Here is a 71,768-nt window from a genome sequence, read left to right as displayed (position 1 = left end):
GCAAGAACAAGACCCAGTAAGTGTTTGTGTGTGTGAGAGAGGGAGAGGGCAGGGGATTGCCTGGTTTGGAGGCCCTCCCCCCACTTTAGAAAGCGTGGGGGGGGGAGGGAAATGACTACTGGGCACTCAATTATTCCCTATGGAGAACGATTCCCATAGGGAATAATGAAGAATTGATCCGTGGGTATTGGGGGCTCTGGGGGGGGCTATGTTTTGAGGTAGAAGCACCAAAGTTTTAGTATAGCATCTAGTGCCTCTCCCCAAAGTATCCCCCAAGTTTCAAAACGATTGGACCAGGGGGTCCAATTCTATGAGCCCCCAAAAATGGTGCCCCTATCCTTCATTATTTCCTATGGAAGAAAGGCATTTAAAAAGGTGTGCTGTCCCTTTAAATGTGATGGCCAGAACTCCCTTGGAGTTCAATTATGCTTGTCACACCCATGTTCCTAGCTCCACCCCCACAGTCTCCTGGCTCCACCCCAAAGTCCCCAGATATTTCTTGAATTGGACTTGGCAGCCCTAAGTACACAACAGTGAGGAAGCAAGAGGTAATCCTCAGCTCAAGGGGTCTTCAGACTAAATTTTTGGTGTTGTGTAAAAAACAAAAAGATTCCAGGTAGACTGACAAATATGAAGACATTCCAGGGCTATTGAGACTCTATGTATCAAGGCTCCCCAACGTGCTATTTGCAGGTGCCACGGCGATGCTAACACCTTTAATTGGGCCCACCAAGTATTTTTAGAAATTGAAAGGAGCCGGGTTAGGCTTGCCAGGTTCCCTCTGGCCAGCAGCAGAGGATGGGGGTGGGTAGGGTTGCCATCCAGGATGGGAAACTCCTGTAGATTTGGGGATGTAATCTAAGGAGGACAAGGACCTAAGGCGGATACGATGCTATTGAGTCCACCTTCCATTTTCTCCAGGGGAACTGACCTCTGTCATCTGGAGATCAGCTGTAATTCTAGGTGTAGCGTACTGGGAGCTTCATTTGTTGGAGAGGCTCCTTGCAGCTGCATTCAGATTGTCTGCCATTGCTGAGTCAGCCAATCAGGAAATATCCATTTGAATGAAGCCCATTGTTTGAGAGGCTCCTTGCAGCTACACTCAGAGTGGCTGCCCTTGCTGAGCCAGCCAATTAGGTAATATCCATTTGAATGAAGTCCATGCAAATGAGGGTTCTGAACACTTGTTTATCTATTGGGTTGTTTATTGCTGGAGGTGTGTTCTGGGTGGAATTTCTGTGTATACAGTTGCGGCTAGCCGTGTGTGTTTTCAGTTGGGTTTTTGCTAGGCTTTCCAAACGCCCCGCTCTGCCGGGGGACCCCTGAATTAGCAGCCTAATCCCCCGCTCTCTAAAAATCTGAAAGCGGGGGTGGGGGTGGAATGGCGCCATGTCTCTTTCCCTGCCTGGCTTCAGGCTTCTCCCTTCCTCTGGGTCACAAAGACCAGCCCACCGCCGGCCTGCTATTCGCTCCAGTCCGGCCTCCCTTCGTGAGGTGCATGCTGGGGCTCGTAGCCCTTGCATCCTCTCTGGCTGCCGGGTGGCGTCTCCTCAGGGATTCTGACCGGCGGGGGGGGGGGGGAGCTCCGCCCCTGGAGGACCGTGTGCGTTTCTACCTCCGGAGGCTTCAGTCGCTGATTGAAAGGCTTCCTCTTGGGATGGTGTGTCTGTGTTACTTTGAAGAAGTTGGCAGCAACTCTTGAGTAGAAAGGCCCATCCCCTTCAGAGCCGCCAGAAATGGGGGGGGGGGGGACGGACACATATGCTGAGCATAATTCTCTATGTGGGGATTGATTCTCATAGGGTATAATGGGGAATTGATCTGGAGGTTTCGGGGGCTCTGGGGGAGCTGTTTTTTTAGGTAGAGGCACCAAATTTTCAGTATAGTATTTAGTGACTCTCCCCAAAGTATCTCCCAAGTTTCAAAACGATTGGACCTGGGGGTCCCATTTTATGAGCCCCAAAAGAAGGTGCCCCTATCCTTCATTATTTCCTATGGAATGAAGACATTTAAAAAGGGGTGCGGTTCCTTTAAATGTGATGGCCAGAACTCCCTTGGAGTTCAATTATGCTTGTCACACCCTTGTTCCTGGCTCCGCCCCAAGGTCTCCTGGCTCCACCCCCAAAGTCCCCAGATATTTCTTGAATTGGACTTGGCAACCCTAGTTTTTGCTAATAAAAGAGCTATGCTGGAATTACTATAGCGTCTGACCCACCACTTTTCACTCGGGGATCCCCAGGTCCCACCTGAAGGCTGGTAAACCTAGGCCAGGTGGAGCTTCTGCACTGCCCAGCAATGTTCTGTTTGACCAATAAAGATTTGACTGGCTGTGCAGATTTTTCCAAAAACGTTGCTTTGGCAACAGCTGGCCTGCCACTGCATCACAAAGATCTTGACTGTGTGACTACAATTCATGGCTGTCTCTGCCTCCTGTGGCGGCCATTTTGTAGCAGCCGTTTTGTGACTGTGCCTGCCATGCTAGGTTAGAATTCCAAAGGTGGCCTCAGGCTGACACCTACTGTATGTTACAATTGCTATTAAGGTTCAGAAATTCCAGATTTGGCCTTGAGGAGGTTGGAGCTTTGGGGTGCCAAGACCTCAGTGGGGCAGTAATGCCCTAGATACTATCCTCTGAAATAGCAATTTCCTTCAGGGGAACTGATCTCTGTAGACTATTTATTTAGTATATTTCTATTCCGCCCATTCCCTGTAGGGCTCAGGGCAGAGTACAACATATAATAAAACAATAAAATACAATAAAAACATTTTATAAACGGACAACTCAACAGCACTCAGAAAATTTCCCATAACAATCACAATATTGCCCAGCCTGGCCGTCTCACATCATGAGGAGATGTTATCCCATAAAGATGGCCGATATTATTCCATTTTATAGCACAGGTGACAAGGCCGACAGGGGAGGCCAACCAAATCAAGAATAGACACCCCCAGACTCAACTAAAAGCCTGGTGGAACAGCTCCGTTTTACAGGCCCTACGGAAGGCTAATAGGCCAGGTAGGGCCTGGATCTCTGTAGGGAGCTGATTCCACCAGGTTGGGGCCAGGACTGAAAAAGCCCTGGCCCTAGCTGAGGCAAGGCGGGAGTCTCTTGGGAGAACTCTAGGCCCTAACTGAAGACTGTCAACCCTTCCCATTATAAGGTAGCAACATTATTGTGCGCATGTAATTTTTCATTGTAGAATCATAGAATCATAGAGTTGGAAGGGACCTCTAGGGTCATCTAGTTCAACCCCATGTACAATGCAGGAAACTCACAAACACTTCCCCGTAAATTCACCGGATCTTCATTGCTGTCAGATGGCCATCTAGCCTCTGTTTAAAAACCTCCAAGGAAGGAGGACCCACCACCTCCCAAGAAAGCCTATTCCACTGAGGAATCGCTCTAACGGTCAGGAAGTTCTTCCTAATGTTGAGCCGGAAACTCTTTTGATTTAATTCCAACCCATTGGTTCTGGTCCTACCTTCTGGGGCCACAGAAAACAATTCCACACCATCCTCTATACAACAGCCCTTCGAGTACTTGAAGATGGTGATCATATCACCTCTCAGCTGCCTCCTCTTCAGGCTAAACATCCCCAGCTCTTTCAACCATTCCTCATAGGACTTGGTCTCCAGACCCCTCACCATCTTTGTCACCCTCCTCTGGACCCATTCCAGCTTGTCTATATCCTTCTTAAAATGTGGTGCCCAAAACTTAACACAATACTCCAGGTGAGGTCTTACCAGAGCAGAGTAAAGCGATACCATCACATCACGTGATCTGGACACTATACTTCTCTTGATGCAGCCCAAAATTGCATTTGCCTTTTTAGCCACTGCATCACACTGTTGACTCATGTTCAGTGTATGATCCACTAAGACCCCTAGATCCTTTTCGCACATACTACTGCTGAGACAAGTCTCCCCCATCCTATAACCATGCATGTAAATCCACCGCATGGTCATAAGCCACACAATGCAATTGTTTCTTAAAGCTGGTTATAACCACAGGCAATTCTTGAAAAATTATTCAGCTGCCTTTCATCTGCTGAAGCATTCCTGAAAACCAAATTGAAATATTAACCTGATGTTCTTGGGGTTTTTTTTAACTTCCCAAAAAGTTCCATGCATTTCTTCTGTGTAATGGACCAGGAAGAGGCAAGAGATGTCTGCATGGCAATATTTGTTGTGGTTTTCTATAATGCTTGAATAATCCTAGAGTCTTGCCTGTTGTAAAAGTCAATGGCTTCTTCAGCAGGCAGAACAAGAGTGACACTTGCAAGCAGAATTGTCTTGGCTGTGGTCACAAAGAAACAACAGCAGCAGCATTTAGTGGTTTACCAAGTGGCACTTGAAACCTTATGTGGTTTTTTTTTTAAATTCCACAGTGCCTTTGTAGTAGGGAACCTAAAGAGAGTCCTTTTACAGATCTTCTCTTAGAGCATTCGCTAATTACTTTCCCAAGTTTATTTGAAGGGTGATGGAGAAATGTTTTCATTATCAGCCTGCTATTCTATGAAATGAGTCATTTCAAACCCCAAACACATCACAATGGTAGAGATGTCAAGATACAGTTCTTGCCCTGAGATCATGTAACCTGCATTTTCATGTTATCTTGCATTTTCATGCATTCGCTTTGGCTCTGTCTGTATGCCCACATTCATTGTAACATTGTTATAAGTAATCTCTCTGCCCTGGCTAGCAACAAGCTTTCATGGGCAGTCTAGCTAGAGACTGCTAAGTTTCAGTTCTGGAGAAAACTATCTGAACTCTCGTGGGAAGAGGGAGAGGGTCTGCCTTTGAATTATTGGCACCTACTAATTCCACGCCAAAGCTTGTGCACCTTGATGCCTGCATAATTAACGGTCATAATAAAGGTACTGCCTGACTGATGGAGGTCAGTTCTAGCAAGACTAGTTCTTGCTGTGGATATGCTCATCATGAAATAAAGCCTAATTCGATTTACATCAAAGAGGTGTAGTTGATGAGTGCTATACAGAACTCGACAACAGATACCGCATTTCAAATATGCCTAGGATTGCCAGCTCCAGGTTGGAGACACCTGGAGATTTGGGGGGTGGAGCCTTTAGAAGGCAGGGTTTTGGGAAGGGTGGGACTTCAATGGAGTACAATGCCATAGAGTCCATCTTCCAAAGTGACTGTTTTTTTCAGGGGAACTGATCTCTGTTGTAATCCCAGGAGATCTCCAGCTGGCAACCCTGTGCTGTAAGGTGGCCAATTACTGGTGGAGCTTGGAGATCTCATGAAATTTAAGTTGGAAACAAGGGAGGATGTGGGCACCTTCTTCTGGGGCCCATAGAATTGAACCCCGCTGGCCCCTGGTCCAATATTTTTTTTAAAAAACTAGGGGGGGGGGGTGAGAAGAGACACCAGCAGCTATGCTGTGAATTTGGTTTTTCTACGTCATAAACAAGCCTCTCCCGGAGCCCCAGAATGATTCTCCATTATTGCCTATGGGGACCATTGACTATAATGGTCTCCATAGGATATAATGGAGCTGAAAAATTCACATGAGTGACAACAGTGCCCTCCCATGTCCCCCACCCCAATTTCTGGTTGCTGCCATTGGCTGGCAACCCTATGTTCTAGTACAGCTTTTAGCTCTTTTTTTGGGGGGAGGGGTTGAATTTGTGTGTGTGTGCACACCTGAAATTCATGGCAAACTCTGGTGACTGATCCCTACTGGAGGCCCTGGAGGATATTCAGAGAGGTTGCTGAATAAAGCCTGCCTCTGCCTCCCGCCTCTGGTATTCCAAAGAGGTCTCCCATCCAAGTACTTGCCAGGGTCAGCCCTGCTTAGCTTCCAAGATCTTACGAGATCGGACTTGCCTGGGCTATCCAGATCAGGGCTAGCTCGATTATTTTGACCTTTGAGTCAGTATAACTTCCCTGCCCTATAACTTCCCTGCTCAGAATTTTGGACTGGAGATTGAATGGAAGAAGAGCAGAGCCACTTCTCTCAAAGGAAAGCCTCTTAGGCTGCAGGCAGGTCTCAAAACTTTGCTTGCTAGAGAAGTAGGATACAGGCCAGGGGGTTTAGATCCTGTGTGTGTGAGAGAGAGAAAGACAGCAAGAGCCAGCTTGACAGGGTGATCCCTAAGGAAGTGAACTTTACACTTAAATGGTATTATTGACTGGCTTCCCTTCGCAAACATTTTGTTCCAGGGATTGTTTATTACAGCCTTGTGGGATTTATTGATCCGCATGCTAATGCGAAGATAAATTTGTTTCTCAGATCCCGTTCTCAGATCCCGTTCAGAATGCTGCTGTGGATTCTGATGAGGGCCGCAGATTTCGTGAGCGACTGTAATGCTTTGTCAGCATTTGGTATTCAGCCTTTGATAATACAGGGGCTGCTTGACCTCCTGGAATGGAGCCTTACCGCTATGCAGGATCCCCAAAGAAATAAAGCCATCAAAGCCGGGTCAAGGAGCAGCCTTCCTGATGATGCAAGAGTCCCCAGGCAGGTGGGCTAAGGAAATGATGCTTGTCCGGGGTTATACAGACGGGGGGGAGGGAAAGGATAGATGCAGTGTCAGGAAAGATAACGGCTTCCTCATCAGTTTAGGGCTGGTCCTGCCACTAGGCAAACTAGGCGATTGCCTAGGGTGCTGGCCTTCTGGTGGCACCGAATAGGGCACCCCCATGTGACTTGGTGACATTATCAGTGCAGGGCGGCACAAGAAGTTAGCCTTGCCTAGGGTGCTAGACAGTGTAGGGCCAGCCCCGTAGCCAGAAAATTTTGGGTGGAGGGGCCCAGGAGCTACAAGATTTGGTGAGGGGGGGGGCACGGGGCTTGGCTGTTGTCCCCTTCTCTCTCATGCTGCCACTGTCCCCTTCTCTCTCTCGCTGCCCTCCTCTCTCGCGCTGCTGTTCTCTCTTGCTGCCGCTCTCTCACTGTCCCCCCCTCTCTCGCGCTGCTGTTCTCTCTTGCTACCGTTTTCTCACTGTCCCCCCTCTCTCATGCTGCTGTTCTCTCACACACACTGCTGCTCTCTCACTGTCCCCCTCTCTCATGCACTGCCACTCTCTCTTGCTCTCTCTGCCGCTCTCTCACTGTCCCTATCTCTCTTGCACTGCCGTGCTCTCTCTCTCTTTCACTGTTCCCCTCTCTCATGTGCTGCCGCTTTCTCACTGCCCCTCTCTCTTGCTGCTGCTCTTCCCCTTGCTGTCGCTCTCTCGTCTTGCTCTCTCTCTCCCCCCCTCCCTACTCACTCTCACTGCTGTCTCCCATTCTCTCTTTCGCTGCCCCCCCTCTCTCTCTGCCGCTCTCCTGTTCTCTCACTAGCTGCTGCTCTCCTGTTCTCTCTCTCTTGCTGATCCTGGAGTCCCTCCAATGAAGGGGCCCTATAATAGGAAAGGGTTTTTTTTAAATAGAGTGGCTTGCCCCCTCCCCCACCGGGCCTCCCTGTAACTATGGGCCTGTCTAGGGCTGGCCCTGATCAAACTCTTATTTTGTTTTTTAAGAAGAAGAATTGCAGATTTATACCCCGCGCTTCTCCCTGAATCAGAGACTCAGAGCGGTTTACAATCTCCTATATCTTCTCCCCCCACAACAGACACCCTGTGAGGTGGGTGGGGCTGAGAGGGCTCTCACAGCAGCTGCCCTTTCAAGGACAACCTCTGCCAGAGCTATGGTTAACCCAAAGCCATTCCAGCAGGTGCAAGTGGAGGAGTGGGGAATCAAACCCGATTCTCCCAGATAAGAGTCTGCGCACTTAACCACTACACCAAACTGGCTCTCTGTTAAGAACATAAGAGAAATCATGTTGGATCAGGTCAATGGGCCATCTACTCCAACACTCTGTGTCACACAGACGCCAAAAACCAGGGGGCATCAGGAGGTTCACCAGCAGTGCCAGAACTCCTGAAGCCCTCCCGCTCTTGCCCCCCAAGCACCGAGAAAACAGAGCTTCACTGCCCCAGACGTAGACGCCTTTCAGACAGCCTATCTATTCCGTTTAAGTAACTGGCTACTAACAGATATTTTCTGTCCTTTCTGACAGACCTGTTTTAGGAACTGACTAGGGTTGCCAACTCAAATTCAATAAATAACTGGGGACTTTGGGAGTGGAGCCAGGAGGCATTGGGGGTGGAGCCAGGAGAAAGGTTGTGACAAGTAAAATTGAACTCCAAAGGGAGTTCTGGCCGTCACATTTAAAGGGTCCACCACATGCCTTTTAAATGCCTTTCCTCCATTAGAAATAATTAAAAATGGGGCACCTTCTTTTGGGGCTCATAGAATTGAACCCCGTCGTCCAGTTGTTTTGAAACTTGGAGGGTCTTTTGAGGAGAGGCATCTGATGCTATGTGGCAAATTTGGTGCCCCTATCTCAAAAAACTGCCCCCCAGAGCCCCAGATACCAACGGATCAACTCTCCATTATATCCCATGGGAATTGGTCTCCATAGGGAATAATGGAGTGCCCAGCAGATATTCCTCCCCCCCCACACACACTTTCTGATGATCATGAAGTGGAAGGAGGGCCTCCAAACTGGCAGATCCCCTGCCCCCATCTCAGGATTGGCAACCCTGTAACTGACTGCTACCAGTATTTCTTTACCTGTTTGTCCAATCCCCTTGTGTCCTGTTCACAAAGCACACCTGAACTGTTGTTGACAAAAACGGCTTTCTTCCCTTTTCAAACCTCTCGCTATGCTTCTGAATTGCTGCGATTGTGCTGTTTGAAATGCCCGTAACAAGTCCTGCAATTCCGCTTTCCCCTCACACATGCTTTTTTTGTCATGCACACCATCTTCTTCTGAGTTTTTGTTTTAAATATTCTATATAGCAAGCCCTATCTTGGTGAATTAATCTTGCACTTTAGTGCTTCAGACCTGGGTTGCAGTGAGAGCACGCATGGAGGCACGCACACAAATGCAAGAGAATCTGAAAATAGTGAGTTGTAAGTGCAAGATAAGGGGTTTTTTTTAATGTAAGTACATAAGAGGGAACGATAACAGGTCTGGTAGCAATCCAGTGTGCTTGGAAGGGCTCCCAGGTCATTTTTGGCTAAAGTGGGTGGTGGGTGGGGAGTAAGTTGCCAGCTCCAGGCAGGGAACCTCCTGGAGATTTGGAGATGGAGCCTGGAGAGGACTGGAACCTCAGTGGGGAACAATGCCATACAGTCCACCTTCCAAAGCATTCGTTTTCTCCAGGGGAACTGATCTCTGTAGTCTGGTCATCATCATCCCTCTGCCGTTGACAAACTTTCCCCCATGCAAACTGTGTTGTAAAAAAGGGGGTCTTCTGCTTCAGAGTTCAGGTTGGCAGGTCTGGGTTGGAAAATACCTGGAGACTTTGGGGGTGGATCTGGGAGAAGGTGGAGTTTGGGGAGTATAATATAGTGGGTTCTACGCATGGCAGAGTCTTGGAGGAAGTGATAACAAGCTCTCTCATAGGAATCACATACTAAAAGGTTACAGTACAAGACTGAGGATGGGGCCTACCGGCCCAACTTATATACATCTCTGGATTCCGACGCTAGCACATCATTGGGTCATTCAAGCCGGTGGAGGCTTGTGATTGGTCTAGGGCCGCAGGGATTTGGATCCTGCAGCCCTTTGTTCCCAAGTCCCCAAGCTCACTCTGCCTGGCTCCCATGAGCCCGGCGGGAATGTCCAAAGTCTTCTCTTGAGTCCATATATATAACAGGGAGGGAAATGTCTGCTGGGCACGTCATTATTCCCTATGGATTCCAATCCCCATAAGGTATAATGGAGAATTGATCGATGAGTAATTGGGACTCGGGGGGGGGCTGTTTTTTGAGGCATCAAATTTGCAGCATAGCATCCAGTTCTCCCCAAAACATCCTCCAAGTTTCAAAAAGATTGGACCAGGAGGTTCAACTCTATGAGCCCCCAAAGAAGGTGCTCCTATCCTTCATTATTTCCTATGGAGGGAAGGCGTTTAAAAGGTATGCGGTCCCTTTAAATGTGATGGCCAGAACACCTTTTGGATTTCCATTATACTTTTCATAACCTTGCTCGTCGCTCCCTCCCCACCCCCCACAAAGTCTCCTGGCTCCACCCCCAAAATCCCCAGATATTTTCTGAGACGGACTTAGCAACCCTACCAGAACTCCCTTTGGAGTTCAATTATGCCTGTCACGACCTTGCTTCTGGCTCCACCCCCAAAGTCTCCTGGCTCCACCCCCAAAGTCCCCAGATTGGACTTGGCAACCCTAGTTGCAAAGGCAGGAGATCTCCAGGCCCCACCTGGAGGTTGGCAACCCTAGTCATTGTTTAGGAGCCTCCCATGATTGACACAAGAGTAAGTCTTATGAAGCCAATGGGGCTACTCACATATAAATTGGCATGCCAAGTGTTTATACTTTCCCTATGTATCCCAAGGAAGAGAGGCAAAGCACATGAGGCCGAGAATCCAGGCATCTCAGTGGGGCCATTGAAGCGCTAAAGTGTGAGACTGGTTCAGTGAGGTAGCATTAGAAAAACCAGCTTTCGAAGAAGATTGCCTGTATGGCAAAAAAGGGTGCGGGGGGAAAGCGGCACTGTTTGAAATGACCACAGTGCTTCAGAGACAGCTCATTAACAAAAGGAAATTCTCTGTGTGAAACCCTCATCCCTGTATCACTTTAGATGGCCAGGGCCAACAACGAATAACATCCAGTTTAGAACAGTAATGTGAAAAGGGCCATAGAGCTCCGTCTGTACTTTGGGGTTAATAGCCGCTGTTGGACCTCTGCCCCGTATGTTTATCCCAGCCCCTCTTGAAGCTGTCTGTGCTTGTAGCCGCCACCACTTCCTGTGGCAGTGAATTCCGCCAGTTAATGACTCTTCAAGTGAAGAAGGACTTCCTTTTATCTGTTCCAAACCTACTACTTTGAAAAGCAAAGAGCTGAGGAGGACAAATTGGAAAGGAGGAAGTAGCGGGCATTGTAAGCCAGAGAATCACTTTGCTCTTGGCTGCCTTCCTTGACTTGCTGCGATTGCCTGCCAATTTCAATAAATTTTGGTGCCCTCTCATTCCCCTCTCTTATCTTCTCATCCAGCAGAGACCTACAAACACTAAAGATTATCCAACTGCCGAGGATTGCCTTCTCCATTCGGTACAATCAGAGCTTTTTTTTGTAGCAGGAACTCCTTTGCATAATAGGCCACACACCCCTGATGTAGCTAATCCTCCAAGAGCTTACAGGGCTCTTCTTACAGGGCCTACTGTAAGCTCTAGGAGGAGTGGCTACATCAGGGGTGTGTGGCCTATTATGCAAAGGAGTTCCTGCTACATAAAAAGCTCCTGCAGCAGCAGTGGATACTTAACAGGATACTTAACAGCTTCATCTGTCTGTTTCCACACATCAAACCTCTATTAAAGGGACAGGATGTTTTTTGTCCAGGTCTGTTGGAAACTCTAGACAAATCAGAATGGGCAAATTTGCCTCAGAATTTCTCTTTAAGCAAAACGTAGCGGCAAAATCCCAGTTTGGTGTAGTGGTTAAGTGCGTGGGCTCTTATCTGGAAGAACCAGGTTTGATTCCCCGCTCCTCCACTTGCAGCTGCTGGAACGGCCTTGGGTCAGCCATAGCTCTCGCAGCGTTCTCCTTGAAAGGGCAGCTTCTGGGAGACAGCCCCACCTACCTCACAGGGTGTCTGTTGTGGGGGGGTGGGGAAGGTAAAGGAGATTGTGAGCTGCTCTGAGACTCCGAGATTCAGAGTGTAGGGCAGGATATAAATCCAATATCATCATCATCTTCTTCTTCTTCTTCAAAACGCAGAGGCAGTAGATCTGAAAGAATCTATATATGTGTTGTGCCCCTAGTGAAATTAGCCAAAACCTGCATTTTTACACCTGTTGAGGGGTCTTCAAGCCCAGTACAAAGAGTTGCCTATTGCACACAATGTTATTGCACAGATCAATCAGGAGCCTCTTCAGGCAGGCATTGATTTCTTGCTGCAGCTGGTCCATGCGGTTTCTGCATTTTTGCCGTGATTGCGTCTCAAACTCCCTTTTCCTGATTTTGTACATTTTCCAAATTTAGTAGGAAAAAGTCAAGTGACTCTCTTGTCTGTCCACAATGGCTTTCATCTTTCGCTTGAGTCAAGAATCTCTACTAATCACAGCTGAAAAGTATATAAATGGGAACCCAGTAGAGTCGTTCCCAAACCCGCTTTACTCCAATCTTTTTGGAAAAAGCAATGCCCATGTGTATTATCGCACCATCTGGAAATAATAGCAAGCATTTTCTATCCTACAAAACCTCCATCTATTTTTCTACAAAATATCAGAGTCATATGTTCCCATTCTGCATTAGCTGCAGCCTCCAAGCAACAAGGGTAGCTCCAAGCAGAACACGTTGCAGTAATCCAGCCTAGCTGTCACTATTCCATGGATCACTGTGGCAAAATCTGACTGAAGCAGGAATAGGCACTGTTGATGCACCAGCTAAAGATGGGCAAAAGCACTCTAAGCCTCCATCGCTTAGGGTTTTCTAAGGTGACCTCTGCGTTGAGCCGCTCTCCCAGGCTGCAAACCTGGCTTTTCAAGTGAAATAGAACCCCGCCCAAGAAAGGGCTCCTTTTATCAACAGATGCTTCACTTGGCTTGTCCTTGAAAATGCGTTCATCACAAGCCCCTTTTTTAAAAAAGCCAATTGCTTGAAAGGAATCTGGCCCGTCCTCCCTATTTCTCTTTGCATAATATCACTTCAGCAGTGATTTGCTTCCGCTAAGACACAGTTAGATGTCTTTATACCTTGCTCGGCAAAGAATTATGGTAATCTCTCCCATTTCCCTTACGTGGACGCCGTGCAATATTTCTTCAGTGTTTCAATTGAAATAATTTTCACAGGGGCTTTTTTTTTTTTTTAACTCTCTAGAAATCTTTTTATCACTGCACACACAAAACACATGTCTGGCTGGCAGCCCATCTCTGTGACAGGTACATCTTTCCAAATTCCTATTAGTTCTCTTAATGAGGTGTCTCCTTTTATGAATGTTCACTGTGTGATAATGATAAATAAATACCTTCTTTAACACTGGAGAGACAATCTGCAGTGGTTTCATCTTTCTCTCTCTCATTTTTTTCCTCGTTCAATTGCACTTATGAACTTTGAAAATTAATTTTTATTTCTTGCCTTTTGTGAGGGGTTTTCAGTCTATATTGTATAGCTCAGAGCGTTTTTTTGGTAGCAAAAGCCCAGCAGGAATGTATTTGCATATTAGGTCACACTCCCTGACACAGAACCAGCCAGAGCTGTGTTCCTGTGCATTCCTGCTCAAAAAAAGCCCTGGTACAGCTGCCCTGAGCTTGAGAAAGGGGCAAGATAAAAGTCAAGTAAATAAAACACTATGATGCTCCATGAAGGACGTGATCAAACATTTGGTGGTAAATGGCTGCAGTGTTTTAAGTCCCAAGGGGACCAAGCAGGTATCTATTGACTGTATTTTTTAAATCACAGCTGTCCTCCAAAGCTCCCCCTTTCCTCTTTTCTCCTTACAACAACCCTGTGAGGTAGACGGAGCACTAAGCCTCTGACTCTCAGAGCCAGGAGGCAAAATCAGGGAAAGGCCTTGGCCTCTGTCCCCTGTTGTGGGCCCTCCAGAAGAACAGGTTGGCCACTGTGTGAGACAGGATGCTAGACTAGATGGACCACTGGTCTGATCCAGCAGGGCGTTTTATGAAGGTCTCAGCCTCTATGCACTGTTGTTGGCCCTCCAGAAGAACGGGTTGGCCACTGTGTGAGACAGGATGCTGGACTAGATGAACCATTGGTGTGATCCAGCAGGGCTCTTCTTATGTTCCTATGAAGGCCTCTGTGCCATGTTGTGGGCCCTCCAGAAGAACTGGTTGGCCACTGTGTGAGACAGGATGCTAGACTAGATGGACCACTGGTCTGATCCAGCAGGGCGTTTTATGAAGGTCTCAGCCTCTATGCACTGTTGTGGGCCCTCCAGAAGAACAGGTTGGCCACTGTGTGAGACAGGATGCTAGACTAGATGGACCACTGGTCTGATCCAGCAGGGCGTTTTATGAAGGTCTCAGCCTCTATGCACTGTTGTTGGCCCTCCAGAAGAACGGGTTGGCCACTGTGTGAGACAGGATGCTGGACTAGATGAACCATTGGGGTGATCCAGCAGGGCTCTTCTTATGTTCCTATGAAGGCCTCTGTGCCATGTTGTGGGCCCTCCAGAAGAACTGGTTGGTCACTGTGTGAGACAGGATGCTGGACTAGATGGACCATTGGTGTGATCCAGCAGGGCTCTTCTTATGTTTCTGATGGGGCTGAGAGAGAACGTGACTGGTCCAAGGCCACCAATGATTTTCAAGTGAAAGACTGGGTTTTGAACTCAGATCTGTCCGTTCCTAGTCTGATATATTAGCCCCTATACTACACTGGCTGTTTATCTGTACAGTATCCTCCCTAGATCAAACAGTAATTTTTCTCTGTGTGGGGGAGGAGGTGGGGAGAATAGTGTGTCAAGAATATGCATAGGAATTGTTTTGGTTCATTAAGCGGATATGAACCTGATCAGTACTCAGATGGTGGACTGCTGGAAATAGGGTAACCAGCTGCCAGGGGCTTGCAAGGGGTTTGCAATTGTGAGGGGCTTGCAATTGTCCTGAAATTCCACCTGCTGTCCAGACTACAAAGATAAGTTGCCCTGGAGGGAAAGCCAGATTTGGTGTGTAGGCTCATAGAATCATAGAATTGGAAAGGACCTCCGTAGTCCAACCCCTGGCACAATGCAGGAAGTTCACAAATACCTCCCCCCACATCCCTAGTTACCCCTGCTCAGTGGTATACCACAAAGGCTAGGAGAAATGGAAGTCCTAGGATGCCATTATATCCCTGCTGAGCTCCCTGCTCACAACAAGCCCCACTCTCAAATCTCCAGGAATTTTCTAAACCTAAAGTAGCCTTACAACCCTGCCTATGGAGACCAAAGCCCTGGAGACCAAGCCCTATAGGGCAGGGGTGGCCAACGGTAGCTCTCCAGATGTTTTTTTGCCTACAACTCCCATCAGCCCCAGCCATTGGCCATGCTGGCTGGGGCTGATGGGAGTTGCAGGCAAAAACAGCTAGAGAGCTACTACCGTTGTTCAGTTTGGGGAAGAGGAGGCTGAGGGGAGACATGATGAAGTACTTGAAGGGCTGTCACTTAAAGGAGGGCAGGGAGCTGTTCCTGTCGGCAGCAGAGGAGAGGACTTGCAATAATGGGTTTACATTAAGACCCTGTAAGAAGAGCTCTATAAGCTCTTGGAAGATTGGCTACATTAGATCCATGCTACGGTCACCTCGAGACTGGACTACTGCAACGCCCTCTACATGGGGCTGCCCTTGTGCCGAATTCGGCGGCTGCAGCTGGTGCAGAACGCGGCGGCTAGGCTGTTGCTGGGGCTCCCAAGGTGGGAGCACATACAGCCGGGGCTGCGCGGACTGCACTGGTTGCCAGTGGCATACCGAGTTCGCTACAAGGTGCTGGTTATTACCTTTAAAGCCCTATATGGCCGAGGACCTACCTACCTAAGGGACCGTCTCTCCCCATATGAGCCCCAGAGGGCACTGAGGTCATCTGGGAAAAACCAGCTGAATATCCCTGGGCCAAGGGAGGCTAGACTGAAAGCCACCCGGGACCGGGCCTTCTCTATTACTGCTCCACTACTGTGGAACCAACTCCCTGAGGAGGTGAGGGCCATACGATGTTTAGAGGGATTCCGTAGGGCCTGTAAGACCCACCTTTTCAAGATGGCCTTCAACTAGCGAAAAAATTAGTGAAAAAACTTGTGACAAAACTAGATATGCTGCTAGAAATGCTTTTATTCTTGAAATGTTTTTACTTCTGAAATTTATTGAAACTTGTTTATAACGCCATACTGTTATGTGAATTTTAATACTTTGTAATTGTTTTAACCGTGTTTTATAATTATGACTGATGTAATGTGTGTTTTATGTTGTGAGCCGCCCTGAGCCTGCTCCGGTGGGGAGGGCGGGATAGAAATAAAAAATTATTATTATTATTATTATTATTATTATTATTATTATTATTATTATTATTATTACATTAGGGGGGTATAGCCTAATATGCAAATGAGTTCCTACTACAAAAAAGCCATGATGATGATGATGATATTGAATTCAAATCCCACCCTCTCAGTGTCTCAGAGCGGCTTACAATCTCCTTGACCTTCCTCCCCCACAACAAACACCCTGCGAGGTGGGTGGGGCTGAGAGAGCTCTCCCAGAAGTTGCCTTTTCAAGGACAGCTCTGCAAGAGCTACAGCCACTCCAACAGCTGAAAGTAAAGGAGTGGGGAATCAAACCTGGTTCTCCCATATAAGAGCCTGCACATTTAACCACTACACCAAACTGGATCCCTTGGAACATGTTACGCATGTTATCCCCTGGACATGTTATACAAATGTTCAGCATGGTGGTGATGTTGTAGCATGAGAGCACGCAGAGAAAACAACAACACAGACATTTCCCCACACAAATTAGACAGCATCATTCAAATCCTCATTTTGAAAGTTCAGCCTCAAGCTGCGAAAGCCTGAGTCCTGAATTAAGGAGCATTCATTCAGGGATCTCTAAATGAGCTCAGAGCACAAAGGCGGCTAACTAACTACCCAGGTGCCTTTTGAATATTTGATCCCTTGCAAGCTCCTTACCAATTAGTTACCACTTAAGCTGCATGGAAACTGCGCTCTTAAAATGGAGTGGGGAGGAAAATAGCATCCCTCAATCCATCACGGCAAAGAAAGCAACCATCTTGAATGCTTCAGCTTCTTATACGCCTCCAAGGGACTCTGAGCCTCTGCTGCTTGCACTGGTTTTTATTAGGTATCCAGCGATCAAAAATGCTGCCCTGCTTTGCAGTTATACTGTTGGAAGAACCGGATGCGGTGTCCCTGTGCCTCAGTCTCTAAGAAGCAAGTGACCACAGAGTTACATCTAGATAGGCAGACACTAAGCATCTTCCTGTTTACTCTTCTGTCACTGAACCCTTTGATGGGAAGATTACTACTCTTGTGGGAAATGACAACTCTGGAGGACACCTTTCTCCATCTTTGGCACAATGGATGCAGAGCGCCTCTCTGCATCTGCATCCATCGTTAATTAGCTTCATCAGGGCTGTTCCTAGGGCATGAGACGCCCCAGGCAGGTTTACCACCTCTCCTCCACAGATACTGCACTCCAGCCAGGTGCCTTCCCCACCCACCCTCTGATGACTGTGATCATCAGAGAGTGGGTGGGGAGGGTGCCTGGCCGGTGCACAGTCTCTGTAGCGCTCTCTGAGCATCTTCCACCCGAAAGCAGAGGACGCTCAGAGAATACTACAGAGACTGTGCGCCGGTCAGGTGCCCTCCTTGCTCGCTCTCTGATGATCAGAGAGGAGGGCAGCAGGCCTGCACAGGTGGCAAAATTTAGGCATTTGCCTAAGGCGCCGGGCTGGGAGGGCCCAATTTGGTGCCCTCCCCAGCCCAGTGTGCTAGGCAAATGCATTATTTGCCTAATGGGAGGGCCGGCCCAGAGCTCCATAGCATAGAATCTGTCACTGCCTCTAAACTGCACTTTCCAGTATGGAATTCCTATATAAAGTAGTTCTTATTTGCTTTTAAACTGACAAGTGGCTCTGTGTAACTCTGTAGTCTTACAAGCACAGGCTGAACAAAGGTGCTCTGCTGCGTTCTGAGCCTTTAGAACACGTTGCAAATTTAACAAGGGATCTGGATTAACATCCCAACTCTTCCAACACATACGACATGCAATCCGGTGGTCATCTTGAAAGAAACACGCCTTCCCAGCATTGATTGGCAATAGGGTTGCCAAGTCCAATTCAGGAAATATCTGGGGACTTTGGGGAGTGGAGCAAGGAGACATTGCGGGTGGAGCCAGGATCAAGGTTGTGACAAGCATCATTGAACTCCAAAGGGAGTTCTGGCCATCCCATTTAAAGGGACCTTTCCTCCATTGGGAATAATGAAGGATAGGAGTACCTTCTTTGGGGTTTCATAGAATTTGGACCCCCTGGTCCAATATCTTTGAAACTTGGGGGGTATTTTGGGGGAGGCACTGGATCCTATGATGCAAATTTGGTGCCTCTACCTCAAAAAACATCCCTCCAGATACCCACAGATCATTTCTCCATTATACCTTATGGGGATCAGTCTCCTTAGGGAATAATGGAGTGTCCAGCAGACACTTCCCTCCCCCCCCCACACACACACTTTCTGATGACCCTGAAGTGGGGGGAGGGCCTCCAAACTTGGGGGATCCCCTGCCCCCACCTGGGGATTGGCAACCCTACATGGCAATGCTTGAGCTGCCAGTGCCAATGAAGAGAGTTAGCAGAGGATGCCCAGATTGGTGTACCGTACAGATTAGGGGAGAGGTCATAGCTGAGTGGAAGAGACTCTGATTTGTATGCAGAAGGTCCCAGGTTCAATCCCCGGCATCTGTAGTTAAAAGGGACCAGGTAAGAGGTGATATGAAAGCCCTCTGCTTGAGATCCTGGACAGCTGCTGCCAGTCTGAGCAGACAATACTGCCTTTGGTGGACCAATAGTGTGAATCAGTAGCCCAGCTTCACATGCATGGCTTGCATGGGCTGACATCGCATATCTTCAACATGTCACAGGTGAAAATAGGCCCATTCGTGTGTCCCTGGGAGGATGGTCGGGCCGGGGGGGTGCATAGATTCTGGCAGCCCAGATGGGCGGATCCCGGGACTAGCCTAGCATGCAATGGAACAGCAATCCCAACATTATCTGGATTGCAAATTTCCCCCACCAAATTCTGAAACAGTGTAAAACAAGTTGGGAGTTCAGTCTTACAGGGATTGGACCTTGGTTCAGCAGCAGTTTCATTTTCTTCATTGGCTTACTCCTAGGAAAGTGTCCTTTGGACTTCAGCCACAGTTGTGGACTTCAGGAAGTAGTACAAGAAAATGCATGCGCAAAGTGTTGTGAAACAATTTAGAAATGTCAATAGTGAGGATTTTCCCCCTCAAGCATTCGAAAATGCCTCTCAGCATTTCATTTTGAGTAGAGGAGTAATTGCCCATCACTAATCTTTATTCTTCCTAATGGGGTCCCCAACCCTTTATACCCTATGGACACCTTTGAAATTCTAGTAGCCGCAACCACAAAATGGCTGCCATGGGAGATAATGCTATCGCAAAATGACTGCCGTGAGAGATGATGTTAATGTCTAACAATGAGGTTATGAATCACTCTAATAGTAACATTTCAACATTTGTCAGAATTTCTGTTTTACAAGATGCCTTTTTAAATGAACATACTGTTCAAAAATATTTTCTTGCTTACACACTGCCTACCCTCAGTCATGCAGCGAAGGTTCTTGTTCTGTGGTGGCAGCTGCTGCCGAAGCAATGCTTTTTAAAGATCTGTGGAGCCAATCAGAAGCCCTGCTGGGCAAAGATCCACCCACTTTCTAAAAGCACTTGACTAGCACCAAGAAAGGTGTCAGCAAGTGCCATGATCCTCACAGGCAAGCATATTGGAAACCCATTTTATAATGTTGCCAATGAACCAGTAACACTTTTTTTTTGCCCGGGGGGGGGGGAATAAAAGTTTTATTATTTTGAAATAGCAGAGCGTTCACTTCCAATAACCACAACATGAGGCAACTTGTTCCGATAGCCCTTCTCCTCAGTTATGAATTAACACTTCACTCTGACACTTGAAAGCTGTAGTACAGTTTGAAGAAAGAAAAACCCAGACCTGTGAATGCCCTTACTGAGGTAGGCAAGTCATACCGCCCCTGGCTGAAAAATTGAGAAGACTGAAGTGGAGGCATTATGTGGCTTATTCAAGGCTAGAGCAAAAGTTGTGTCAGAGGTGAAATGAGAAATCGCAAGTCTCTGCACTGAGAAGCTCTCCACTCCCTGGTGAAAATCAGTTGCAATGTATTTATTTTAAGGCAGGATTCTCCAACTCCGTTGAAATGGAGGGCACTTGAGGCATTCTGAAAACAGGCAGTTGGCGTCACTACAAAATGGCTGCCATGAGGGGCTGTACATAAGGGTTGCCAGGCCAATTCTGGCCACTGATATTAGGGCTGTGGGTATAGGGGTGGGTAGGAGGTAACAATATCTGTGGTAGAACAAAATGAACAACAAAAAACAGAAATGACATAGGTAGCTCTAGGAATTACCAGAAACTGCAAACTGCTCAATATCATTTCTGGTTGGTTGTGGGTTTTTTTTTACCAGAAATGATATGATGCCAAAGCAATTTCAAGGGGAGGGGGTATTTTTCTTCCACTGTTGCTCACAGTGGCAGGCAACAGGGGAAGGGGATTCCCTGACCAGGGGAAGCTGTATCTGGAGCCAACTACAAAATGTTGTCCTTCAGTGAAGGACACAGCTGTTTCCAAATGAGTGCTCCTTTCAGACCGGTGTCTCTTTTCCTGTGGTAGCAATCAGATAGAAGATATTGTTCATTGTATTCAATCCTGTCCATTCTATAGCCCCATTCCAAATAAACTGCTGAATCAATTTCTCACAAAGTTTAAATCAGAAGAGGAATGTATTAAATTTTTATGGCTGATGCTCTTAAGGCGGCTGCTTTCATCTTTTTAGCAAAGGAAATAAGGAAGAAGATAACCACAGCCACCCATACAAGAATTCTGGCCACGTTATAGTCTCATTCTGTCATGTTGTTTTATTATTTAGGCTTTAAATCTTGTTCGTAGTTCTGTATTTTACTGTCTTTTTTAATGTTTTTTTATGGCTAGAAGTAAACTGTATACTTTGGGGGGTTTGCTGGGTTGTTATGGCCTATGACTGGGGAAGGCAATGGCAAACCACCCTGTAAAAAGTCTGCCGTGAAAACGTTGTGAGAGCAACGTCATCCCAGAGTCGGAAACGACCGGTGCTTGCACAGGGGACTTTTCCTTTCCTTTCCTATGGCCTATGGCTACAACAATAAAATACTTTGAACTTATTTTGAACTTCAGATGAGGCCTCCTGGGGTCTTCCAAATACCTCCTGCTCAAGTGAGACAGAGAAAGGATGGTATCAGCTCTTTGCTTTGGAAGTGGGCTCTGGAAAACACATCAGTGGGCACCATCTTCTGTAAGGGAAGATCTTGCCTCACTAACCTGTTGCATTTCTTTGAGGGGGTGAACAAACATGTGGACAAAGGAAACTCAATAGATGTTGTTTACCTTGACTTCCAGAAAGCTTTTGATAAAGTTCCTCATCAAAGGCACCTTAGAAAGCTCGAGAGTCAAGGAGTAAAAGGACAGGTCCTCTTGTGGATCAAAAACTGGCTAATTAATAGGAAACAGAGAGTGAGTATAAATGGGCAGTCTTTGCAGTGGAGAACGGTAAGCAGTGGGGTGCCGCAGGGTTCAGTACTGGGTCCCATGCTCTTTAACTTGTTCATAAATGATTTGGAGTTGGGAGTGAGCAGTGAAGTGGCCAAGTTTGCGGATGACACTAAATTGTTCAGGGTGGTGAGAACCAGAGAGGATTGGGGCCAAGAATCCCAGCTACAAATACAAGTTGATGGGGTATGAACTGGCAAAGACTGACCAAGAGAGGGATCTTGGGGTCATGGTAGATAACCCACTGAAAATGTCAAGACAGTATGCGATTGCAATAAAAAAAGCCAATGCCATGCTGGGAATTATTAGGAAGGGAATTGAAAACAAATCAGCTAGTATCATAATGCCCCTGTATAAATCGATGGTGCAGTCTCATTTGGAATACTGTGTGCAAGTCTGGTCACTGTGCCTCAAAAAGGATATTATAGCATTGGAAAAATCCAGAAAAGGGCAACTAGAATGATTAAAGTTTTGGAACACTTTCCCTATGAAGAAAGGTTAAAACACTTGGGGCTCTTTAGCTTGGAGAAACGTCGACTGCGGGGTGACATGATAGAGGTTTACTAGATAATGTATGGGATGGAGAAAGGAGAGAAAGAAGTACTTTTCTCCCTTTCTCACAATAGAAGAACTCCTGGGCATTCGATGAAATTGCTGAGCAGTCAGGTTAAAACGGATAAAAGGAAGTGCTTCTTCACCCAAGGGGTGATTAACATGTGGAATTCACTGCCACAGGAGGTGGTGGCGGCTACAAGCATAGACAACTTCAAGAGGGGGTTAAATAAAAATATGGAGCAGAGGTCCATCAATGGCTATTAGCCATAGTGTGTATGTGTATATTTTCACTGAAACCTGCCAAGACTTCAGTTCCAAATAAGCCTGAATATGGGCAGGCCTCATGTAAGCAAGCAGGACTTTTCTTCTTCTAAGAGAAGAGCAGCAGAGGAGATTTCTGAAGGGGAAACATTTCTCATGCCTGCAAACAAGGAACATAATAGGAGGTAGGGCATCTCACTAGCAGCTCTGAGGGGTTTGGGAAGACTGGGTGAAAGCCCAATTCCTCACCTTATTACCAGCTATCTACATTCCTGTATCCAGTGAAAAAGGTGCCTTTCTCTGATCTGCAGTGATAGTTTTATGTCCACTTTTTTATTGTGATGATAAGCACATGCGCAGGCTGCGCAACATCCAGGGGTCATTGTGTAGAAAAATAGGTGGAACTCATAAGCATAATCATTAGCATATGCCGCCTCCCCACCAGCCAAAAGCAACCTGACACAAGAAAGGAGAGCCCTGAGCAAGCGAGGCCTGCTTGGGCTGGCTAGGGATCTAGCCAGCTCAAGCAGGCCTCACTCGCCTGGGGCTCTCATGGGCCGCCCTCCCCCAGTCAAAAGGCCAGCAAGTCACTCGCCGCCCAAAATCACATAAGAAGTGAAGAAAGGGTGGTGCAGGCTTCTCCAGGGGTTGATGAGGGCTGCTGGGGGCATGGCAAAGCCCTTGAGGGCTGGCTGGCTGCCCGCTCTCCTAATCCAGGGGTTGTTATGCAGCTGCACCTACTATTCAATGGACAAGGTAGATGGGGAGGAGGAGGGGGAACCCTCAGAAAGGTTCAGGAGCTGTGCTCCTGTGAGCTTCTGGTGAATTCAAGGCCTGCTCACATCATAAGGCTCACGTATTTGAAACGCTCATCCATATAATGTTTTAAAAAATCCATCCAACTCAGAAAACTAACGCCTCAGAGTCAAGCTGGAGCTAGAATTCCTATCACTAACATGCTAGGTTTCTATGCAGAGGGGATTTTGCGGGCAAACGTTCAATTGTGGAAGACCCCATCAGCAAACTGAATTGGTACTGCCTGGATACACAATGAAACACGTGGCCTTAATGACACTCTTGTTAGATGTTACCAGGAGTCATTTTGTAGAAAAAAAATAGGTGGTGGAGCTCATCCAGGGATTGTTATGCAGCTGCACCTACTATTCAATGGGAAGGAAGAGGGGGAACCCTCAGAAAGGTTCAGGAGCTGTGCTCCTGTGAGCTCCTGCTGAATTCAAGGCCTGGATTTTACCACACAAAACAAATTTGACAGCCATCTGAGATCTCAGTAGGTTGTTCTGTGTGCTCTTTGGTTATATTCACACACTTCTTTTTGGACGGAGCTATACAAAATACATGGGGGGGATCTAGACTTCCCAACCCTCCCGCCCTGGCGGGGGACCCCAGGATTTCCACACTCTTCCCCCGCTCCCCAAAAAAACGGAAACGGGGGGAGGGGGGGAAATGGCGAGCCGCCCCATCCCGGAGCCGGCGAGGCCGCCGCGCCGCTGCCGCCCCCTCACCCCGTCTCAAGGCAAGTGGAGCCCTGAGGTGGAGGTCGGGATGCCTCCTGCCGCCGCCGAAGCCAGAGCCGTGGACAGGCCAAGGCAGTGGTTGCTACGGCAACCCCCAAGCCGGCACGGAGGAGTGCGCCGGAAGTAAGGCCCGGCTGCCGATGGAAATGACGCACGAGGAGCGGCACTGCAGGCTGCTGAGCAGAGGTCTCTTGGCTGCAGGCGGGAGGGGGGCGCTCCTTGCTAGCCCCGCCTTCTCTGGAAGGGGCAGCAATATTAAGAATAAGGATCATTGATGATAATTAAGGCGGTTGCAGCATATGGGGCTGCTCTGTGCAGGGATACCTAGGGTTGCCAATCCCCAGGTGGGGGCAGGGGATCCCACGGTTTGGAGGTCCTCCCCCCGCTTCAGGGTCGTCAGAAAGAGGGGGGAGGGAAGGGAAATGTCTTCTGGGAACTCTATTATTTTCTATGGAGATTTATTCCCATAGAAAATCATGGAGAATTGATCCGTGGGTATCTGGGGCTCTGGAGGGTTGTGTTTTGTGGTAGAGGCACCAAATTTTCAGTATGGCATCTAGTGCCTCTCCCCAAAATACCCCCCAAGTTTCAAAAAGATTGGACCAGGGGGTCCAATTCTGTGAGCCCCAAAAGAAGGTGCCCCTATCCTTCATTATTTCCTATGGAAGGAAGGAATTGAAAAGGTCCCTTTAAATGTGATGGCCAGAACACCCTTTGGAGTTCAATGATGCTTGTCACAGCCTTGATCTTGGCTCCACCCCTAATGTCTCCTTGCTCCACCCCCAAAGTCTCCTGGCTCCACCCCCAAAGTCCCCAGATATTTCTTGAATTGGACTTGGGGGATCTCTGTGTCTTTGTAGTCATAAGCAGGGTTTTTTGTAGCAGGAACTCCTTTGCATATTAGGCCACACACCCCTGATGTAGCCAATCCTCCTGGAGCTTACAATAGGCCCTGTACTAAGAAGTCCTGTAAGCTCTTGGAGGATTGGCTACATCAGAGGTGTGTGGCCTAATATGCAAAGGAGTTCCTGCTACAAAAAACAAACGCTTTGGTCATAAGGATTCATTCCTAAAGCCACTATTCACATTCTTGGCAGAGTATAAATGCTTCTCAGGACTCATGACGTGAAAAAGAGCCATTAAGAATGCTCCTGAGATTGCGTTCATCAAAACAGCTCTCTAGATTTCAGCCTCTTAGATTACCTAGTCTTGTCTCCAAAGGGAAACTAAGTGATAGGAATCCTCCATTGTTCACATTAGCGAAGCTCTGAACCCCAAAGAATCTGTATGAAATCACTCACCTACCAAATTTGCTTTACTGCAATGTTTTATCAATGCATATATGTACTCAGAAAATGCAGGGTGGGGAGAGGAAATATAAATGAATGGAGAAAACCAAGGCACATGAAATAAAATAACACTTCACTCAAATATCTGGTGTAAGAATGTTTTACTTTGCTTTGTGACTCCCAAACTGGGCCCCATGATTTTCCTGTATATAAAGATTTCCGAAGGTTTCTCATTCCCCATAGTGGCTGAATGCAAGGAGGGGGAGGCATGTCTCTGAATCCAAATGCAGAGTCTAACTGTAGGCAATCAGGATTCAATTTGATGAGTGGCTTTGCTGGGGGCAGTGGAGATTAAACTCCGGTTGCTAAAGAGAAGGATTGGGATAAAGCTGGAGGAGTGAACTTCTCATTGGGGTCTAGCAGCTTGAGACTTTGGGGCCATCTGAGTCAATTCCTCATCCTCTGCGGTGAAAACAAGGGCCCAGATTGTTTTAACAGACATGTTGTATTCTCCAATGCCAGAAGTGAGCAGTCGCTCACCAAAGCTCCTACCCTACCACAAATGTTTTAGTCTTTTGAGAAGCTGCCGGGCTCCTCTTTTCTACTGCTAAAGAAGACGACGACGACGATGACTGCAGATTTATACCCCGCCCTTCTCTCTGAATCAGAGACTCAGAGCGGCTTACCATCTCCTATATCTTCTCCCCTCACAACAGACACCCTGTGAGGTGGGTGGGGCTGAGAGGACTCTCACAGCAGCTGCCCTTTCAAGGACAATCTTTGCCAGAGCTATGGCTGACCCAAGGCCATTCCAGCAGCTGTAAGTGGAGGAGTGGGGAATCAAACCCAGTTCTGCCAGATAAGAGTGTGCACACTTAACCACTATACCAAACTGGCTCTCAGACTAACATGGCTACCCATCTTGATCAAACGCCAGTGCCAGGAGTTTATAATTTTTTTTTAGTTAAACCAGAATTGAAGAGCGGCAGGTAGCACAATGGAAGGAGTGGGCCAGAGGCAGAGCTTTTTTTGTAGCTGGAATCCCTTTGCATATTAGGCCACACACCCCTGATGTAGCCAATCCTCCTGAAGCTTATAGTATGCCCTGTACTAAGAGTCCTGTAAGCTCTTGGAGGATTGGCTACATCAGGGGGGTGGGGCCCAGGGGTGGAATTCTAGCACAAGCTCATTTGCATATTAGGCCACACACCCCTGATGTAGCCAATTCTCCTGAAGCTTACAGTATGCCCTGTACTAAGAGTCCTGTAAGCTCTTGGAGGATTGGCTCCATCAGGGGTGTGTGGCCTAATATGCAAAGGAGCTCCTGCTACAAAAAATAGCCCTGGCCAAAGGAAATCTCACACACACACCCCCACCCGGTAGCAGTTCAGAGCTTGTGACAGAAGATGCTTGGGCGATGTTTTCTCTCCTAATTTCTCCCCTGATTTGGGATTCAGAGTATGTGATCTTCCATATGTCCATTAAAAAAAAAATTCTGATCGCCTTTGCCAAGAACGGCTGATCTGCCACACCTCTCTCCCACCCTTTACAGACTGCCAATGGCCATAGGCAGGGAGGGACGGTGGCTCAGTGGCAGAGCATCTGCTTGGGAAGCAGAAGGTCCCAGGTTCAATCCCTGGCATCTCCAAAAAAGGGTCCAAGCAAATAGGTGTGAAAAACCTCAGCTTGAGACCCTGGAGAGCCGCTGCCAGTCTGAGAAGACAATACTGAGAGGTCTGATTCAGTATAAGGCAGCTTCATACCCAAAGGTCTGATTCAGTATAAGGCAGCTTCATATGTTCATAAGAACACAGACGTTTTGATTGAAAGACTGCACAAACGAGGAGTCTTCATGCAATTACACAGTTGCCTCAAGGTTCCTTTGTGCACAGTCCTTCTTCCCCAGTTCAGCTAGGAGGCAGGCAGCTCAGACTGTGCCCAACACCAGCGTTTGGATTAGTAATGTAAGGAACTGGGGACAATCTGGTCACCCTTAAAGGCAAGCTTACCAGTTCTTATAGAGAACTGTCTAACCATTCAATGGCACGACCAGAATTTACATTTCCTATAAGTGTGCTGCGGTGCAATGTAGGTATGTATGTACGTAAGTCTGCATGTATGTCTATGTATGTATTCTACCACCTCTTGTAAAAAAAAAAAATAACTCCACTGCATAACCTGCCTCTGAAATTGCTAGGAACAAATCAGCTCTTTGCTTTCCATGAACATTCCTTTAAACTGAGATGCTTCATCAGAATGCCTCCAGAAAGCAAATTCTGAAGTCTCTTGGGAAAGGCTGGTCACAGCAAGGTATCAGATATCCCCTGCCCCTTTCATGAGAGCACCCAGGCCAAACAGTGGCTGTTCACCGAAACAACTGAGACCATTACGCTCAAAGACTCACAGAGAAACTCTTGTGTCACCAGACTAACTCTGGGAAATTTTTTTTCAACCACGTATTTGGAAGAGCCGCACATTTTCAGATCTCAATTTGCACTTGGGAGCAGCCGAATGCGAGCAGACACGCCAGGTGGTATCTTCTTCACCAGTTTTTCACTCAGTTCCCATGTCTGCGAAGAGCTCGGAAACGGCTTAGGGTCTGAAGCAAGCTGAACAGCTGGCAAGCTTGGAGGAATTCAAGTGGGGTTGAACGACGTCTGGTTCGACGGGCTGCATTGGGTCACTCTCGCTAGCGATGATATGTTTCACCAAACACCGGGAAGCTTCGTCGATGTTTATGTTTTCCTGCAGGTTTAAAACAAACAAGCAAATGGCATTAACAATTCAAGTCTTTAGGAGGGGCTGTGGCTAAGTGGTAGAGCATCTGCTCGGCATGCAGAAGGTCCCAGGTTCAATCCCTGGTGTCTCCAGTTAAGAAGATGAAGATATTGGATTTATATCCCGCCCTCCACTCCGAAGAGTCTCAGAGCGGCTCACAATCTCCTTTACCTCCCCCCCCACTCACAACAGACACCCTGCGAGGTGGGTGGGGCTGGAGAGGGCTCTCACAGCAGCTGCCCTTTCAAGGACAACCTCTGCCAGAGCTATGGCTGACCCAAGGCCATTCCAGCAGGTGCAAGTGGAGGAGTGGGGAATCAAACCCGGTTCTCCCAGATAAGAGTCCGCACACTTAACCACTACACCAAACTGGCTCTCCAGTTAAAAGGATGAAGTTGGAGACAATGTGAAAGACTTCAGCTTGAGACCCTGGAGAGCCTCTGTCTGCCTGAGTAGACAATACTACCTTTGATGGACCAAGGGTCTGATTCAATATAAGGCAGCTTCATGTGTATTTAAACCACCTTTATCCCCAGATGGGACCCAAAGGGGCATCGTTCTCAGAGGGAGAGAGGGGTGGTGGTGGTTTGCTCATGTCACTAAGTGATGGTTTTGCTCATTTCAACCTCACAAGTAGCATGCCTGAAAGAACTAGAACCAATGAGAAAGGGAATGGTATTGATTCTCAGTGACTTTCAGAATACCCTCAGTGTCCCATAATTGTTGAGAAAAGATTTTGTTCCAGTGCCCATCAAGGCTTAGAAGGCTGAATTCGCCACACAGTTGCAGGGAGGGGACAAATGGATAAGTAGGTAAAAGTAATGAGGTGGGAAATGGTGGGAAAGAGACAGAAGCAGACAGACTTTGCTGCAATTGACTGAAACATCATAGAAGTGTTTGATCTGTCTTTCTTGGGATCAGTCATAAGAGGGCAGATCAGCTGTCTTGCAAGAGTGCCTCTGTGTTTCCCCATATTTGCACATAAATACTACAAAGACACTCTTCCAGTGCACTCTTCTACCACACCTGTAAGTGCTAGCCTCTGGAACGTTTCAGCGCTCAGAAAAGCAGGGCTCACGTAATCGCGTTTATCATTCCAAAACAACAAATGCAGATCATTTGCTCTGTATAGATCTTACATCTCATGGTGTTCTACATGATCTTTCTTTCAGTGCTGAAACATCCTGTAAAAGCGCTCATTAAACAGGAGGCACCAGCTGCAAATAAAGTCCAAAACCCACTTTTAAATCTTCCAACGTTGTCCAAAGGAAAGGCTGGGAATGGCAAAGATCAAAGTCGTATTGCCAAGCTGCATGAAAAATTGATGCACCACAACTTCCTCTCCTGGCTCTTTACATTTCTCTCAAAGCCAACCTCAGGGGCCCTCGAATCCGGCCAGGCCATGTGCCTGCTACAAATCACCTGCTACAAATCAGAAACAGTCTGATGCGAACAGTCCCCATTATGTGATATGAAATGAGGGCTTCACCTACAAGTAAGTGAGCGAGTCTGTCTGTCTATTTATTTCTTTATTTTTCGTATTTATATCCTGCCCTCCCCGCTGAAGCAGGCTCAGGGCGGCTGACAACATTGAATATCAACAATAAAACCTATCTATCTATCTATCTATCTATCTATCTATCTATCTATCTATCTATCTATCTATCTATCTATCTATCTATCTATCTATCTGAGCCAGTTTGGTGTAGTGGTTAAGTATGAGGACTCTTATCTGGGAGAACCGGGTTTGATTCCCCACTCCTCCACATACAGCTGCTGGAATGGCCTTGGATTAGCCACAGCTGTCACAGTTGTCCTTGAAAGGGCAGCTGCTGTGAGAGCCCTCTCAGCTCCACCCACCTCACGAGGTGTCTGTTGTGGGAGGAGAAGATATAGCAGACTGTAAACTGTTCTAAGTCTCTGATTCAGAGAGAAGGGTGGGGTATAAATCTGCAGTCTTCTATCTATTATTATTTTTATTATTATTACCATTAATTTATATGCTGCCCTCTCTGCAGGCGGACTCAGGGCGGCTAATAATCTATCTATCTATCTATCTATCTATCTATCTATCTATCTATCTATCTATCTATCTATCTATCTATCTATCTGTCTGTCTGTCTGTCTGTCTGTCTGTCTGTCTGTCTGTCTGTCTGTCTGTCTGTCTGTCTGTCTGTCATCATTGTGAATGCTGTCATTGTCTTCACTGTGATTGTGCCTCATGTTTGTAGATGTCATTGACAATAATTTTGTGCAGGGCTTTTTTTGTAGCAGGAACTCCTTTGCATATTAGGCTACACCCCCTTGATGTAGCCAATCCTCTGAGAGCTTACAGTAGGCCCTGGCTTACATTCATATCTCTGCTGACAGAAGCGATTTAAATCAGGATTAGATATGCCGGATCCTACTCAGGAAATATCTGGAGTCTTTGGGGGTGGAGCCAGGAGCAAGACTGCAACAAGCGTGACTAAACTCTGAAGGGAATTCTGGCTCACACATTTAAAGAGACCAAGCCACTAACTTCCCTTCATTGGAAATAATGGAGTTTATGTTTATGTTTAATTCAATTCATACCCCGCCCTCCCCGCCAAGGCGGGCTCAGGGCAGCTTGCATCAGAGTCATAAAAACAATAAAACCATTTAAAAATATGAGTTAAAACACATAGATGGAGGATGGGGACAGCTTTTAAGGCTCATAAAACTGGACTCCTGGGTCCAGTCTTTTTTGAAACTTGGGGGTTTTTTAAGGAGAGGCTTAGCAGGGGGAAGGCTAGCTGAAAATTTGGTGCCTCAACCTCAAAAAACAGCACCCTCTCCCCCCCGCCGCCCAGACCCCCAGATACCCATGGATCCATTATTCATTATACCCTATAGGGACCAGTCTCCATACTGGAGTGCTAGTGGATATTCAAATCCCACCCCTTTCTGATAACCCTGAAGTGGGGGGAGGGCCTCCAAACCAGGAGATCCCCTGCCCCCAAATAAGGATTGATAACCCTAAAGAATAACTGCATTCCATTACTTGTTCATTGCCACCCACTCCTGCCCCCCAATTTTTCTCCTGGGGGTCCCCTAGGAACAGTGTTGAGGGATGTCAAAGTTCTTCAACATGAGGAAGGAAATGGCAAAAATCTCCCCTCCCGTTAGTAAGATTTCTCCATGGGCTCCCACCTATTTTTACACCATATACATGTCACTAGGTCTTTTGGGGTAGTAGGAACTCCTTTGCATATTAGGCCACACCCCCTTGATGTAGCCAATCCTCCAAGAGCTTACAGGGCTCTTAGGCCAGGGCTTACTGTAAGCTCCAGGAGGATTGGCTACATCAGGGGGGTGTGGCCTAATAGGCAAAGGTGTTCCTGCTACCAAAAAAAGCCCTGCATGTCACCAATGAATGCATTTTATTTAATTATTTACTTAATTAACAACTACATCACACTGGCTCTCCCCAATGGAGACCCCAAGCAGTTTACATTTTTCTTTCCTCCGTTTTATCCTCACAACAATTCTTTGAGGTAGGTTGAGTTGAGGGGGGAGGGGCATGGTCACCCAGCAAGCTTACAGGGCAGAGGGGTTCTCAAATAACACTGGGGAGAGGAGATATTACAGAGATTCAGTGTGAGGAAACTGAAAAAAACCTAACAAAATTAAGACTCCAGGCTCACATCCCACAAGGAAGAAGAAAATGGGGGTATGTGAATCAAACTGGCCTCCTTCCACAATTCCTGTCTCATCCCTAGTTCTAATACAAGAACATAATAATATAAGAGAAGCCATGTTGGATCAGGCCAGTGACCCATCCAGTCCAACACTCTGTGTCACACAGTAGCCAAAAAACCCAAGGCACTATCAGAAGGTCCATCAGTGGGGCCAGGACACTAGAAGTCCTCCCACTGTGCGCCCCCCCCGCCCACAAGCACCAAGAATATAGAGCATCACTGCCCCAGACAGAGTTCCATCAATATGCTGTGGCTAATAGCCACTGAGGGACCTCTGCGCCATATGTTTATCCAATCCCCTCTTGAAGCTGGCTATACTTGTAACTGCCACCACTTCCTGTGGCAGTGAATTCCATGTGTTAATCACCCTTTGGGTGATGTTAGTCCTTGCAAGCAGGGGCAGTAACTATACCAGAGCAACAGGCCCAAGTGCGAGTACTTGTGTTGGTTTCCAAAGTACCAAGTTTGGCACCTTTAAGACCAACAAACTTTGTTCTGCTGCTTCAGACCAGCACAGCTGCCCACCCAAATCTATCCCAGAGCAAAGTGCTTTAGCAAACTCAGGTACAGGTATGCAAGTCAACGTGCCAGGCTGCCTTCCACAAAGTTAGACCATGTATCCACCTAGCTCAGTGGTGTTCACTCTGCTATCAGTGGGTCTCTGGAAAAAAGGGAGGGTCTTCCCCAACCCCATGAGATACCTGAGTACCTTCAACCAGAAATGCTAAGGACTGAACCCAGAACCCCCCATAAGCAGAGATCATGGGAGCAGCCAGGCATTCGTTGCCGACACCAACGTCTCACTGTGGAATTTAACAAGACGAAATGTTGGCACTGCCCCGAGAACAGGCATCAACGATTTACAAACTCCAAGCAAACAGCTTAAGTCTATCACGCGACATTCTGAACAGACTAGCAAATTCCTCCGGTTTGCAAGAAGTTATTTCCAGGGAGCTGCAAAATGTGATTCAAGCAAACAAGGAAAGCATTAAACGCCATGCTCTCCGCTTGGACTAAGATGCAGGGGGAAGGCTAGCTGAAATCCCAATACTTCAGATGCCTAGATTAGGACTGCCAGGCAGTGGCAACTGGCAAGAGGGCTGTGGGCAAGGATATGGAGGGGGGCACGACACTGGCTAAGGCATCACATCACTTCCAGTAAAAAAAAAAAAAATCAGAAGTCACATAGGCAGTTCTAGGAATGGAGCATGGGTGGCTAAACTTGCTTAGAGAGCCGGTTTGGTGTAGTGGTTAAGTATGCGGACTCTTATCTGGGAGAACCGGGTTTGATTCCCCACTCCTCCACTTGCACCTGCTGGAATGGCCTTGGGTCAGCCATAGCTCTGGCAGAGGTTGTCCTTGAAAGGGCAGCTGCTGTGAGAGCCCTCTCCAGCCCCACCCATCTCGCAGGGTGTCTGTTGTGGGGGAGGAAGGTAAAGGAGATTGTGAGCCGCTCTGAGACTCTTCGGAGTGGAGGGCGGGATATAAATCCAATACCTTCTTCTTCTTAATGTAAGAGCCACATAGAATAAATGTCAGATGTTTGAGAGCCACAAGATATTAACATCAGATGCTTGAGAGCCAAAAGACATGGAGGGAGGGAGGGTCTCAGAGCAGCTTATAATCTCCTTTATCTTCTTCCCCCACAACAGACACCCTGTAAGGTGGGTGGGGCTGAGAGAGCCCTCTCAGAAGTTGCCCATTTAAGGACAACCTCTAAGAGCTATGGCTGACCCAAGACCATTCCAGCAGCTGCAAGTGGAGGAGTGCGGAATCAAACCCAGTTCTCCCAAATAACAGTCGGCACACTTAACCACTACACCAAACTGGCTCTCAGTTTGGAGCCAGTTTCTGTCAGTGTTCTCTCAGCCCCATTTACCTCACAGGATTTCTGTTGTGGGGAGGGGGAGGGGAGGAATATTGTAAACAGTTCTAAAACTGTGATGAAGGGCGGGTTATAAATCCAGTCTCCTCTTCCTCTTCCTTCTCTTCGTCTTCATTGAAAAACAATTGCCCAGCAGAGTCATCACCATGTGTACGCATCGCAGAAGTCCTTTAGCAGGGCACATGGACACACAGCCCTGGAGACTTACTGGCTAGGACGCCCTGTACTTTTTCTTCCTTGCGGTGACTTCCGGGCATATTATTGCTGAGGATCGCTCATCCAGCAGAAGATCACATAAAGGCTTTATTGAATGTGTCTCCAAGAAACCCCAGGACACAGTTTAGTATTCTTTACCGGTACCCGTCCTGCATGTTTCATCTCGTCTTAATGCAAGAGCACCACATTAACGTTCAGATCTTTCAGACTTAATATCGCAGATAAATCCCCTTCGACCTGGGGGGCCTCGACTTCCTTGGCTGTCGTAATTGCCTTTATTAGTTTTTATGGGCCTTTCACGCTTTCCAAATGAAATATTTTTATTATTGGCCATGTAACTCTCTTAGGATTCGTGGTTCTTACTGACCCGAGAGACAGAGCAGCTTCGATATTTATATAGTCAGGTACTTCTAGCCAGGGCTTGCCTCGTTGTAGCAGGAACTCCTTTGCATATTAGGCCACACACCTCTGATGTAGCCAATCCTCCTGGAGCTTACAGGACTCTTAGTACAGGGCCTGTTGTAAGCTCCAGGAGGATTGGTGGCCTCAGGGCAAGTTATTAATTAATGGTAGAATTTGCAATGCCCCTGTGTTGCTCTATGATGCGACCTCGTTTGGAACACTGTGGCCCTGTTCAGACGCACAGAATAATCAGATGTCGCTGCTGTTTCCTTCCGGATTTAAAGTGGCTGATCAGACAGCAACATCTGCCTCCCGGTATTAACTCGTGGTAGCCCCCCAATCCTTCTCGGAACCGGATTATTTTTTTTACCTGCTCCTTTGCGTGTTTTTTGAGTTCTCCGGTTTCACCTCGAAGTTTTCTCCGTCTGGATAGTTCTGCTGTGATATTAACCAACTTCTGGATGTCTGAAGGCTGTCCCAGAGGAAAAGGAGCCTCAGACATCCGGTTTACGGTCGCCATTTTTTTTTTTTACTACTTAGCAATATGTGCATAACCGCATAACCACATGTTTTATCCTATGTGCGCATGCGCATAATGGTGGAGGGGAAAAAAAGAACTGCGTGGTGCCGGCGTGTGGATGGCAAAAGTGAGTGATTCGAATTGCAGTATGGCAGTCTGATCGATAATATCCGGAACAAAGATATTCAGAACAGAACTGGGTCAGTTTAACATGGACTCATTGGTGGATCTGTATAATATGGGATGTAAAAGGAAGATACAAATGATCCTAAGGGACCTTTCACATCTGGGCCATTTGCTATTTGAGATCTTACCGTCAGGTAGACGATATAGAGTGTTGAAGGCTAGGACAAACAGATTTAAGGACAGTTTCTATCCAAGTGCTGTGGTTAGGTTAAATGCAGGGTTATGAATGACTATTTGTTTTAGATGTATTTAAATGGTTTAAATGGTATTTAAATGGTTTAGATGGTATTTAAATGGTTTAAATGGTTTTAGATGTATTTAAATAGTTTATGAATATGTGTGTTTGATGTGTTGGTATGTTTGTGGAAGAGCACCTCATTTCGTTGCTCTCTTTTGTTGAGAACAATGACAATAAATTTATCTATCTATCTATCTATCTAACATGCTGTGTGAACAGGGCCTGTGTACCGTTCTGGCCACCAGATCTCCAAAAGAACTTTGCAGAGGTGGGAAAAGTCCAGAGGAGGGCAACCAAGATGCTTAGGGGGGTGGAGCAGCTTGCTTGTGAGGAAAGTCTGAAGAGTCTGGGGCTTTTCAGTTTAAAAAAGAGATGACTAGGGAAGGGGGCATGATAGAGCTTTATAAAATGATGCATGAGGTGGAGAGAGCTGACAAACAGAACTTTTCCTCCCTCCCCTAAAATACTAGAACTTGGGGGCAGCCAATGAAGCTGATGGACAGTAGGTTCAGGACAGAATAAATGAAATACTTCTTTACTCAGAGAGTGATTAAAATGCAGAATTCGATGCCAGGGGATGTAGTGATGGCCACACAAACAAACGGCTTTAGAAGGGGATAAGATAGATTCACAGAGGATATATCTATGGTGACTAAAGGGAACCTCCACATTCAGGGGCACTAAATCTCTGAATCCCAGAGCTAGGATGCAACATCAGGGGAAGGCCTCAGCCTCTATGTCCTGTCGTTGGCCTTCCAGAGAAACTGGTTGGCTGCTGTGTGAGACAGGGTGCTAGACTAAATGGACCACTGGTCTGACCCAGCAGGGCTCTTCTTACGTTCTTGCAAAGCCCTTGGCCTCTGTGCTCTGTTGTTGGCCCTCCAAAGGAACTGGTTGGCCACTGTGTGAGACAGGATGCTGGACAAGATGGACCACTGGCCTGATACAGAAGGGCTCTTCTGATGTTCTTTCAGGGGAAGGCCTCGGCCTCTATGCCCTGTTGTTGGCCCTCCAGAGGAACTGGTTGGCCACTGTGTGAGACAGGATACTGCACAAGATGAACCACTGGCCTGATACAGAAGGGCTCTTCTGATGTTCTTTCAGGGGAAGGCCTCGGCCTCTATGCCCTGTTGTTGGCCCTCCAGAGGAACTGGTTGGCTGCTTTGTGAGACAGAATGCTGGGCTAGATAGACCACTGGTCTGACCCAGCAGGGCTCTTCTCATTTTCCTATGTTAGAGTTTTGAAACTTGATGCGAGGATGAGATTGTAATTCATTTCTCCAGCACTGGCTAGGAAAATCATTTGCTCACTTGGTACCAGCAGCTCTTTGCTGGGGCAATGGGGGAAGAGCATTTCTGTCTTTCCTAGTGAGTAATGGATACAGCAACGCAGGCAGAGGGTGTCTCCATGAATACAATTCGAGTATGTGGTGGCTGACTGGCAAATCACTACAGATGCAGGCTGTCGACATCAGCAGCACATCTAGCCAATCAGCAACCTCATGCTTACACAGCGCTAATGTTGACCCCTCCCCCTCCTTCCACTGCCATCTTCTGGGGCTCACAGGCACAAAAGCGAGTTCACCACCCCCCATCAATCACCCACAGCGGCGATTGATGGTTTTGACCAATGGACTACCTCACCAGTCTTCTCCCATCATTCACCTGTAACAATTTCATTGCATTAAAGTTTCCATTATAAAATGGTTTAAATCAGGGGTCCCCGACCTTTTCCAGCCTGGGGGCACCTTGGCGGGTGCAGCCACAAAATGGCTGCCGTAGTTTATCTTCAGTCATACAGTGAAGACCTTTGTGCTGTGGTGGCAGCTACCAAAGTAACAAAGCTGTGATGCTCTGTATTCTTGGTGCTTGTGGGGGGCAACAGTGGGAGAGCTTCTAGTGTCCTGTCCCCACTGATGGACCTCCTGATGGCATCTGTTTTTTTGGCCACTGTGTGATAACAGAGGGTTAGCCTGGATGAGCCATTGGCCTGATCCAACATGGCTTCTCTTATGTTCTTTAAAAAAAAATCTGCACTGCCAATCAAATCTCCAATGACCAATCCAAAAGTCCCACCTGGCCTGACCCACTTTCTAAAACACTTGGTGGGCATCAGGAATAGTGGCAATAAGCTCTATGGTGCCCACAGGCTTCATGCTGGGGCCCCCAGGTCTACATGACAGAAGCCTTTTTGGCTGGCTCTAGTGGTCCCCAACCTTTTTGGGACCGGGGACTGGTTTTGTGGAAGACAATTTTTCCATGGACCGGGGGGTGGGGGCGGTGGCGATGGTTTTGGAATGATACAATTGTGCACTTTATTTTGGTGTGGTAGTTAAATGTGCAGACTCTTATCTAGGAGAACTGGGTTTGATTACCCACTCCTCCACTTGCAGCTCCTGGAATGGTCTTGGGTCAGCCATAGCTCTTGCAGAACTGTCCTTGAAAGGGAAGTTTCTGTCAGAATTCTCTCAACCCCACCCACCTCACAGAGTGTCTGTTGTGGGGGAGGAAGTTAAAGAAGATTGTGAGACACTCTGAGATATGAAGTGGAGGGCAAGATATAAATCCAATGTCGTTGTCTCTTCTTCTTCTTCTTCTTCTTCTTATTATTATTATTATTATTATTATTATTATTATTATTATTATTATTATTATTATTATTATTATTATTATTATTATTATTATTATTATTATTATTATTATTATTATTACCACCTCACAGGGTGTCTGTTGTGGGGGGAGAAGATATAGGAGATTGTAAGCCACTCTGAGTCTCTGATTCAGAGAGAAGGGCGGGGTATAAATCTGCAGTCTTCTTCTTCTTCTAATGAAATATACAACTCACGGCCCGGTTGCTAACAGGCCATGGACCTGTACCAGTGCACAGCCCGAGGCTTGGGAACCCCTTCTCTATACAACTACATCTTTTCTGAAGAGATGTGCTGCATTCATTAACCAGCAGAGCTCTTTTTAAAATATGAAAAACCCTTATTTAGTTGAGTTTTCTTTCATGTTGAGCAGAGGTCAGGAGAGCTCGGATTCAGCAGCCTTTGTGAGTTGCCAGGGGAAGCAGCAAACGAAGTGAAGCGGAATCGCAAATAAACCCAGCTCTCCTGAGTCCCAACCCTCAAGTTGTTATCACATTGCCAGGAGATGTTATAATTATAACTGCTAGTTCTGAACACTTCAAGGAAAGGGTAGTGCACTGGAACAGCCCTGGGGAGCAGACAGAGTGTAAAGTTGCCAAGCTAGGGTTGCCAAGTCCAATTCAAGAAATATCTGGGGACTTTGGGGGTGGAGCCAGGAGACTTTGGGGGTGGAGCCAGGAGACATTGGGGGCAGAGCCAGGAGCAAGGGTGTGATAAGCAAAATTGAACTCCAATGGAGTTCTGGCCATCACATTTAAAGGGACAGCACACCTTTTAAAATGCCTTCCTTCCATAGAAAATAATGAAAGATAGGGGTACCTTCTTTTGGGGCTCGTAGAATTGGACCCCCTGGTCCAATCCTTTTGAAACTTGGGGGGTATTTTGGGGAGAGGCACTAGATGCTATACTGAAAATTTGGCATCTCTACATCAAAAAACAGCCCCCCCAGAGCCCCTGATACCCGCAGATCAATTCCCCATGATTCCCTATGGGAATCGTTCATGGAGGTGCATGATGGCTCTGGGGGTGGGGCTTCCCCCGCCGGCCAGCTGGCTGGGGGAGGGGGGAAGCCTGTAAAACCGGGGGTTCCCCTGCTGGGACCTGGGGATTGGGAAGCCTATTAGGGTTGCCAAGTCCAATTCAAGAAATATCTGGGGACTTTGGGGGTGGAGCCAGGAGACATTAGGGGTGGAGCCAAGATCAAGGCTGTGACAAGCATAATTGAACTCCAAAGGGAGTTCTGGCCCTCACATTTAAAGGGACGGCACACCTTTTCAATTCCTTCCTTCCATAGGAAATAATGAAGGATAGGGGCACCTTCTTTTGGGGCTCATAGAATTGGACCCCCTGGTCCAATCTTTTTGAAACTTGGGGGGTATTTTGGGGAGAGGCACTGGATGCTATACTGAAAATTTGGTGCCTCTACCTCAAAAAACAGCCCCTCCAGAGCCCCAGATATCCGTGGATCAATTCTCCATGATTTTCTATGGGAATAAATCTCCATAGGGAATATTAAGAGTTCCCAGCAGATACTTCCCTCCCCTCCCCCTGCTTTCTGACCACCTGGAAGCGGGGGGAGGGCCTCCAAACCGGGAGATCCCCTGCCCCCACCTGGGGATTGGCAACCCTAGTTCTGGTGTCCCCCCCTCCGCACTGATAATGCCACCGAGTCATATTGGGCACCTAATTCGGCACCCCCAGAAGGCTGGCACCCTAGGCAATTGCCTAGTTTGCCTAGTAGCAGGGCCGGCCCTACTGATTAGAATCCCATATAGTGCTGTGAAAGACATTAAGATTCTATAGAAGAAAAGTATAAATATTTATATATATAAAGAGGGCATATTTGGGCAAGACAGAGAGCTGAAACCTAATATTGTCAGAGTATTATTACAGGAGTGTGAGAGATGGAAGCTGTCAAAAAGCTGAGTTAGGAAGAGAAGGGAGGATTTGAGAGCGAGGAGTGTGTGAAGTGAAAGAGCGACACCTCAGTTAGAAGTTATTATTATTCACTAAAGAATTAAGCTATAAACATCTTGAAACTGATACGCTTATTGTGCAAATAAAGTTTTTTTAAATATATATTAACCTGGAGTCTTGTGATATTAAAATATAAGAGCCTCGTCCTCAGGGCCACACAGTCCAACTAAGAAGCCTTAGAACTTGGGCACAAACTCAGTAGGGAACATTAAACAGCGTTTGGAATTAAATTCCTGGTGGCAGCCTTACACTGAAATTAAGAGGGAAGCTGTGACAGAAACCACATTTGAAAGGCTGAATTTTTGATTTGTGATTCCCTCATCCGGGGCTTTTTTTGTAGAAAAAGCCCAGCAGGAACTCATTTGTATATTAGGCCACACCCCTCTGATCTCACCATTGTGTCACACAGGGCTTTTTTGTATACAAAGCCCAGCAGGAACTCATTTGCATATTAGGGCACACACCCCTCCCACCAAGCCAGCTAGAACTGTGTTCCTGTGCGTTCCTGCTCAAAAAAAGCCCTGCAAGGGCTGTGTATCCATGGGTGCAGTCACACGTACCATTAGTGACGACACAGCTCCGTCTAGCTGATGGATTAAATGTGTTCGTTCAGACAGCCACATCTGGCAATCGAGCGTTATCCGGGCTCATCCAGGCTTGCTATGCATGAATGGCGCATTAATTTGACAGTAAGTCCGGCCCTTTTTCAAAACAGCGGCACAAGATCGGCTTTTTGTTGTTTGGACAGCTCACGCGCGATACTGCCTCTCACCTTTTTTTTAAAGAAAGCCCCAGCAGACATGCGCATTGCCAGATCATCCGGGAATCTGAGGTGACGCTTCTGCTTCTCCAATCAACACAGGATCGGAGGGGGGGGGGGAAACGTTATCCCACTATTCAGAACAGGAAAAAATTCTTTTTTTTCAATGTGGAGGATTTTAAGATATCATTGTCACTGCCAATTTCTAGGGAAATAATTCCTGGCAGTTCCGTAGTTTGGATCGGCAACGTTCATTCTGGAAACTTTCTCCCTTCCCTCCTGCCTCTGAAGAAAGTTTTGATTTCCCAGCTCCAAACAGTTGGGCGCATGTTCAGTGGACCCCCTCACCATCTGATTACGCATGCTCCAAGAAAGGAGCGTGATAGTATTGGATGTCTGATCGTGCACAACAGAATGAATCGCATTCTTGGATGCTCGTCTGAACTGCCCCGCATCGATTCAATATTCAGCAGTTCAGATTTGAGCGCTATACACCCGCTTTTAATGGTAGGTGTGACAGCACCCCATGAGAAGCATATGAGGTTCATTACACCTTGTTCTACTTCATATAAATGTTACTGGACACTTCAGTAGATACTTTAGCCTGTAAGACCTGAGAAAGGCATACAGAAACAGGATTATAGCAAGCAGTTCTCTTAGTTTTACAAGCTTCTGCTTGTTTGAGTGTTCAGCGCTGCAACCATTCATAGCTTTTGCATTGTGGATCGTATTAATTTGTGAGCATTCTGAATTCTTTGAATGCTTGCGGCTTGATAATAACCATCGCAATAGAAATATTGTTTTTCAGCCTCCGAGATTGTTTTCGCTGTGATAGTATTTACACGGTGGTGTTAGTCTGCTGTTCCACGATAATGACACAGCGGTCCTGCTGTCTTGTTTACCAACTCCAGGGGGTGGCTGCTGCGGATCTCCTGGAATTGCAACTGATTTCCAGGCAACAACGATCAGTTCCCCAGGAGGACAGGGCAGCTTTGGTCATCAGGGTCTATGGAGCCATATTAGGGTTGCCAGGTCTGACTAGGTCCGGGCCGGGGTTCTCCTACGCAGGAGGTTCCCAACCCACCCAGCCCACACTGGGCCCGTGAGGGGAACCTCCCCTGACATTGCCGGCTCGATGACATCACCCACGTCATCATGCCGATGATGTCATGTGCCGGCTGGTCTAGGTGTTTCCAGGAAAACCATAGAGTTTTCCCAGATGCTGTAGCAATTTGGGAGGGAAAAACTCTATGGTACCAGCCAGAGGCTGGGGGAGGGGGACTTTGCAACGCTAGGTCCAACTCAGGAAACATCTGGGGACTTTGGGGATGGAGCCAGGGGACTTTGGGGGCAGAGCCAGGTGCAAGGTTGTGACTAGAAGAAGAAGAAGAAAATTTTGGATTTATATCCTGCCCTATACTCTGAATCTCGGAGTCTCAGAGTGGTCACAATCTCCTCTACCTTCCCTCCCCCCCAACAAACACCCTATGAGGTAGGTGGGGCTGAGAGTGCTTTCACAGGACAGATTCTATGAAAGCTATGGCTGACCCACTATATGTCCCCTCTTCCCACTACAAATGGCAGCAGCCACATTTAACCAGGACAACATCAAGAGCACCATAGACACAGAAGCCAGTGGCAAGCTAGCTGAGATTCATCGTGTTTGTCTAGGGCTGATCTCTGCCAATATGTTGCATTCCGTTCAAAAGCTGCAAGAGGTTCCTTCGAGTTAATTTTAATTCACTCTCCAGAGAGCTCATTACACAGAGATACCTCAAGAAACACCGCGGCCTCCTTTGAACTGCTTTAGCGAAATATAGCCGGAAATCAGGATAACCAACAGAGAACAGTTGGGCATAAGCAGGCCGTGATAACGAGAGCTATATCCACTGCCCCCGTGCCTCAATCAGCTAAGTTGCTTCTAACCCTGGAGGTTCTGTTCCTACTATCAGGGTTTCTGCCTTCGCACCATCCTCAACATCCACTGGAGTGACTTTGTGACCAACACTGAAGTCCTCAAGCGGGCGGAGGTTACAAGCATCGAGGCACTGCTGTTGAAGGCGCAGCTGCGCTGGGCAGGGCATATCTCCAGGATGGAAAACCACCGCCTTCCCAAGATTGCCCTGTATGGCGAACTTTCCACCGGCCATCGAAATAGAGGGGCACCAAAGAAGAGGTACAAGGACTCCTTGAAGAAATCCCTTAGCACCTGTCACATCAACCATCACCAGTGGTCTGACCTAGCCTCAGATCGCAAAGCATGGAGGCACACCATCCACCAGGCTGTCTCTTCCTTTGAGAACGCACGCATAGCTGGTCTTGAGGACAAAAGGAGATTGAGGAAGAATCGTACTGCTACAGCACCAACCCCAAATCAGACTTTTCCCTGCAGCCACTGTGGCCGGACCTGCCTGTCCCGCATTGGTCTTGTCAGCCACCAGCGAGCCTGCAGCAGACGTGGACTACTGCACCTTTCTGAAATCTTCGTTCGCGAAGTCAAGCCGTAAGTAATCAGGGTTTCTAGCACGGATGTGTTTAATTCTTTTTTCTTTAAGCCGTCTGCGTCAAAATCCATCGCGGATTGACAAAGAAATGAATTAAAGGCAGCTTCATTTCGTGTCGCCTTCAAACTTAAAATCTTTGTACGTCCTAAATCACTGGCTGAATTCTGCTGCTAGCATCACTTGGAGATACAAAAGAAAGCCCTGGTTATGATGAAAAGATGAAAGTACAAACAGGGAGTAGGCCAAGTAGGCTGCCACCTCGGGCACCACGTGGCCTAGGGCCACCATGAGGCACCACCTCTCCCCACGCTCTGCTGACATCCCGATAGGGTTGCCGAGTCCAATTCAAGAAATATCCGGGGATTTTGGGGGTGGAGCCAGGAGACCGTGGGGGTGGAGCCAAGAGCAAGGGTGTGACTAGCTTCATTGATCTGGCCATCGCATTGAAAGGGACCACACTCCTTTTAAATGCCTTCCCTCCATTGGAAATAATGAAGGATAGAGGCGCCTTCTTTTGGGGGTCATGGAATTGGACCCCCTGGTCCAATCCTTTTGAAACTTGGAGGGTATTTTGGGGAGAGGCGTCGGATGCAAATTTGGTGCCTCTGCCTAAAAAAAAAAAATAGCACCCCCTCCCCGAACCCCAGATACTAACAGATCAATTCACCATTATACGCTATGGGAATCGGTCTCCATAGGGAATAATGAAGTGCCCAACAGACATCCCCCCCTCGCTTTCTGATGACCCTGAAGCAGGGGGAGGCCTCCAAACTGGGAGATCCCCTGCCCCCCCCCCCCCGGGGATTAGCAGCCCTACATCCTGAGTTTGCAGAGGCTTCCTGAGCCTCAGGCAGCCTCCGCAAAGTCGGGAAGGGCAGTGAGTGCACTCTGGGGTGTGCGTGCATGACTGTGACATCATTGTGACATCATCAGCATGTGCACACAAATTTAAACAGTGTGGGGGGGAAGGAACAACATCTGGCCTGGGGTGCTGGAAACTTTAGCACCGGGCCTGGGTAAAAAACACCATGTATGCTTAGGGTCACCAGCTCTGGGTTGAAAATACCTGGAGATTTGGGGATGAAGCCTGAGGAAAGTGGGGTTTGGAGAGGGGAGGGACCTCAGCAGGCTATAATTCCATAGAGTCCACCCTCCAAAGCAGCCATTTTCTCCAGGTCATCATCTCCTTGGTCATCTGGAGATCAACTGTAATAGCAGGAGATCTCCAGGTGCTGCCTGGAGGTTGGCAATCCAGTGTATACCTCCAGGTGCTGCCTGGAGGTTGGCAATCCAATGTCTCAAGCTCCCTAGAGAAAGGTGGAATTAAAAACCGTAGTAGAAGCGTGGCACTGAATTCTATCAATGAAATGTATCCAGTATGGACGAAAGCACTTCCCTTTTTTTATACTGCGGTGCCAATCAGTTTTATTGGGCTGAGGCCAAATCCTGCATTGGGATGGAGAATCCAGCTCCTGGATGGGGGGGGGGGGGGAAGCTGGCTTCTCTGTAGATGAAGAAGAATTCCATTTTTTTCTGAACTCTGTAGCTGATTTCAATTTGTCATAGGCCAAATTATAATTATTAAGGATGTAATTAGGCTTCTGTTGTAATTAGGATTTTTTCCTAAAAAAATAATAATTGCAGTTAATTTACAGGCTCGCTTTGACCTAATTTGGCTGCATTAGGAAATACATTTCCAATTCTCAGTGGCCTGATCCCGAAGCTGAAAAGCCAGTGCTGATGTAAACAACACGGCAACCCTACTGTCTTTCACCTCGAACTCTGTAACAATTAAACTCTGACTGTAAACTCAATTTAATATACACCATGATAAAGACTCTTTTAGTGGGGAAGGGCGGTAAAAAAATAAAAGCAATATAAGAAACAAGGTACTACTCCCCAGAGCTCATTTTGTAGCAGGAGCTCCTTTGCATATTAGGCCACACACCCCTGATGTAGCCAATCCTCCAAGAACTTAAAAAAAGAACCTTGTAAGCTCTTGGAGGATTGGCTACATAAGGGGGTGTGGCCTCATATGCAAAGGAGCTCCTGCTAGAATTCCACCCCTGATTGTACCCTACGTGTTCACTATGTTCCCTGTTATTTCCCTTCTTTCCGCTCAAACCAACAGTCTGCACATGCTTAGAGACAATCTGTCATTAGGTCAAGCTTAATATAACTAGATGACTCTCTGCCTGCCCACAAAGTTGGGATGGATGAAGAGGAAGCCATCTATAAAATAAAATAATAAAAACCCTTGTCGCCTTCGCAAAACCGAGCAACTTGATTGGTTGGGACTGTGGTGCATTGACTTTTGGCCCATCAGACTATCAATCAATACCCCCAAAATCTTGTTGGTCACCAAGGTGCTACTGAACTCAAATCTAGCTGTTCTACTGCAGACCAACATGGCTGCCTTCTGAAACATCTTCTTTCCAGATTCCCTCAGTGTCAGGGCAGTATCGTCTGCCTATCAACCACTTCTGATCCTGACTGTGGCCGAAAAGCAGCACACGGATTTTGTAACTAAACAAGTAAAGGAATGCAAGGGCCCTTACCTTTGCCGAAGTTTCAAACCATCCCACGAAGCCATTATCCGCACAAAACTGCTCTATCTTCATGCCGTTGTTCACGAGGAGCTCTTTGCTTTGATCACATTTGTTGGCCAAGAGAACCGTCGGCACGGGACTGCCGTTGGGGAGAGTCAGCTTAGTGTCTAAATCCTCTTTCCATTTTGTCACCGCTTCAAAAGTTGCCGGTCTCGTCACGTCGAAGACAATAAATGCTCCCATCGCCTCTCGATAATACACCCGGGTCATGTTGCCAAACCTCTCCTGGCCTATGATGATAAAAGCACGCCATTATAAAAAGTAACTATCAGGGTCCCTTTTTTTTTTAGCAGGAACGCACAGTAACGCAGTTCCAGCACTCTCGCTGTTAAGGGGTGTGGCCTTATATGCAAATGAATTCCTACTGGGCTTTTTCTACAAAAAGCCCAGTGAAAACAATGGCGATGTCAGGGGTGTGGCCTAATATGCAAATGAGTTCCTGCTGGGCTTTTTTTCCCTACCAAAAAGCCTTGGTAACAATAATATGCACATTTTTCCAGGCACTATTGAACGTTCCATCAGATTGGGGGGGGGGGTTGGTCCAAATTTAGTAATTGCTTCTGAAAATATACCAAACACATTCTTGTGGGATCAGACTGAAAAAACATCCTTTAAATTAAAATCCTACTTAAATTTCTATCCCACCACTGAGGAGCTTGGGGGTATGCATGGAGGTTTTCTCTCTTCCTCTCTGTCCACACATCCACTGGCCCAAGATCAACAACAATTTCGGGAGGGACAGTGGTAGAGCATCTGCTTGGTAAGCAGAAGGTCCCAGGTTCAATCCCTAGCATCTCCAACTAGAAAGGGTCCAGGCAAGTAGGCATGAAAAACCTCAGCTTGAGACCCTGGAGAGCCACTGCCAGTTTGAGTAGAAAATACTGACTTTGATGGACCGAGGGTCTGATTCAGTAGAAGGCAGCTTCATATGTTCATATATGTTCAACAATGCAACCCTAATCAGAATTATACCCTTTCAAGTCCATTAACTTCCATTTGAGGTCTGTTTCCATTTAGGATTGCACTGCTGGAGACCTTCATGGTCAAGTGGAGATTAGAACCCAGGGTCGCTCCAATCTTGGTATAAAACTTTAACCTTTACATCACTCAAGTTCTCGTAGAAGCTTCTTCTTGGGAAGCTCACATGCAAAGCATAAAGATGACGGTTCTCCCTCTTCTTTGTCCTTACCAAGGCTTTTTTGTAGCAGGAACTCCTTTGCATATTAGGCCAATCCTCCAAGTGCTTTCAGGGCTCTTAGTACAGGGCCTACTGGAAGCTCCAGGAGGATTGGCTACATCAGGGGGGTTGGGCTTAATATACAAATGAGTTCCTGCTACAAAAAACGCCCTGGTCCTTACCATTTAATATCCAGCTATATTACTGCTGTATATGGAAGCTCTGAATAATTGTAACTCGTAACATAATAATGGAAGCTTAATAAAATGTATAAATACACCAATGTGCTCTGAAAACTGACCTCCCCTCTATACGGACGCAAAATCAGGATCGATACTTAGGAACATGGGAAAGAAAACATATATTTGTTTTTAGGTACGCATGCATATTTAAAATTACTTCACTATCGGCACTGAAAAGATACCAGACGAAGAATAAAAATCATCTATATCAGATGACTTTATTGAATTTGCCCACCCTCCCCAAAAAAAAAATTCCAGAGACAGGATAATATTATAATATTAAAGTCAAACATTTGTAGGCGAAAGGGGGAAATAACTTTATTAAGGTTATTGGTTTATACAGCTACAGTCAATTCTCTGGAGAAAAATCTAGCCTCCAAAAGAAAGCATAGCCTGTTCTCCATGACTAGCTATACAAAATACAATATTTAACTAGGAACCAGGCAACAAAAGCCAGGCAACAAATAAAATATGCTAATTGTCTAACTGTGCTAACTATGCCTGGGTCCTTCCTGAGCCTTTGGCAAAGGTTACCCCCCAGATCTCAGTCCGGGCCACTACTGACCCCTACCCTGGGGCTCTCCCTAGGGTGTTCTCTCTATAAGCTTTTGTTTTCACATAGAAAGAAATTATTTCTGGTGCTATTGGACTCTCACTTTGTTCTGTCAAAAGCCAGAGGTAGTCAATGGAGCAAGCTCAGAATATGTAATTGGGATTCAGACTGACCAATAATTCTTTCCCAAGCTCAGCTTCTCAAGGGATCTCCTCTGAAGTTATGGAAGGGTTTTAAAAAAGCGTTTCCTGTCTTCGCTTCCTGTTCCCCCTTTTATAATAATTCAATTGAGCCAGTTTGGTGTAGTGGTTAAGTGCGCGGACTCTTATCTGGGAGAACTGGGTTTGATTCCCCACTCCTCCACTTGCACCTGCTAGCATGGCCTTGGGTCAGCCATAGCTTTTGTAGGAGTTGTCCTTGAAAGGACAGCAGCTGTAAGAGCTCTCTTAGCCCCACCTATCTCATAGGGTGTCTGTTGAGGGGGTGGTGGTGAAGGAGATTGTGACCACTCTGAGACTCTGAGATTCAGATTATAGGGTGGGATATAAATCCAATTTCTCCTCCTCCTTCTCTCATGTCTCAGCTGCCAGGACGTTCTCCCACCAGTATGGCACTTCCTTCAACCCTGAGGGCTTTCAGCATGCAATCCAATGTCAATCCTGGGTGGGTAAAATCTGCAACTGTTCCAGGATGACTTGGTTTATTATGCACTTCCCACATGCTGCCTGAGGTTAGAGTTACCAGATACTGACGTCTTTGAACATGGCAACTTGGGCTTGAGGCTGATTTGACGGCTGGTATGGCATGGTTTGAAATTTTTGTTCATAAGCCTCTGGGGTGACTTCATAGCGGTCAAGGATGGTAGTCTTCAACTTCTCATAATCCACAGCATCTCCCATTTTGGTTAAATGCACAAACTCTCATCTGGGAGAACCGGGTTTAATTCCCCACTCCTCCACTTGCAGCTGCTGGAATGGCCTTGGGTCAGCCATAGCTCTGGCAGAGGTTGTCCTTGAAAGGGCAGCTTCTGGGAGAGCTCTCTCAGCCCCACCCACCTCACAGGGTGTCTGTTGTGTGGAAGGAAGGTAAAGGAGATTGTGAGCCGCTCTGAGACTCTGAGATTTGGAGTGTAGGGCAGGGTATGCATCCAATATCATCATCATCTTCTTCTCCTCCTCCTCCTCCTCTCAATGCAGCCTGGGCTTTGCCTAAGAGGTACAGGCCCAGGATGAAAACCACTGCTCCTTGGACCATTAAGTAGCCTTTGCAGAGTGTTCAAATGTTTCTAGAAAGGCTTCCACTTCATCTTTTGGCCCTAATTTCATCAGTGGAAGCCCACGTACCTCGCCCAGGTTCCACAAGGCACCCAGTACCACCTGCAGCCCCTATGCCAGAGTTCTGGGCTGCCTGGGCTACCTCAAGGGCCTGTAACAGTTTGGCTTGAGACTCCAACTGCCTCTGTGTCATCTCCCACAGCAACTGTGCCTGATTTTCAGCCAGCCACTGGCCGAACTGGGTGAAATCCATAGTTACATGGTTGGTCTTTTCTTCCTCTGTGTCTTGACTCTAATCCCACTTCCTGGTCCCTTCTGTTGGGGTGGAGTAATCAAGACGGGTGGGCGCAGCAGCAAACTACTGCTCTTCCAACCCTTCAACATCAGTAACAATCCAGCACGGTGTAGTGGTTACAGTGTCAAATTGGGACACATACAAATATAAATAAATATGAATTAAATATGATGAAGGAAATCAAACTGTGGTTGAATGAGACCAACCATACCAAGACCAGGCAAGCTAGGTTTAAGGGCAGACACCAAAGGCATACTGAGTCATCTAAGGAGAAAGTCACAATTCAAAAACTCAAAAGGATTTCAAATAGATTCCCTCACCCCTTATCCATGTTCCTTTTAAATGGAGGCAACAGTGGCAGATGGTGGGGGGCTGCAGTATATAATCATGCAGGCGGACGCATCCAAATTCATTTGTATAGATCTGAACACCTGGCAACAGGTAGGTTCTCTGATTCTGACCAGATGCATGACAAACCAAGAGGTGATAGAGCCTCCCTGCCTGAAAGCTGGAGGCTGAAATTTTGGCTTACCTACTTATCCACTAATTTAAGAGAAGAAAAAGAAGCTATGCTGTACTATGAAACGGGGAAATATTGCAGAAACAGGATGGAACTTTCCCCAGCCTGGGGAAAATCTACCTAAAATGGTGTTACACAGAATAAAACGAGGAGCACAGATGATAGTTTATCGAGAAAACGGACCAGGCTGGATCACTCGAGCACATCATGCTGTGAACACATATCCACTCCACAAAGGATCACTGAAAAAGCTATTACTTGGCAAAACCTCATCTTAAAATCAATTTTATTGGTCAAGGGTTTTTTCTTCTTCAAAGCACTGGCAGAGTAGCATAGGGAAATGCTGTTAGCATAACCGAGATACAGAAGAAAGCAAACATAAATAATAAGAGCAGACTGTGGTCCAGGTGTGCGCTGTGATGCGGTCATTTGGAACATGTCCGAGCAGCGTATTTCCTGCATTTGCAGTAACAGCCATGAAAAGCCAAACACAACTATACCACAAAAAGAATGGGTCAATCTTTGATTGCAGAGAGCTTGGTGTATAATCCCAGTCAACTGGAAAGATCTAGAAGACCCATTGACTGATCCCCCCCTACTCTGCCACAGAAGTTTGTTGGGTGATCTTGGATCAGTCACACTCTTTCAGCCTAACCTACCTCCAAGAGTTGTGGTTGTGAAGATAAAATGGATGATGGGAGAAGAATGTTGTAAACTACTCTAGGTCCCCACTGGGGAGAAAAGTAGGGTATAAATCTCTAAACCAGGGGTGTTGAACTCATTTGTTATGAGGGCCGGATCTGACATAAATGAGACCTTGTCAGGCCAGACCATCTGTGTCATAAAATGTAATGTCAGGTAGCAGAAATGTAAACTTTATAAAGGACACAGATAAACACAAAGACATTTAAAAGCTTAAAATATGCTTAAAACATTAGCCCTCATTGGTCTTAAAGGTGGTTTCTTTGTATCTCTCCTGTGTGATCCAGGGGACTGAGCAAAGGAAGTTCTGGCTCTTTCCTTCCTTTTCCAGGGGACCAGGAGGGGGAGGAGCCTAAACCAATAGAAGGAAGAGAGGGTTGGCTCTGTAGCTCTGCTGTGTGATTGAAAGAGCCTGGCAAAGCAAGCTATTCCTCCCCCCTTCTTCCCCAAGGGATGAGCCTCAGCCAAGGAGAAAATAGAAAAATTGCTCTGTAGCTCCTGTGTGATTGAGCAAGCCTGGCAAAGCAAGCTGTGATGCAGAAGGACGAAAGAGAGAGGGAGGAGGAAGCGATAACAGCCAGCTCCTCAAGAGCCTGATAGGAGACCTCAGGGGGCCTGATTCAGCCCCTGGGCCGCTTGTTTGCCACCCCTAGTCTAAACAAACCAACCCACTCAGCACTCTTCTGAGGCTGGTCACAAGAAACGGTTTACTGATCTCCTCACTAAGTAGGATTGTCAGTTCTGGACTGGGAAATATCTGGGGATCTGAGGGGGGGGGGTGGAGCCTTATGGGGGAGGGGTTTGGACATGGGAGGGACTTCAGTGGGGTATAATGCCACAGGGTCCATCTTCTAAAGTGGTGATTTTTTTTTTACAAGCCTTTATTGGCATAAAACAGATTTAGCAGTACAAATAACAATATAAGTAATATAAAATCCTGGATAATAGAGTACGCAGGGGAGCTAATGTACATAAAATGAGTAAAATATATGTAATTTCAAGTTTAACAAAATTAAATGAATAAAACAGATAAGATATGGTCACTCCAGAGCCAGTCTCTGTCGGATCTCCATGGCCTGTTGAAGAAATTCGGCAACCGTTAAAGTTACCGTAACTCAGAGCAGGTGTCATTTAAAAGTCTGTAGACTTTGCCTGAATCAGCACAGCTCAACATATCTGCTAAAATATCTTTCAAATATGTACAACGAATATCATCATAAAGGGGACAATTCAATAATACCTGGGAGATAGTTTCGATACATTTGGGATTACAAAGACAATGTCTGGCAGAGTAATCAATCCTGTTAAATCTGCCAAATAAAATAGCAGATGGTAATGCATTGCTTCTTGTTAACGAGAAAGAACACCGTTGTTGTGGTGCTCGCAGAGAGGAGAAATATGATGCTAATTTCCCTACAGAAAGAGGAAGTTCAAAATTCAGCGGGGGGGGGGGGGGCGAGTTTTGTTGGCCAGGCTATATAATGTTTGCATTTCGATATCCAAGATTCTAAGCTTAAGTTTCAAGAATGCATCTTTTAGGGATAGCATAAAAAGTGAATCTATATCAATGCCCATAGACTTAATTTTTCTCTCAATAAATACTGACCAATTTGACATATTGGATTCTGAGAGCAGTTGATATAGAAGTTCTCTCCGAATCAGAGTAGAAACGTAGCCGTAACTAATATTTAAATAACATTAGCTGTAGCCGAGGTGAAATTGCTGCGTCCCTCTTTTTTGAAAATTGTGTAAAAAAATCCATACAATTGAATCAATATTGGTCCCAGGTCTGATGAAGACTGGAAAGAAACAAGTACTTAATCGATTGGCTTGTCACCACACTACTTTGGGACTTGAATATACATGTTTTGGACATTTGGACTGATTTCAATATACTTCTTAGTAAATTGGTCACTAGCTTGCATTTTTTTTGTTGTGTTATCCATTATAGTGACCTCTCTCAGATTGCACTCTACTCTCTACCACCTGGAGGTTAGCAGCCTTATCGTTAAGGACAGAAGGTTTAAGGAACCTTAATTTCCCCCACAGCCTTAGGAGAGGGCCCATACTATAATTCGGGGGAGAACATGCTTAATGTAAGAGCCACATAGAATAAATGCCAGATGTTTGAGAGCCGGAAGACATGAATGTCAGATGTCTGAGAGCTGCAAGGCAGGCAGGCAGGCAAGCAGGAAGGAAGAGAGCAGGAAGGTGATTTGAAGAGAGAAATGTCTTCTCCAAGCCAGCCTATGGGCCGGTGGGGGCTTCGAGAGCCACACAGCCTGTGTAAAAGAGCCACATGTGGCTCTGGAGAGCCAGTTTGGTATAGTGGTTAAGTGTGCGAACTCTTATCTGGGATAACCGGGTTTGATTCCCCTCTCCTCCACTTGCACCTGCTGGAATGGCCTTGGGTCAGTCGTAGCTCTGGCAGAGGTTGTCCTTGAAAGGGCAGCTCTGTGAGAGCCCTCTCCAGCCCCACCCACCTCACAGGGTGTCTGTTGTGGGGGAGGAAGGTAAAGGAGATTGTGAGCCGCTCTGAGACTCTTCGGAGTGGAGGGCAGGATATAAATCCAATATCTTCTTCTCCCCAGCTGCAGTTTGGCCACCCCTGCTATAGTTCCATTTCAGAAACTAAACAGTAGACTAGGCTGGTGGGGTAATGGGGTAACAAAGAATCTAAAATCCACCAAGTGACACTCGGGTCACCACCAATTCTCCTGCTCCCTTCTTGCACTTTCCAGAGCACTGTGGGCCAAAGGGACACAGTTGTAGCACGAGGAGTCCTCTTACAATGACAATACCACTGATTTGTAACACTGAGCTTTTGTTTAACCAGCTGAGACTCAACGTAACAGGGGGCCAATGCCATCCACATGATACACCAGCTCCAGAAGCCAACTTCTGTTTTGGATTCTTTCTCTTTTTATACAACACTGCAATCCATTGATAAAACCTAATGCAAATATGTACTGGTGGAGAGAGAGAGAGACCTGAAGGTTATTTTGAAAAACCAGCCCTTATGGTCAGTTTCCTGTAACGATGCCATATGATCTGTCTCAATGGACTAATCAGATGAGTGGCCATGTCATGTGCTATTCAATCATTTCCTTGTTGAGAAGACCTCATTCTATGCCAATGTGCCTCTAATGGGGGGAAAAAAAAGTTTCAGCCTAGCCTTGGAGGAACTCTCCAAAATTCATCCCAGGAGGCACCACATTCTTGCTCAGAACCAAAACACATTTGAATTTTTTATCTCCCACGTTTGTAAATCATTCAGTTTTGAATTTCTTCAATATATTTGACACTCAAAGACCCACAGAATCATAGAGTTGGAAGGTACCTCCAGGGTCATCTAGTCCAACCCCCTGCACAATGCAGGAAATTCACAAAGACCTCCCCCTAAATTCACAGGATCTGCATTACTGTCAGATGGCCATCTAGCCTCTGTTCAAAAACCTCCAAGGAAGGAGAGCCCACCACCTCCCGAGGAAGCCTGTTCCACTGAGGAACCACTCTAACGGTCAGGAAGTTCTTCGAAGTTAGAGTCCAGTGGCACCTTAAAGACCAACAAAGTTTTATTTAAGGTGGAATGACTTACCAGTCCATACACATAAGGTAGATGGACTGGTAAGTCACTCTTCTCTGGCTGGCGAAGTGTGCATGCACATGAAAGCTCACACCCTAAATAAAATTTCGTTAGTCTTTAAGGTGCCACAGGACTCTAACTTTGTCCTATTGCTGGTTTTATGTCATTAGACATTATTGCTGATTTTTTTAGATTTTCTATCTCCCACCCACCCCGGCTGTTGTGTTTTATTCTGGAGGAGGAGGAAGAGAAGGAGGAGGAGGAGAAGAAGAGGAGGAGACTGGGTTGATATCCTGCACTTCACTACCCGAAGGTATCTCAGAGTGGCTTACAATCTCCTTTCCCTTCCCCTCCCTGCAACAGACACCTTGTGAGGTAGGTGTGGCTGAGAGAGCTCTAAGAGAATTGCTCTTGAATGATTAGCTCTGAGAAAACTTGTGACTGACCCAAGGACTTCCAGCAGCAGCTGCATGTGGAGGAGTGGAGAATCAAACTTGGTTTTCCCAGATTAGAGCCCATGCTCTTAACCACTACACCAAACTGGCTCTGGAAGACTGTTTATTGTACAAAGTTCCCATGCATTTTGCCATGCAGGCTTCGTCAAGGGGAATCACCGCCTTTACCTAGTGCTGGAACTGTCCACAACAATTTTTAAAAATCAGTCTCTCACCAGGCATACTTTCCTTTTGGTTCTGATTCAGGATAAGGTAGCTTCACATGTTTACCTGGAGTCTGGTAACCCTTCTTCTTTCTGACCTTCTAGCAACAGAAACCCTAGATCAAGGGTGTCAAACATGCGGCCTGGAGGCCAATTCAGGCCCCCAGAGGGCTCCTATCAGACCCCCAAGCAACTGTCATCTGCTTCCTTCTCCCTCCCTCTTGCTTCCTTCTGCATCACGGCTTGCTTTGCAATTGCGCAGGAGTTACAGAGCACAGCCTCTATTTTCTCCACTGGCTGAGACTCCTCCCTTAGGGAGGAAGGGGGGAGGCAGAGCTTGCTTTGCCAGGCTCTCTCAATTGCACAGCGCAGCTACTGAGTCAAGCCTCTCCTCCTTCTATTGGCTAAGGCTCCCCCCACCAGGGTCCCCTGGGGAAGGAAGGAAGAGTCAGAGTTTCCTTTGCCGAGTTCCCTGGTTCACATGATAGAGAGATATCGGGGGAACCTTTAAGATGAATGGGTGCTAATGTTTTAAGTATGTTTTATGTTTGTCTGTGTCCTTTATAAAATTTGTATCTCTACTACCTGGCATTACATTTTATGGCACACGTGGCCCGGCCCGACAAGATCTCATTTATTCACATCTGGCCCTCATAACTCCACAATCCCTGCCCTAGATGCTCCTTTGCAAAACCAGGTTGCAGGTATATATATATATATATATATATATATATATATATATATATATATATATATATATATGCAGCCCTGTTGCTGTCGGTCAGCTGAAATAAAGGAATTAAGAGAGGGAAGGGGGGAAGTCTAGGGCTAGCTGCTAGGGCTGCCAGTTTTGTTGTTCAGTCAAAGAGTCCGACTCTTTGCGACCCCATGGGCAAAGTCACGCCAGGCCCTCCTGTCTTCCACCGTCCTCCGAAGTCTTCTCCAATTCGTGTTTGTTACATCAGTAACACTGTCCAGCCATCTCATCTTCTGCTGTCCCCTTCTTCTTTTGCCTTCTGTCTTTCCCAGCATCAGGGCCTTCTCCAGGGAGTGCCCCCTTCTCATTTGGCGGCCAAAGTATTTGAGCTTCAGCACCTGACCTTCAAGTCAGGGTTGATTTCAACAGTCAGGGTTGATTTCCCTTAGGACTGACTGATTGGATCTTCTTGCAGTCCAAGGGACTCTCAAGAGTCTTCTCCAGCACCATAGCACAAAAGCATCTATTCTTCTGCGCCCGGCTTTCCTTATGGTCCAGCTCTCACAGCCATACATTACTACTGGGAATGCCATCGCTTTGACTATACTAACTTTTGTTGGCTGCCAGCTACAGTTTGGAAAATAGAGATTGGGGGAGGAGGGGTACAGCCTAAAGAGGGGAGAAAGGAAAAATTGACCATCTTTGTTTAGTTATTGGGCATTTTTTTTAGGGGAGGGATGGTGGCTCAGTGGTAGAGCATCTGCTTGGTAAGCAGAGGGTCCCAGGTTCAATCCCCGGCATCTCCAACTAAAAGGGTCCAGGCAAAATAGGTGTGAAAAACCTCAGCTTGAGACCCTGGAGAGCCGCTGCCAGTCTGAGTAGACAATACTGACTTTGATGGACCGAGGGTCTGATTCAGTATAAGGCAGCTTCATATGTTCATATATGTTCAAGGTCACACAGTTACATTACAGTTACACACAGTTGCATAATAAATTGTTTCAAAACATGGAGCAGCAAGCTAAGACTTGTATCAACAGTTGTTACTTTAATACAGTTTTTTCCCCTTTTGTTACAATACCACATGGAGGTTGCCAATGGTAGGTTTTGCATCTTCCTTCTTCTCCTTGCTCTGGGGTAAGAAGGTCGTCTCCATCCCCCTCTGTCTACCTAGCTGCATTAGTGAGCTTTTAAACTCTGAAACAAAACAGATCTTTTACAGCCTCTCACCCAAGCCAACAAGAAAGAGCAAACACACAGAGATAATAACTAAGCCGCAATGAAGAAGCCAAGTGGTTTAAAAAAAATGGATATCTGAAAATAAAAGATCCAAGCACAGCAAACAAAGTCTAAAACCAAAAAGGCTCCAATACTATCAGCCCCATCCAAATGCTCTTTGGGGGCGGGGGGGAATGGTTCCAAACCTTAACAAGACCAAAGCCAAACAGTGCATTTAGAGAGAGGGGGAGAGAGAACATTCTACAGTCTTAAGGCTACCACTAAGAAGGTCCTGACACACCTCTCAAGACGATGGGACTTCTGAGTAGGAGTCGGTGGTAGTAGAAAGTGCCATGAAGTCACAGCTGACATATGGTGACCCCGTAGGTTTCTCTGGGCAAGAGACATTCAGAGGTGGTCTGTCGTTGCCTGCCTTTGCATAGCAACCCTGGACTTCCTGACTCCCATCAAATATTAACCAGGGCTGACCCTGTTGAGCAGCTGAAATCTGACAATTAAAAAACAATATGATGGCATCATCTGTGCTGCTAGGTCGTTTCTGTGGAAAACACGGACTCCCTGTGGTGACTAGGAATTGCCAGAATCTCTGTGGTCAGTATCAAGTTTCTAGTGATTCCTAGAGCTACCTTACATCACTTCCAGGTAAGGTTGCCAGGTTGGGAAATATCAGAAGATCTGGGGTGGGGGGGGGTGGAGTCTGAGGATGGCGGGGTTAGGGGAAGAGAGGGACTTCAATGGGGTCTAAATGCCATAAAGTCCACCTTCCAAAGCAGCCATTTTCTCTATTGTTCTAGAGGCTGGCAACCCTATTTCCAGTGTTTTATCAAAACACAATGATAAAGACGAGGATGAGGAGGAGACTGGATTTATACCCTGCCCTTCACTCAGAATCTCAGAGCAGTTTACAGTCAATCTCCTTTCCTTTCCTCTCCCCACAACAGACACCCTGTGAGCAATGTTCCCTCTAAGCTGCAGAGTCTTGTGAGCAAAAATTCTAACTTTGTGCACTACTGGCATTGAAGTTGTGAGCTACTGCACAAATTAGCATGCTCTGGCGCCACCCTTCCTGACCTAAGACAAAAAAGTGTGAGCTGGAGTCTAAAATCTGTGAGCTAGCTCACACTAACTCAGCTCAGAGGGAACACTGCTCTGGGGTCATCCTTCCTGAGCGAAGGCAAAAATGTGTGAGCTGGAGGCTAAAAATCTGTGAGCTAGCTCAAACTAACACAGCATAGAGGGAACGCTGCCTGTGAAGTAGATGGGGTTGAAAGCACTCTGAGAGAACTTCTCTTAAGAGCACACCTTTGAGAGAATGTGTGACTCACCCAAGGTCACTCAACAGCTTATGCGGAGGAGTGGGGAATCAAACATGGACCAGTTTGGGAATCAAACAGAGAGCCAGTTTGGTGTAGTGGTTAAGTGTACAGACTCTTATCTGGGAGAAGCAGGTTTGATTCCCCACTCCTCCACTTGCAGCTGCAGGAATGGCCTTGGGTTAGCCATAGCTCTTGCAGAGGTTGTCCTTCAAAGGGCAGCTGCTGTGAGAGCCCTCTCAGCCCCACCCACCTCACAGGGTGTCTGCTGTGGGGGGAGAAGACATAGGAGATTGCAAGCGATTCTGAGTCTCTGATTCAGGGAAAAGGGCGGGGTATAAATCTGCAATTCTTCTTCTTCTTCTCCAAGCAGGGTCAGATCTAGGGGAGGCAGAGGGGGGTGCTTGCCCTGGGCGCCGACACGGGGGGGGGGGGCGCCAAATTGGGTATGGAGTCCATTGTATTCTATGGGCCCATAACATAAAATGGACCCATAAGGGGGCATCATTTTTTTAATTTTGTCTCCCCCTAAAAAAACATGTCAATCCATTACAAGCATAGCCAGCTTTAAGAGGGGATTGGATAAAAATATGGAGCAGAGGTCCATCAGTGGCTATTAGCCACAGTATATATATGTGTGTGTGTGTATTTGTGTGTATATGTATGTATGTATGTGTGTGTGTATATATATATGTGTATAAGTATGTATATGTGTGTGTGTGTATATATATGTATGTACACACACATATATATTGGCCACTGTGTGAAACAAAGTGTTGGATTGAATGGGCCATTGGCCTGATCCAACATGGCTTCTCTTATGTTCTTATGATCCAGTCCTGCCTCCCAGATCCACGCTCTTTACCATTACACCAAACTGCCTGAAGTGACACAGACGTCTTACCACCCCCCCCCTCCCCTTATGTCCTTGCCCTCAAACTGGATTATTCATTGCCAATAACAGAAACCGTATCCCTGCCTGTTTCCCCAGAGCTGTTTTCCCAGCACTGAGGCCCGGGTCTGAGGTGGCTGCTTAAACTTGATTATCCCCTCAGCTTCTGTTTTGATTGTTATCAGAGCGCTGCAGTTGGGCAACTCTTAACAGGAGCTCGATTAGGACAGCGATATCATCACCACTGATAAGAGACATTCTCCTCTCCTCTGGGGCCAATCTCCCCCCCCCCCCCCATTTTAAAAGAGATGGGGCAATTTTCTTTTGCTTTTTCATTCTTGTTTTCTTTCTCTCAAGGTGAGTGCTGACAAAGAGAGATTCGTATCATGCCCTTCACGCATATGGCTGGGAAGGAGGGGGTTTTTTCGTAGCAGGAACTCCTTTGAATATTAGGCCACACCTAAGGTTACCAAGTCCAATTCAAGAAATATCTGGGGACTTTGGGGGTGGAGCCAGGAGACACTGGGGGTGGAGCCAGGAGAAAGGTTGTGACAAGCATAATTAAACTCCAAAGGGAGTTCTGGCCATCACATTTAAAGGGACTGCACACCTTTTAAATGTCTTCTCTCCTTGGAAACAATGAAGGATAGGGGCACCTTCTTTGGGAGCTCAAAGAATTGGATCCCATGGTCCAAACGTTTTGAAACTTGGAGAGTCTCAGGAGAGGCATCAGACACCATGTACCTCTATCTAAAAAAATACCCCCCCAGTCCCATATACCCATTGATCAATTATCCATTATTCCCTATGGGAATCGGTCTCATAGGGAATGAGTGCCCAGCAGAGATCTCCCTCCCCCCCCCCGCTTTCTGATGACCCTGAAGTGGGGGGAGGGCCTCCAAATGGGGGATCCCCTGCCCCCACCTGGGGATTGGCAACCCTAGCCACACCCCAATGATGTAGCCAATCCTCCTGGAGCTTACAGGGCTCTTCTTACAGGGCCTACTGTAAGCTCTTGTAGGACTGGCTACATCAGGGGGGCATGGCCTAATATGAGTTCGTGCTACAAAAAAGCCCTGACCAACCATATGCCCATTTTTTGTAGCAGGAGCTCCTTTGCACATTAGGCCACACACCCCTGATGTAGCCAATCCTCCTGGAGCTTACAGAGCTTTGGGGGGGGGGCACAGTGGGAGGGCTTTTAGTCCCACTGGTGGGCCTCCTGACGGCACTTGGGTTTTTTGGCCACTGTGTGACACAGTGTTGGACTGGATGGGCCATTGGCCTGATCCAACATGGCTTCTCTTATGTTCTTATGTACAGGGCCTACTGTAAGCTCCAAGAGGACTGGCTACATCAGGGGTGTGTGGCCTAATACGCAAAAGGAGTTCCTGCTATAAAAAAAAAATAAATTCCTGATCGTAGCAAAATGCTATCCTAAATGGTCAGCAGATTGTACCCCAGTATAAAATTGTGTTAACTCCAGGGCTTTTTTTGCAGCAGAAACTTCTTTGCATTTTAGGCCACACCCTTCATATGTATCCAATCCTCGAAGGGCTTAACGGGCTCTTCGTACAGGGCCTACTGAAAGCTCCAGGAGGATTGGCTACATCAGCGGGGTGTGGCCTGATATGCAAAGGAGTTCCTGCTACCAAAAAAGCCCTGCCCGGGAGGCCTTCTAAGAAGTTGTCTGACCTACTTGGAAGTGGGCATATCCACTTGGGTTTAAGAGGACTCTGCTGATGCAGACACAGTTCTGAAATTCTCCCTGCCCTGTGGAATATCTCAGAGATTCTGAGGCTCATTAAAATCCACTGCTGTTTTTTTTTTTTTTTTAAGAATTACTTCCAAATCTTCCAGCGGTCAGCCTAAAAGCTACATCATACGATCCCACAGCGCATGATTTGGCATGGAACATTTCCATGCACGAGTCAAAAGGTTGGTTTTAAAAGCCAGGCACTCTGCCTTTGCATACTGTCCATCCCCTCTCAGGAACACTCTCATAACGCTTCTCTTCTGATCGACTCAGACAACTGCATTTCGCTCCATTTCCCCTCGACGACAATTAATTGTGCTTATTGCAAAGTTATGGTTTGGGGAAAAGAAATCTAACGCAGCATGAAGGAGAGTTACCATCCTACGCATTCTTTTTCTTTTTTTTTAAATGATAAGATCTTTATTCAGAATTCCAAAATTACAATGAATGTAACAGTAAAAGTTAAGCACATAATGTTCACTTGGGATTCATGCTTACAACGCAATTAAACTTTTAGCAGACGGAAGGTTAGTGAAAAGCCGCTAATGAGAGATACTCTTGTGTCACTGTCTTGAAACAAGATGGGTTCCATGGAAAGGAAAGGTTCCCACTTTTGGCATAGGTACGAATGAGTCTGAGTATCTGCCTTTAAAAGGTAAAAGTAGTCCCCTGTGCAAGCACCAGTCGTTTCCGACTCTGGGGTGATGTCACATCATGACGTTTTCACAGCAGACTTTTTACGGGGTGGTTTGCCATTGCCTTGCCCAATCATCTACGCTTTCCCCCCAGCAAGCTGGGTACTCATTTTACCGACCTCAGAAGGATGGAAGGTGGAGTCAACCTTGAGCCGGCTACCTGAACCCAGCTTCCACCGGGATTGAACTCAGGTCGTGAGCAGAGTTTAGGACTGCAGTACTGCAGCTTTACCACTCTGCATCTACCTTACTTAGTTTATATTCAGTAATCTTATCCGGTAGGAAATATTCCCGCAATTTTAGCGCTCATGTGGGAATGGAGGTCAGAGAGGATGACCGCCACTTAAGTATTAGTGGAGAGCATGGAACCACTATGAAGGTAACTGAAGTCCCTCTTTATATAATACCCTGACATTCTGGAGTAGACTACAGTGGGTCTCCCAGATAACTAAGGTTGCCAGCTCTGAGTTGAGAAAACTTGGGAGACGTTAGGGGTATAGTGTGAGGACAGTAAGGTTTGGGGAAGAGAGGGACTTCAATGAGGTACAATGCCACAGAGTTCCCCATCCAAAGCAGCCATTTTCTCCAGGGGAACTGATCTCTGGAGAACAGTTGTAATCCCAGATCTCCAGCTACTGCCTGGAGGCTGGCAACCCTATCACCTAAGTTACAGCAGGAGTAATGTTAGCATGAGAGAAAGCCTGGCGCAGAGGACAGAGGAACAGTGATACTCTGTATTCTTGGCCCTTGGTGGAGCAACAGTGAAGAAGAAAAAGAAAAAGAAAAAGACAACAACGACGACTGCAGATTTATACCCCGCCCTTCTCTCTGAATCAGAGACTCAGAGTGGCTTAAAATCTCCTTTGTCTTCTTCCCCCACAACAGACACCCTGTGAGGTTGGTGGGGCTGAGAGCTTTCAGAGAATCTGCCCTTTCAAGGACAACCTCTATGAGAGCTATGGCTGACCCAAGGCCATTCCAGCAGCTGCAAGTGGAGGAGTGGGGAATCAAACCCAGTTCTCTCAGATTTCTACACCAAGCTGGATAACCAATGGAGGGCTTCTGGAGTTCTGGCCCCACTAGTGGACCTCCTGAGGGCACTAGGATTTGGTCCATTGTGTGACAACGAGTGTTGAACTGGATGGACCATTGGCCTGACCCAATATGACTTCTCTTATGTCCTTAACAGGGCTGGGCTAGGATACTGGGAGACCTGGGTTAGAATCCCCACTTTTACTATGAGAGTTTCCTGGGTGACTTTGGGCTGTCATAAACTGCTGACCTGGCCTACCTGACATGGTCGTTGTTATGAAAGAATAAAGGAGGAGAGAATGGCGCACTAAACCACCATTGGCCCCAATGCGTAGAAAAGCAAGATATAAATAAATGTCCCAATGCACAAATCTGGGCTTTCGACATTACCTGGTTCTGTAAGGAGACGTCTCTCCCTCTAGCAGGGGAAAGGGGGCAAAGCCTGCACTGATCAACCGCAAGACAGTTCATTCCACCAGGTTGCTAAAATTAACTGCCAAACAGGAGGTATGTGCCGGGCTCCACTGGCCAGCCTTTGCCAAACACACACTGCAAGCATCGAAAATCCCTTAAGTCCAGAAGTATGTTAGGAATTCTATTTCCTTTGTCTTCTTGGGGTTTTTTTTTTATGTAACTCTAGAGAAAAATGCCATTTTTATAAGATTTAGAGTTTAGCGCCAATGCTACAACAAAGATTATTGGGAAAAGAAGAAAACAACGTCTGTCTTTTCTTCTCGCGACCCATAGAAACAGCAGCTGATGCTGTACCAAGTACATATTTTAGGATGCACTTTGATTATAGATTTCAACATGCAGCTGATAGCTACAGCTGAATGGGTAAGCAGTGTGGTGTAGTGGTTAAGGTCTCAGAATAGGTTAGGGGAAGTTCAGGAGTGAATCTCCACCCTGCCACCAATGTTCTCTCTAAGCTGTGGAGTCTTGTGAGCAAAACTTCTACTTTGTGAGCTACTAGCATTAAAGTTGTGAGCTACTGCATAAATTAGTTTGCTCTGGGGCCATTTTTCGTGAGCTAAGACAAAAATGGGTGAGCCAAAGGCTAAGCAACTGTAAGCTAGCTCACACTAACTCAGCTTAGAGGGAACACTGCCTGCCACGGAAGCTTGAAGAAGAGTTGGTTTTTAAATCCCAGCTTTTCTCTACCTTAAGGAGTCTCAAAGTAGCTTACAATCGCTTTCCCTTCCACTTCCCACAACAGTCACTTTATGAGGCAGGTGGGGCTGAGAGAGTTCTGAAAGAACTGTGACTGGCTGGTCACCCAGCAGGCCTCATGTGTCTAACAGTGGCTTACAATTGTCTTCCCTTCCTCTCCCACAACAGTTACCTTGTGAAGCAAAGGGGGCTGAGAGAGTTCTGAGAGAATTGACTGACCCAAGGTCACCAGCAGGCCTCATGTGTCACAAAGCTCCTGACGATCACCTCCCAACAGACACCGTGTGAGGCAAGTGGGACTGAGAGAGTTCTGACAGAACTGTGACTGGCCCAAGGTCACACAGCGGGCCTCATGTGAAGAAGGAGTGGGGAATCAAGCCCAGTTCTCCAAATTTGAGTCCACCACACCAAGCTGGCTCTCATATGGAGTTGCCAACCCCCAGGTAGAGGGGTTGACCTTCAGGTGACAGAGATCAGTTCATCTGGAGAAAATGGCCACTTTGTGAGGTAGGTTCTATGGCATTATACCTCCTTTGAAGTCCCTTCCCACAACCCCACTTTGTAGGCTCCACCCCCAAAGTCACCAGATATTTCCCAACTTGGAGCTGGCAATACTATTCCCCATAGGGTTGCCAAGTCCAATTCAAGAAATATCTGGGGACTTTCGGGGTGGAGCCAAGAGACTTTGGGGGTGGAGCCAGGAGAGTTTGGGGGTAGAGCCAGGAGAGTTTGGGGCCAGGAGCAAGGTTATGACAAGCATAACTGAACTCCAAAGGGAGTACTGGCCACCACCACATTTATAGAGACTGCATACCTTTTAAATGCCTTCCCTCCATTGGAAATAATGAAGGATAGGGACATCTTTGGGGGCTGATAGAACTGGACCCTGCTGATCCAATCCTTTTGAAACTTGGAGGCTGTTTTGAGGGCAGGCACCAGATACTATGCTGAAAATTTGGTGCCTCTGCCTCAAAAAAATAGCCCTCTCAGAGCCCCAGATAACCGCAGATCAATTCTTCATTATACCCTATGGGAATCTCCATAGGGAATAATGGAGTGCCCAGCAGACATTTCCCTCGCCCCACCCCCCGCTTTCTGATGACCCTGCCTCCACCTGGGGATTGGCAACCCTGTTCTCACAGCTTGTTGGGTGATCTTGGGCCAGTCACTTTAAGCTCAATCTATAACACAGGGTTGTGGTGAGTATAAAATGTAAAAGAACTGCATTGCAAGCTGCCTTCAGAACCCATCAGAGAGAAAAATGGGGTGTAAATATCTAAATCAAGGGTCCCCAACCCCCTTGGTCTGTGGCCTCTTAGCAATCGAGTCGTGAGTTTTATTAATTATTTCATTATATATTACAATGTAGTCAGAAGAAGAAGACGACAACACTGGATTTATATCCTGCCCTCCACTCCGAATTTTAGAGTCTCAGAGCGGCTCACAATTTTCTTTATCTTCCTCCCCCACAACAGACACCCCGTGAGGTGGGTGGGGCTAAGAGATTTCTCCCAAAAAGCTGCCCTTTAAAGGACAGCTCCTACAAGAGCTATGGCTAACCTAAGGCCATTCCAGCAGCTGCAAGTGGAGGACTGGGGAATCAAACCCGGTTCTCCCAGATAAGAGACCGCGCATTTAACTACCACACCCAACTGATAGAAATAAAGTGCACAATTGTATCATCCTGAAACCATCACCCTACTCCCCCGGTCCATGGAAAAATTGTCTTCCACAAAATTGGTCCCTGGTGCCAAAAAGGTTGGGGACCGCTGCTCTAAATGACAATCACCCCACCCACAATAAGTAAAGGATTGAGCAAATTCTGTTTCACATCTGAATCTGTACATGGAAGCTTAAACTGTAAAATAAAACTTTGTTGGTCTTAAAAGGTGCCAATGGACTCAAACTTTGTTTTAGTATAAGGCAGTTTTGGCATGCCTACAAGCATAACTTCCATGTCTGCTTCTTCATACTTTACATGCTCAGGCATGCGTTTAAAACTTCTTGGCTGTATACCTAAACACTATGATGTCTGGAAAGTTAGTGAATACTTTCAAGCAACTTGAGTTTTCGCAGAAACATGTGACATACTGAGCACAGTGTCCAAAACGTTACACAATGGAAGCGAGCAAAGCCCTTCAGAGGAGATCTCTGCTATCAAACCAACTGCTTCAAGGAATGATGTAGACACAGTGACAAGGCTCGGTTGTCTTATGGACATCAGAAAAGTGGCTTACTCTTTCTAAAAGTCACTAAAGGCATTTCAGATATAGCAGAAATGATGAAGTATGGGAGTCCCTCCTTAAAAGAAGAAGAAGATATTGGATTTATATCCTGCCCTCCACTCCAAAGAGTCTCAGAGCGACTCACAATCTCCTTTACCTTCCTCCCCCACAACAGACACCCTGTGAGGTAGATGAAGACATTGGATTTATATCCTGCCCTCCACTCCTAAGAGTCTCAGAGTGGCTCACAATCTCCTTTACCTTCCTCCCCCACAACAGACACCCTGTGAGGTAGATGAAGACATTGGATTTATATCCCGCCCTCCACTCCGAAGAATCTCAGAGTGGCTCACAATCTCCTTTACCTTCCTCCCCCACAACAGACACCCTGTGAGGTAGATGAAGACATTGGATTTATATCCCGCCCTCCACTCCAAAGAGTCTCACAGCAGCTCACAATCTTCTTTACCTTCCTCCCCAACAACAAACACCCTGTGAGGTGGGTGGGGCTGAGAGAGCTCTTACAGCAGCTGCCCTTTCAAGTACAACTCCTATGAGAGCTATGGCTGATCCAAGGCCAGCAGCTGCAAGAGGAGGAGTGGGGAATCAAAGCCGGTTCTCCCAGATAAGAGTCCGCACAGTTAACCACTACACCAAACTGACTCAATTGAATTGTTATAAAAGGGGGAACAGGAAGTGAAGACAGGAAACACTTTTTTTAAAATCCTTCCATAACTTCAGAGGAGATCCCTTGAAAAGCTGAGCTTGGGAAAGAATTATTGGTCAGTCTGAATCCCAATTACATATTCTGAGCTTGCTCCATTGACTCCATTGTAAGCCGCCCTGAGCCACTTCGTGGGAAGGGCGGGATATAAATCCTAAATAAATAAAAAAACTACCTCTGGCTTTTGATAGAACAAAGTGAGAGTCCAATAGCACCAGAAATAATTTCTTTCTATGTGAACACAAAAGCTTATACCCAGAATTAAACTTTGCTGGTCTTCAAGGTGCCACAGGATCCAAACTTTGTTCTATATTCTACTTATGTTTTTCATCCATTCCGAGCTTCCAACATGGACAGCATACCCTTGCAAGAACACGACACTCCTGCTATCAACATACGTCCATGAAAATGTTTGCTGCAAAATACGTACATCTACAATGTTGGTTGCATGATTATTTCCTACATGAAAATCGTTTTCATCGGGGCGGGGAGGAATTAAACTTACAATGCCCACAGTCTGAAGCTATCTTTGACACAAGGATGCTTGGCGTTTCTGTATTGGGGGTGGGGGGGTTGTCTTATGATGCTGCCTTTTAAAGAAGAAGATATTGGATTTATATCCCGCCTTCCACTCCGAAGAGTCTCAGAGTGGCTCATAATCTCCTTTCCCTTCCTCCCCCACAACAGACACCCTGTGAGGTAGATAAAGATATTGAATTTATATCCCACCCTCCACTCCGAAGAGTCTCAGAGTGGCTCACAATCTCCTTTACCTTTCTCCCCCACAACAGACACCCTGTGAGGTAGATGAAGATATTGGATTTATATCCCGCCCTCCACTCCAAAGAGTCTCAGAGCGGCTCACAATCTCCTTTACCTTCCTCCCCCACAACAAACACCCTGTGAGGTAGATGAAGATATTGGATTTATATCCCGCCTTCCACTCTGAAGAGTCTCAGAGCGGCTCACAATCTCCTTTACCTTCCTCCCCCACAACAGACACCCTGTGAGGTAGATGAAGATATTGGATTTATATCCTGCCCTCCACTCCAAAGAGTCTCAGAGCGGCTCACAATCTCCTTTACCTTCCTCCCCCACAACAGACACCCTGTGAGGTAGATGAAGATATTGGATTTATATCCAGCCCTACACTCCAAAGAGTCTCAGAGCAGCTCACAATCTCCTTTACCTTCCTCCCCCACAACAGATACCCTGTGAGGTGGGTGGGGCTGGAGAGGGCTCTCACAGCAGCTGCCCTTTCAAGGACAACCTCTGCCAGAGCTATGGCTGACCCAAGGCCATTCCAACAGGTGCAAGTGGAGGAGTGGGGAATCAAGCCCGGTTCTCCCAATAAGAGTCCGCACACTTAACCACTACACCAAACTGGCTCTCCAAAGTAGTGGAAATATATATATCGAAGAAACTTCTCTGGAACTTCTTGAGATGAGAGGACACTATGTTGTGCTTTGTGTTTACAAGGTGTTGTATTTTGCAAGAGATCACACAGATAGGTCACTGTCCCTGGGAGATTACTAAAATAAAACACTAATTTCAATAAAACAAAAGTTTGCATTTGGTGAGACCTTTTAAGACCAATAAAGTATTATTCGAGTTTATATTGGATAAAACTTTGTTAGTCTTAAAGGTGTCACTGAACTCAAGGTTTGTTCTGCTGCTTCAGGCCGACACAGCCGCCCACCTGAACTTATTTCAATGAAAGAGATTTCTTCATCTGCTCAACTAGTTTAAACTTGAAGACACCCTCTTCCTTCTTAATTCTCCGAATGCTTTCATAACACTCTTATTACTCCCTTCTTTTTTGTTAATTTAACGGTATAATCCTTGGGAGAGCTATTTTGGAATTGCAACAATTAAGGCAAAACTTTTCACCCAAACCCGCGAAACGTACAGATTTTTAAAACCCCAACGAGTGAGCAGAGAATCCATCCTTAAATCTCTTCCACTGAATCCAAAGGAAGGATTTCACGGGGGCTGGATCACAACCTTCATTTCACTAACGTTTTAGCAAAGAAAAGGGCATGGCACAGCCACGGCTGAGCATTTCCAAATCTCATTGAGCTCCATCAACAAAACTTTGACAATGTTTGTTCCCAGTGCCAATTGCCAGCTACATTTACAGGGGAGTAAGTCACACTTGATTGCAACTCTCCAAGTGTAACAGCAAAGAGCCTTGGGATACCTTATTAATGTGCAGCCCAACTCGATGCATCTTTTTTTTTCTCAGATGCGCATTCCACCAAGTTCATGGAGTCTTACTTTCAAGTTAAGTAGAGTTGCCAGGTATCTCCTGGCTACCAACAGGGGATGGAGAGGTAGGATTGCCAGATCCAGATAGGGAAACTGCTAGAGATTTGGGGATGGAGCTCTGGAAGGACAGGAATCTCAGTGGGGTATAAAGCCATCGAGTCCACCACCACCCCCGCCCCCAAAGCATCCATTTTCTCCAGAGGAACTGATCTCTGAAGTCTGAAGATGATTTGTAATTCCAGGGGATCCCCAGATTCCACGTGGAGGCTGGCAAGCAGTGCAGCAGAGCCCTGGAGGAGGCCTAGGGAGAGCAAAGTTCAAATTCCGCCCCCCACCATAAAAGCTCGCAAGTACGTTCCTGCACAAGGGAAAGAAGAAGAAGACGACGAAGAAGAAGAAGATATTGGATTTATATCCCGCCCTCCACTTCGAAGAATCTCAGAGCGGCTCACAATCTCCTTTATCTCCCTTCCCCACAACAGACACCCTGTGAGGTGGGTGGGGCTGGAGAGGGCTCTCACAGTAGCTGCCCTTTCAAGGACAACCTCTGCCAGAGCTCTGGCTGACCCAAGGCCATGCCAGCAGGTGCAAGTGGAGGAGCAGGGAATCAAACCCGGTTCTCCCAGATAAGAGTCCGCACATTTAACCACTACACCAAACTGGCTCTCCAGTTGGCTCAGTGGTAGAGCATCTGCTTGGGAAAGGACGGTGGCTCAGTGGTAGAGCATCTGCTTGGGAAGCAGAAGGTCCCAGGTTCAATCCCTGGCATCTCCAAAAAAGGGTCCAGGCAAATAGGTGTGAAAAACCTCAGCTTGAGACCCTGGAGAGCCGCTGCCAGTCTGAGAAGACAATACTGACTTTGATGGACCGAGGGTCTGATTCAGTATAAGGCAGCTTCATATGTCCATATGTTCACAAGATTGTTGTGCAGATCAAATGGAAGAGCAAAGGCCCTGTGTATCACCCCAGGCTTTTTGGAGGAAGGGTAGAGTCAAAATGCAATCAAGAAGAAAAAAATGGGCTGAGATTCAGTTTTTGTCAGATGGATGAAGTGTCTTCTGCATTGGCCAAATACCGCTCCCAAGTTTGCACACTTGCCTACGAAAGAGCGTCTGAAATCTGGAAATGATTAACTTTGATTAGGCCCACAGCTCCTTAGCTGTCGCCTCCACGGAGTCATTCACCTTCTTCTGGATTCTCTGATAGGACTTGAGCGATTGCAGGGAGACCACACGTGCAGTCTGCCTTCGCCTCGGTCCTACCTGATGTTTAGAAAGCACTATCATAAGGGAGACAGTTCTCTCCCACTGTGGCCTAGAGGTTAGACTGCCAGGCTAGGATCTGGAAGACCCAGATTCAAATCTCCCCCAGCCTGGTTGCTGGCTCCACCAGTCCCTCCTGGCTGGCTCACCTACCTCACAGGTTTGTTGTTAGGATAACATGGAGGAGATAATTATGCACCCCACTCTCAATTCCTTGAAGCAAGGGCAGATGATGTGTGTGTGTGAGAGAGAGAGGGGGGGCGGGGAGAGAGAAAGAGATCCATATCTCTGTTCAGAAGATGGTTTCTCTGGGTCTATTCATTCAGAAGTAGTGGTTAAAGTACTGGACTAGGGGTGGCCAAACTTTCTTAACATAAGAGCCACATAGAATAAATGTCAGATGTTTGAGAGCCGGGAGGGAGGGAGGGAGGAAGGAAGGGAGGGAGGGAGGAAGGAAGGAAGGAAGGAAGGAAGGAAGGAAGGAAGGAAGGAAGGAAGGAAGGAAGGAAGGAAGGAAGGAAGGAAGGAAGGAAGGAAGGAAGGAAGGAAGGAAGGAAGGAAGATAAATGGGGGAAGGGGAAAGAAAGCAACTTTTAATGCATTCTCCAAGCCACTGGCTGGCTTGGAGAAGTGATTTAAAAATGCCTTTTCCAAGTCAGCTGACAGGCTGGTGGGGGCTTCAAGAACCACATAATACCTGTGAAAGAGCCACATCTGGCTCCCGAGGCACAGTTTGGCCACCCCTGTGCTGCACTAAGATCTAGGAGCCTTGAGTTCGAATCCCCACTCCCCTGCAGAAGCTCGCTGGGTGACCTTGGACCAGTTACACATGCTCAGCCTAACCTACCTCACAGGGTTGTTGTGAAGATAAAACAGAGGAGAAGAGAAAGCTGTAAGCTGCTTTGGGTCCCCACTGGTGAGAAAGGCCACTTTATCTATTTCACTATAGATAACGTGAAATAAAAATAAAACAGTATCCTAAATAACACTCTTGACAATAATTAATCTCAACATCATGCAATAAAGCGCATGCATGCACTTCTCCCGCTAAAAATCCTTTCTTGCGACTCCCCCTCGCCCCCTCTCATCTTTCTCCCCAGCCAAGCTAGATCCTCCACCCCGCCCGGCGTCTTTCGGGCCGGGATCCCCTCCTGGGCTTCTCCCCCGCAGCCCTCACCGGCGATGTCCCAGAGCTGGAGCCGGACCACCGTCTCCGGGTCCCAGGTGAGCACCTTGAGGGCGAAGTCCACGCCGATGGTGGCCCGGTAGTGGGGCGAGAAGTTCTGGTGGACGTAGCGCTTGATGATGCTGGTCTTGCCCACGCCCAGGTCGCCGATGACCAGCAGCTTGTAGAGGCGCTCCTTCGGCCGGCCCGCCGCCTTCTGCATGGTGCGCTCTGCTCGCAGCCGCCGGACTCCGGCCAGCCTCCGCCGAGCCCAGGGGACGGGAGAGGAGGAGGGCAGCTGGGCAGGGCCGGGGGAGGAGACGCGAGGGGCAGGGCCGCGCTCCAGCCCGCCCAGGGGCGGCGAGGCGAGGAGGGGATCCCCGCTCGGCGGGGCTTTCCTGCTCCGGAAGGAGCCGGGCGCGGCGCTTGGAGAGCGCGGCGCCCAGCTGCCCATGGCGGACTTCGGCAAGAACGTGACCCCCGTCGGCCCGGAGGAAGCCCCATTAAAGTTCAAGGGATCTGCTCCCGACGGAAAAAAACACGCCTAGGTTCGGCCTGCCCGAAGTTTTCTTTCTTTCTTTCTTTGCTCCTTCCTCCCTTCCTTCCCTCGCTTCCCTCCCTCTCTTTCTCTCTCTCTCTCTCTTTCTTCCCTTCTTCCTCCCCTCCTTTCTTCCTTCCTTCCTTCCCTCGCTTGCTTCTCTCTCTTTCTTTCTCTCTCTCTCTTTCTTGCTTCCTCCTTCCTTTCCTTCTTCCTCCCCTCCTTCCTTCCTTCCTTCCTTCCTTCCCCCGCTTGCTTCTCTCTTTCTCTCTTTCTTCCTTCCCTCCCTCCCTTTCCTCCTTCCCTCGCTTGCTTCTTTCTTTCTTCTCTCCTTCCCTCCTTCCTTCCTTTCCAAAAGTGAGTTTGTTGA

The 71,768-nt window shown here is 47.0% G+C and overlaps 1 protein-coding gene across 1 annotated transcript; it reads right to left on the bottom strand.

The window, feature by feature from the left end:
* Positions 1-27,511: 27,511 nt before the first annotated feature.
* RAB38 (RAB38, member RAS oncogene family) lies at positions 27,512-71,084 on the bottom strand. Its single transcript, XM_060235195.1, has 3 exons — positions 70,873-71,084; positions 45,365-45,645; positions 27,512-27,718 (listed from the first exon to the last, which is right to left on the bottom strand). The coding sequence occupies exons 1-3, from the start codon at positions 71,081-71,083 to the stop codon at positions 27,566-27,568; spliced, it is 645 nt and encodes a 214-aa protein (XP_060091178.1). The 5' UTR covers position 71,084; the 3' UTR covers positions 27,512-27,565.
* Positions 71,085-71,768: the final 684 nt, after the last annotated feature.

Source organism: Heteronotia binoei, chromosome 3 (genome assembly GCF_032191835.1).
Source record: "Heteronotia binoei isolate CCM8104 ecotype False Entrance Well chromosome 3, APGP_CSIRO_Hbin_v1, whole genome shotgun sequence".
Classification (NCBI taxonomy): domain Eukaryota; kingdom Metazoa; phylum Chordata; class Lepidosauria; order Squamata; family Gekkonidae; genus Heteronotia; species Heteronotia binoei.
Note: the sequence above shows the minus strand (reverse complement) of the source record. Positions and strands in the feature narration are given on the sequence as shown.

Bases quoted from the DNA above. Each gene is read 5' to 3' on its own strand.
- RAB38 (XM_060235195.1), bottom strand. From the start codon at position 71,083: ATGCAGAAGGCGGCGGGCCGGCCGAAGGAGCGCCTCTACAAGCTGCTG. The intron at 45,646-70,872 runs GTGAGGGCTGCG...TTATCATCATAG, and splicing joins CCAGCTCTGGGACATCGCCG to GCCAGGAGAGGTTTGGCAAC. The intron at 27,719-45,364 runs GTAAGGGCCCTT...TTAAACCTGCAG, and splicing joins GGTTTGAAACTTCGGCAAAG to GAAAACATAAACATCGACGA.